The 59496-nt window shown below is 39.9% G+C and overlaps 4 protein-coding genes across 5 annotated transcripts in view; 3 read left to right on the plus strand and 1 right to left on the minus strand.

Annotated features, from left to right (window-relative positions):
• Positions 1-832: 832 nt before the first annotated feature.
• CDC20B (cell division cycle 20B) lies at positions 833-22135 on the plus strand (the record flags this gene model as incomplete). The annotated part of the gene is made up of 10 exons (XM_009710312.1): positions 833-1049; positions 3196-3317; positions 6967-7066; positions 9781-9891; positions 11343-11539; positions 12409-12503; positions 16004-16232; positions 17301-17426; positions 18147-18264; positions 21797-22135. Coding segments are annotated over 10 exons (1479 nt in total), but the record flags the coding sequence as incomplete, so codon positions are not given.
• Positions 22136-27430: 5295 nt separating this feature from the next.
• GZMA (granzyme A (granzyme 1, cytotoxic T-lymphocyte-associated serine esterase 3)) lies at positions 27431-31839 on the minus strand. The gene is made up of 5 exons (XM_009710309.1): positions 31779-31839; positions 30898-31045; positions 29205-29343; positions 28373-28645; positions 27431-27586 (listed from the first exon to the last, which is right to left on the minus strand). Exons 1-5 carry the CDS (start codon positions 31837-31839, stop codon positions 27431-27433), a joined length of 777 nt encoding a protein of 258 aa, XP_009708611.1.
• Positions 31840-36542: 4703 nt separating this feature from the next.
• Positions 36543-43727, plus strand: LOC104169403 (granzyme A-like). The gene is made up of 5 exons (XM_009710313.1): positions 36543-36603; positions 36691-36832; positions 39481-39628; positions 42558-42821; positions 43566-43727. Exons 1-5 carry the CDS (start codon positions 36543-36545, stop codon positions 43725-43727), a joined length of 777 nt encoding a protein of 258 aa, XP_009708615.1.
• A 13414-nt stretch (positions 43728-57141) lies between these two features.
• The window catches only part of ESM1 (endothelial cell-specific molecule 1), a 6670-nt gene continuing 4315 nt past the window's right edge, over positions 57142-59496 (plus strand). For both annotated transcript variants that reach the window (XM_009710310.1, XM_009710311.1), the window contains exon 1: positions 57142-57442. In XM_009710310.1, the coding sequence (XP_009708612.1) occupies positions 57142-57442 (301 nt within the window). The remainder of the gene's footprint in view (positions 57443-59496) is intronic.

Raw genomic sequence — 59496 nt, forward strand, 5'->3', positions numbered from 1 at the left:
AATATTTACTGGAGTACCTAATAATGATCCAGAAGCCTATTATACTTGCTGTGATTCCTTACTATTGTCACGTTCACCTAAAACATTGCTTTAAAACTGTCTGAAAAACAAAATCGTATATTAAATATTATCTAGGCTCTTATGTTTCAAATTTTCATACATTCTTTTATGTTTTTCTGACACAAATTGCTCTATGAATGAATTTGGAAGTAACAAATGTAAACCTGTCATTTAATCTTTATTTAGTATGCTTTAATATATTAAAAAGTGTAAGAAAACATCAAAATTTATAACATTAAAAGTAGTAACATGAGCAAGAGTCAGTGGTGGTGAGAAGATTCAGAAATCAGAAGAGCTCTAAGTCCTTCTTTGGGTGAAGATCAGAAAACCAGCCTGGTTCCAGACAGCCAATGTGTGGGTTTGCCCAAATGCCCATCTCTTGGGAAAGACCAGACTGCTGAGCCTACCCTAAATGTCTGAAGATGCCTTCGGTCTCTCAAAGACCAGTGCTGTAGCCTACTGCATGAGTGACACAATTTTTATTTTTTTTTTTTTAACTCTGCCACAGGCTTTCTGTGCGACAGCTGAATCCGTGGTACTTATCTGACCAGAAGCATTTGTTTCTTTCTGTTTTTTAACCCCTCACTCTTTCTCCACCCAGGTGACTGGCTGCTGGAGCCATCCCCAGCCCAACATCCATTTCCATGGCCTGTTGATCTGAAGTGGGCTGAGCCAATGCGGCGTGGCAGAGGAAAACCTGAAAAGCCATGAAAGGCCGGAATGATATTAAGTATGACTCATTTTGGTGTTTTGTCTCCTTTCACTTGTGCAGGTCCCAGAGTCAGAAAGGACCACGTACTCCAGGTTTAAGAGCTCCATTAAGAGGAAGCTGGCGGCCAGAGCGCCAGTGGCCAGCAGCCCTATTGTCACAAGATGGCAGCAGCTGCACGCGAGAGGCGGTGTAGCAGAGCCGCGCAGGGAGCACTGCATGGCCGATCTTTGTGCCTCCGGAGGGACCCCGCTCATCAGCACGCGAGGTCAGACAGGATGCAAAGGAACATTTTCGTACAGAGGATGGCCTCATGCAGGGAATTCTGAAATAACCCGGAACAGGGAATTAGTGTAAGGTGTGGTTTGGTGTTCCCACATGTCCCATTGTCAGGGCCTCTGGGTATGGCAGTGTGCAGCAGCAGCAGTCTGTGCAGACGTTCACAGGCAGAGCAAGCTCAGGGCCAGCGTCCTCTCTGCAGGAGTGTGCTGCTGTTGTGAGATGAAAGCTGCGCTTGAGGTTCCTATTACCAGTGCGCAGACGGCCTAAGACAGTGGGTCATACAGGCAGCTGACATCAAGGTGGGCTGAAAGGAAAGAGAGAGTCTCATCCCTAGTCAAGCAATGCCTGTTGCAGACCAATCTTTTTTCCTCTATGACGGAGGCTGTGTTGGAGTGGGTTTAAATTGCACTGTGTTAAAGAAATCTCTTTACCCTAGGTCTCCAGCAGCAGAGTCTCAGACTTCTGATCTTAGAAAAATAATTAATTTATTTGGATGATACAGCAAAATGACAACTTGAGCTGGGTGCCTCTGGAGAGGGACTCCAAAACAAAGAAAACCTGGGTTTTTAAACCCTTACAATTTATGCGCTCCCTCTCCGTGCACCCTTCACGTGCCTTTCGGTCCAATGGTCAGTCTCTTCACGCGCAGTCCACACGCCTCTTGGTCCTATGGTAATTCGTGGTCTGGGGGCTCAACTGTTTCTCTGACAGGCCATTTGTTGTCCTTATCTCGATGGTTTGCTGCTTCTGCTGACAAAGTGTCCTCCTTATCTTCTTTCAGACCTCCCTGTAGCCAAGCAACCAGGTCAGGATGAGTTTATGATATGTGACCTGCAATTCCTTTTCCTGCTAACTAATACTAAGTGAAGTTATTCAGACAAAAGAATATATTTAGAAGAATAGAGTATAACTAAAATGTTGGGTCGGCTAAACTTATTCTGTAACAACTGGCCTGTAACAGCACACAGGGTTTGTTGCTGCACCTTCATATCTGGAATAGTTAACAATAACTACAGGAGAGCAGGAGAATTCATACAGGCCTCTTCCTTCCCTTCCTTCTGTTTCTCCTTTGCCTTACACACAGCTACCACAGACCCCACTATAACTGCAGAACTTGGACCAGTCTGCATGCATGGATGCAGTGTTGTGTACTGTCACTGAAGGAGAAGCTTGCCCTGTGTTATTGTCTCTCCTCAAATGCATAAGGCTTCAGGCATTGACAAAGGGGCAGCGCACAAGGGACACTCACACTTAACTCAGCTTAGGGAGAGACTTATCTGAGGGCCATTCAGAGCACAGATCAAACTTACAGTAGTCTAACTTGGTCTGGAGAAGAGCTAACTCTAGGGGAGGCTGTTTCTTTACGTCAACAACAGAGGGAGCTGATGAAAGGTTAAACGAACCTTTGAACTCACTGACTTACTTCCAGCAGGGCTAAGGGAAGGTGGGGAAAGGTTTACATGCTGCATGTACAAGAAGAGCTTCCTGGTAGATATAGGGAACTAAACACGGCTCATTTCTTGGTTAATAATTGAAATCTTCAGAGAGCAAATAAAAGATGCTGTTTGTTGTTCAGGATGTGTTCCTATGATGCCATGCCTGTTGGTCAGAAAGTGCAGTTCTATCTTCTTCTAAGCAAAATACCACAACTGTTCAATAATACATGCCTAGCTCTAGGATACTCAGGTTCTAAAACAATGTAAAGTCTTCCCTACTTCATTTTCTAGAACAGAAGGTCCTGCGTGCTGTCTGTGCTAGCAGTGGTGAAAGCCTGTATGGTTCTGAGAAATCAAATATTGATTTCCTCTGGGGTAGGATCCTCTGTAACCAGTCAATAAATCTAAGTCTGGATATGAGCTCCAGTATTAGTGGCACTGTTTATAAAGGAAATTATCAATCCGACCTTTTTTAGAGGTCTCTTTTAGGATAAGATGAATAATGCTGTAGAAATGTCTCTTTTCACTGAGAAAAGGAAAGCAGGATGATGGCTTCAAATGTCAGTATTTGCATTGTCCTACTTAGTGTGTCAGATCTGCTTTTAGAGTACTGCTACTACGAAATCAGTGCTATTCTGAAAAGTACTTGACAAATGTCCCTGTTTATGGTTTTTAAAGGAATTGTTTCCATTAAAATTGTTTTTCCAGTGACACCTCAGGTGCCTAAGAAACTCTCCAGCACAAAAACTATTGTGACTCTACTTAGCAGTCGTGCTGCAGCGAGTTTGGAAGGAAGGAATAACAGGAGAGCTGAAATGAAACAGAAACAGGTGAGTAATGAAATATTCAAATGCATAGTTAGGGCATTTGCTTTACTGACGTGTTTTTTTACCTTATCTTTGGCCTGGAATCTGTTATGCAGATACTACCTTATTGACATTGAGAACAGTAACATGAGGAGGTCCATTTAGGAAATGTCTGCTAGAGAAATGTCAGGAGCAATTGCTTCATCATTTATTTGACTCAGCTTCTCTCCCCTTCCTTCAGGCTACTGTCCAGCAAACTAAAATCAAAACCAAGATAATGAAGCCCTCAAGATGTATTTGTTACCTCTGAGGGAAAATGTATGTTGTAAAAAATATGCATGAAAAGCCTGAATGACTCAGTTTTCTGCTTCCTTTACTAGCCACTATGTGTGAAGAAGGTAATTTCTTCAGCTATGCAGGATGTAGCTGTTCATTTTGTCACGTAGACAGATGAGGTGTTATGAAAAATTTGCCAAAAAGTAGCTTTCTGAGAATAAAATTTTTTGTCATGACAATAGAAGGTTTGGCCAAGGATGAAAGAACAAATGGAATCTGCCTAACATGTGAAATGAAGACTTCAGATCACTTCCCATTTAGGTGTTACTTTCTATTGCTGTACATTTTATCCCTTCATTTTTCCTAGTGGACACTGACACACGAATTTTATTTTATTTTATTTTTTAGACACTATCTCCTGCTTTTTGGTCATCTTAAATAAACCGATGCTCCAGCCACCCACCTGTTTCTGTTCACTAACTTCTTGAAAAAATTGACTTCTCATGTGAAGTGTGGTGATATTTATCTGTATTAGTTAAAGTTACTACCATAACATTACACTCAAAACCACCTTACTGTTTTAGTGCTATCTAAATGTGACTGTTCATGTATTAAGTTGTAAACTTTTAGTCAGTGACCACGCTTTTTCTTGTGCCCTGCTTTCCTTGATTGCACCAGTTGCACGGTCAGTCTGAAGATGCTGATAGCTGTTTTCACATGTTTACTTTTGACTGTAACTGTTGAGTAAGTATACTTTGGAAATGCATACTCGATGTCCTTGCTCATAGTGTTTTATAATCCTTAATTAATATTGAGAAATTTCTGTGAGGATATCAAACTCAACTTCTAAGAAAAGGAGGTAGTGTCAGGACAGGTGGGCTAACAGGCTTGTTGACTGACATGTTGTAATAATTGTAGTCTTGAGAGGCATTGGATGTTGGAAAAAGACCATGCTTTTACATCATTCTGGGAAACCTAGTCCTCCAGGTAATGTAAACTTTAGTTTCTAAATAAGCAAAATAGTCTGGAAAATCCTCTTTCAACAACACTGCTTTCTTCATTCCCACACCCCTCCATGGTCTGACTGGAAAGTATGTGAATTTTAGAATTGTTAAAATACACAACTCAGTTGAATCCTTGAAGCCGCCTCTTCTCCAGGCTGAACAACCCCAACTCTCTCAGCCTGTTGTCATAGGACAGGTGCTCCAGCCCTCTGATCAGTTTTGTGGCCCTCCTCTGGACTCACTCCAACAGGTCCATGTCTTTCTTGTGCTGAGGACCCCAGAGCTGAAGGCAGTACTGCAGGGGGAGGTCTCACCAGAGTAGAGTAAATGGGGAGAATCACCTCCCTCGACCTGCTGGTCATGGTGCTTTTCATGCAGCTCAGGATACGGTTGTCCTTCTGGTCTGCAAGCGCACATTGCTGACTCATGTCCACCTTTTCACCCATCAGTGTCCCCAAGTCCTTCTCTAGAGTGCTGCTCTCAATCCCTTCATCCCCCAGCCTGTATTGATACCGGGGGTTGCCCCAGTCCATGTGCAGGACCTTGCACTTGGCCTTGTTGAACCTCATGAGGTTAACCTCATGAGGTTCACATGGGCCCACTTCTCGAGCTTGTCCAGATCCATCTGAATGGCATCCTGTCCCTCAGGCATGTAACACTCACTCAGCGTGATATCATCTGCACATTTGCTGAGAGGCATTTGATCCCATTGTCTATGTCATTGATGAAGATACTAAACAGTACTGGTCCCAATATGGACCATGTGTCAGTCTTCTATGTGTCAGTCTTTCATCCCTACAATGAAGTGACTTACCTGGAATTACACTGTAATTTACAAGCAGGAGTAGAGTTAAAACTAAGATATTCAGAGTTCTACATCAAGGACCACAACTGTCTCCTGAAAGTGTGATGTGGGGGTCTTTGAGATAGTACTGTGGGATGACCAAAACCTAAGTTCTTCCTAAAACCATTTGGAAGTCAGTCTTGGCTAAAACTGTATGAAAATCTATTAATCTTCTTAGATATAGTAATTAATGACTGTTTAATTTGTGCTGCCTGGTAGCATAAAGGGATGGAATGCATTGAAAAGAAAATCTTCTCACATTCCAGTGAACGTGTGTGGTCTCTTTATGAGCCAAAAGATTACTTCCATATATACACAGTTGGTTTTCCACAGAAATGTCTGCACTTATTTTAGAGGGACACAGATCCAAGTAATCTGATTAGCTTTTTGCCAAGTTGTCTATATAAATCATACTGAAAGTGCTTTTCAAAGCTGAAGGCCTGCTGTAGAACAGCTGGGATATATAAAGGAGGAACACTTCTTTTTCCAGATGTGTTTTTGTAAGACATTTCTTATGATTGCAACAGGGTTTAGAGGAAGAGTGATACTGAGTGTCCGTGGAAGGGTAGGTTTTACAGACATTGGAGGAAGAACATACTAATCTTGAGTGGCTGGTAAAAACAACAGCTGCATTTCTGTCTGACTGTAAATAAAGAATTACAGACCAAACAGACAACTGGCATCAGAGCATTCAACTCAGTGAACATTGTGAAGAAATGCATATTAATAGGGATTGGTGAAGAGATTCATATCCTGTATGAGCTGATCTGAGCCTTTGCGTGAATCCTGGCTAAAGGCCTAAGCTAATTTTTTTTTAAAAAAGAAAAAGTTCTGAGAACAATTCAGATCTCTCTTATCTTTGTCTACTGCATCATCTGTTTCTGTGACATTCAAGGAAATGATAACGTAATTTTAAAAGTCTTATTCGTCTGAGACACCTTATATATATTTTCAATTTCGTGTGATAATTCTAGTTTAAGGAGTGGGATCATGGAGTCCAGGCTCTGGGACCCTGGTTTGAGAGAGGACTCTGACATCCAGTAGGTCTCATGCTGGAATGAATGGCCCTGCAGTGTATGCACCACAAAACTGATCTTCCCTCATACAGCAAGCCTGAAGCATCAGACTTACTGTCTGCAGGCAGAGAACATGGCAGTATATGCTGGTAAAATTAGCCCAAATGGTGATTCAGAAGAGGACAAGAGGGCGCTAAGGTTTGGCACTAAGGTGACCTGTGGTAGTACCTACAGATGTACAGGCCTGGGACATCTTCCAGTCGTTCAAACAGCTTTGTTAAAGTTTGTGTGATCATTAGCAGTGAATTGGTGTTTTGTGGAAGGAAAGATGGTGGCTCAAGTTAGAGCACATGATTTGGACGCTGGTATTCTGTGTTTGTTACGGATCTCCTATTCAACAGACAAGGTGTTTTGAAGCTTTTATGTAATGAGTGTTGAGCCCTTTGATAGGAGTTATGTTATCCATGATGCTTAAATAAGTTTTTTGACAGATTTCTTAATTCAGTCATGTTTTCACTTCAATGTATTGGCAGAAATGTTCTTCTCAGCTTCCAGTGGTCCAGGAGGCTGGATATAGCATTGCAGAAAGTGATGACATGAAGGTCTGTGAAAATACCAATTGCATCTGGAAAGGTATGTTCTAATATAGCAAATGTTCTCATGCACACTGAACAGTAAGACACAGCAGGCTGCATCTACATTGGAGAAGCAAGTGCATCTACCTGTTCCAGCAAGTATTACAGGATAATATAAAGTGGCTGAGATCTATGCTGCTTGGGGCTATTTCTAGAGTTCCCACTGCCTGTGAAGAGATAGTATTCTACCTTTTCCAGTGTGGTTAACCCATAGGATTTTACTTGGCTCTCCTTTGGGCCATGTCTGATGCATTGGTGGCCCTAAAACATTAATTTCCTTTCAGCTTTTCAGTTTCAGAACCCTACAAATAAGGTAGGGTTGTGCTGCAGAATGGGCAAAGGATGTTTATCATACAGACTGTTGGGTACAGGAGAGTGCAAGGCATGCAAAGATGGTGGAGTCTTGTTGCTCTTACCAAGCTGGAGCAAACTGTCCCTAGCACTGCCTCTGGTTTCATCTGTGGGGCAGTTGATTAATTTGCTCCAAAAGATATCCTAGGAATGAATGAGCGTAAAGGAGTGTGAATGATCAGGCAACTGGAAGACAGGTGGGATGTGAAGAGTTAACCCGTGAAATAATACAAATATTCCCAGGGTTATTTGAGTATGAGGCAGTTCAATAAATATCAGACAAATGTTTCATTGTGTTCTGTCTTGGACAGATGATGTGTTTTGGTGATCTGGCTATTTCTGTGTATGATGGATACTTGCCAGTCAAGGCCTGATTCATGCTCATGTAAAATCAGTAAGAAACAGCTTCTTTATGAATCTGGAGTGCAGCTCCTGTAGAAGAAGTTGGGGGCTATGTGATAGATATGTATATTCCTTTGTTGCTCTTCTCTATGTAACTAAGACTCATTTCAGAGCAGTCAATAGCAACAGTATAGGGATTAGTCACAGCGTGGTGTTTTTCTTGATGGCAAATGAATACAGGTGTCAGGAATACTGGGTTTTATTCCACCCACCTATGTGTTGATCAAGTGGTCTGGTGTGACAGTACTGACTACTTACCACTTCCTGAGTCTCATTTTGAGAAGTAACACAGGCATGTGAAAGTTGAAATCCTATCAGAAGTCAGTGATACCCGCTCATAGTCAGGCAAAATAACACAAAATGGTGTAATGAAGCTTAATTTTCACTAATTAAAAAGCGTGTTATGCACATCCATTTATCTGTGAAGTAGGTGAATAGAGCTGAAAGTGTGATCAGTATGAATTTAGGGTAAATGAATTACTCATGAGAGAAGAGAAACCAGAAATGACTTACAGAGATGATTTCATCCTTTATATCTCACTGCTCAATACCAACTATTAATGTTAAGTAAGAACATTTTCAGAGTGTTTCAGAACTGTTGCCATTCATCCAACTGTTACAATTACATGCCTTAATTTTCCTGAATTATCTTACTTGGCTGGGTCAGAAATGTTTAGTAAAGTTTTCAAAAAATAACCAAAAATCTAAATATTAGAAGTACAGATATTTCTATACAGAGAAATCTCATTTTGGTAATATTTGACCTTTTTAGGGTTAGAATGCAGTGTTACATATCGCATTGGGCAGGTCTGAGAAGGTCATTCCTGCAAGCCTGCTTGATTGTTTAACTCCACAAAATTTTAGATAAGAGAAGAAAATCACTGTGGCCTGTTTCTTGCTCTTCTTTAGTCTTTCTTTGGAGAGAGAAAGAGTACCACAGGTAAGAGGGGAAACATTTGTTGTCTGGCAGAAAGTAATTTTGGATTAGGGGAGAAGACTCAGGACAGACTAGGGAAGGACTGTGTGAAATAAGTTTTCCACAATTTGTTGCTGGACTTCCATGTAGGATGTTTATGTGTGCATTTCAGTTACAGAGCACAAAAACTTTGTCAGTGCTGAATTTTTTTGAACAGAGAAGGTTAGTTGTAGAGGTAAGTAATGTCTTCTGCCCCTGACACTTTTGATACTCATTCTAAATACTCCTCTCTGGAGAATAATTCAAAAAGGTAGTCAAAACACAGAGAGAAGTGCAGAAATGTGAATCTCCAGCTTTCTGCTCTGCACATTACAGCAAGATAATTTCTTACACATAAAAATCTAGCATTAAATGATTCATAGTGCTAATGATCTGGCTTTTTTCTATGGTGTTTAGGAGTCCTTGCAGCATAATGTAGACAGTGACCACAAAGGATGACTCCTGTGCTTGCTCATACTTGTATTTGCTTTTGTTTCTCACTTATCTGTTGTCAGAAACTTAGTGTGCTGTGATCAAAATGTGTGTGCTTTGAAAACCTTTTCCTGTGGTTAGGTATTGATGGGGAGACCTTTTGGTGGGAAATTAACACCAGAAAGCAAAGGTTAATTGCTGTATGAGGGGGTTTTGAAGTGGGAGAGCACATATGAAACATTCCGCTACTAACAACTTTTGACAGAAAACTAAGGCAAAAAAAGCAAAACACCTCACATTCTGTATTGAGCTGTGGTACAATTTAAACAAAATATAGTGGACCCTATTCTCTGTTCTAGCTGGCTAAATCCATGGAGGTTTGAGAGAGGTGGTAAAAGGTGGCTTTCACGTAGCTTAGCGTGTCTAGTGTTTTGAGCCTACCCAGGATAAATTAGACCCTTCTGGCCTCCTCTGGAGAGACAAATATAGTGAGAATGTGAAAGGCTTAGGCCTGAGAAAAACTGGTGATGTTTTGCATTACTGATTTGTATGTGATGAATCTTCAAATACAGGATGCGGAGAGGAGATGCAGAATGAGTTTAGAGCTGTTACCATCATGAAGCCTTCCATACCTTTGGAGCCAGAAGTGAGGCTTCATATTACTGGCTTGCGCAATGATTACTGTAAGTTAATTTCTCCTGTGTGGTGTTTTTTGCAGAGATTAGGAGTTCTTATGTATGTTTCAAGAAAGATGGTGTAGGTGTGTCCCCTTCACATAAAATGGAAACTCTGCAGGACATATGCATGATGTCATTTTTCTTATAAGGATACATCTTTGAGAAGTGCCTGTTCCAGGATGGGGACATGACTGATCAAACCCTAGAATCAATGCTACCTAACTCTCATGCAGTTTCCTTCAGCTGTAGATCTCAATACAACTTTCAAATCGAACGAATATACTTACCTCTGCTTAATTAAGTTAAATGTTTCAGCTCTTAGCCTTGGATATCTAGCAGCCAGTCAACATAGCAGCAACCTTATTGAGCAGACTTTTAAATCTCTTGTTTTGGGAGATGTCAGTGATGTTGTTTATGGTTTGGATGACAGATACCTTCTGAACTAAATTCTCACTTATGTCTTTGGTGGTGCACAGGCAAAAATTAAACATGCAGAAATTACACATGAACACACATGGATCTCTGGTTTACAGCAGCAAATACATGTTTTAGCACTTCATAAGATCTAACGAACAGCTCTGTGTGTGCAGGTGGTTGTAATTGTCCATGTGGAGATTTTTTCAACATATTCTTGCAAGTGTTCATGTATATCTATAAACAGGACAAAGGTTTATTTATATGATTTGCACTGATTGATTGTGCATAAGGTATGTCCCAAGACTAACAGCATTAATAGAAGTCTTTGGAAGTGATTTCAGTCTTTCATGATTACAGGACTGTAGTCAAACAGCTGACTGATGGATTCAGCTGTTCTTCAGAGTGATTGTAGTTACCAAAATATGATGTCAGACTTTGGCCTGTGGTAACAATCTTCTGTGCTTCAGGAGTCAGGCAAAATGACTTTTAAGCTGCTCTAAAGGGACAGCTGAAGATTTTCCTTGATGTGGGAGAATGTCCTAGGTTGGTATTAAATGTTGTATACCAACTTCTTCTGACCTACCTGACATAGCAGGCTGTTCCGAGGCTGATCACTGTAGTGACTGTAGCGTATAGACTGTCTCCTATGTCTTTCTCAATAACAAGAATTACCTTGGAACAAGGGTGCTTTTGGAACTGTAGCTGTTGGTGGAGGAGCCTCATTTCTGGTAGCAGAAATTAGAGTGAGTGATGTGGCGATCCAAAATGCAGGGTGATAGATTAAAAAATTCCAGTGGGGAAGCTGTAAGTCAGAACCTGCTATGCAGACATACCCATTTGTAGAGATTAGACTTATGAAGACTGTGGCTTGTTAGAGATACTCTCGTTCATCTAGGAGGTAATGGTTTCAGAGAAGCAGTCTCTTCAAGTTTTTCCATAGCTAAAAAAAAAAAAGCCTCTGTCCCCCAAATGATACTCCCCTTCACCCCATCCTATTAACTACAACTGTTGTGCAGTAACTTTTAGTAGCTTTCTTCTAGATCTAAACATACTGGACTGGAGCCTTGAAAATCTCATTGCTGTTGCTGTAGGACCTGCTGCACACATCTGGAATGGAGGAACTCTTCAAGCCATTGAAAGCATTGATTTGAATTCCAGTTCCAAATACATTTCATCTCTGTCTTGGATAAAAGGAGGAACTTGCCTTGCAATTGGCACCAGTGATGGAGAAGTGCAAGTACTATATAATTTACTTTTTTTAGTCTTTCTCCATTTTTACCTAAAGTGACCACAAGATAACTTGATACTGATTTTTTTTTTTAAGGAAACAAATGAAAAAGATTGGCTAAACTACAGAACTCTGCTGGAGACAATATCTAGCACTTCCCTGTATCATGTTGCACTTTACTGAACGACTTAGTAACATCCGTGTTACCTATATGTAATGGAGCCTCTGAAGCTACTAAAAAGCTGATGACTGAATTAATGTTTCAGTTGTCCAGACACAATCAGATTTTTTTTCCGCCAGTGTGAGGAACTCTTTCATTGAATTATTTTACTCAGCACAGGCTATTTTTTCTTGTATCTCTCTTGCTAAGATCACTCTGGTGATCTATGCCTTGAGAACTCAATCCAAAACTCTCCTTATGGATTCACACATGAGAATTTTACCTCAGTCTGATTATACACGTACCTCTCAGCTTGCTGTTATAGGGCAGTCTTACTATCCAAAGATTTTTGTGGGACTTTGGCTGAGATGCTAGATAATATGGGGACCTACCTGCTGCAGTCCTGAGTCAGCAATCTGAAGGTACTGAAGGCCAATGCTTTCAAGTATGGACTTCCAAATACTGACATGTAAATAAATAGCATTAAACTCAGAGATTTGCATTACCTTCAATCCTGTCTGACTTCAGCATCACTGATACAGGTGTCAAAATTTGGAAATACTCCTTCTTATCTTACTTGTGAAATAAATGAACTTGAGGCTCTCCATATGTCAAATGAGAACCGGGCAGCGGCTTACTTGCAAACAAATGAACAGAGCAAAAATATTTTTTCTTTTTGTTGTTAAATTTGTATTTCTTATTTGTTTTGACTTGGCAGCTGTGGGACATTGAAACCAAAAAGAGGTTGAGAAATATGTTTGGTCACCTGTCTGTAGTTGGAGCTCTGAGCTGGAATCATTATATACTGAGCAGGTGAGTGGTATAGTATATTCCCAGAAAGAGTCCTGCTGCTTTTACTTAGACAAATGTCCCATTCATTTTAGCTATTTTCCTTGGCCTTGCTCAAAGGGGATTTATCCTGTCCCTCTACTTATCGGCCAGCTCAGAAATCTTATGTAGATTTACTATATGGCAGGAAAGCAGCCAAAGGGGATTTAGCCTGCCTCTTTAGTCTGTTTCTTACTCTCCTTCCAGAAAACTGTCACCACTTGCAGACTTTTACTGGGATGTAGAGGCTGTGGCTCTGGTTTTGTGCAAAGCCTGAGCCTGAAATGATGTCTCCACTGAGTCTGGACTCCAAAAATCATAGCCTGCCCGGTGCTGGGGAAAAGGCATGTAGTTTAGATTGCCCCTCCATTGATATTGAGACGACATCTGTCTTTTCAGGTGCACAGCGAAACACAGCTGTTAAAGATTTGCACACCTCTCTAGCTGTGTATCTACAAGGGAAGATAAGCCTGCTTATTGCTATCCACAACCCAAAGAGGACTGAAGTGGTTGAGCTTTGCTTTGCCAAGGGTGAATTTTATACTAGCTGGTGAATATTTTATATTTAGGGATCATTTAAATATGGGGACTCAGATGAGAAAGATCAAGTGTACTTTTTGTATTTTTTTTCCCTCCCACTTTCTGTTTCAGATCTTTGACTCTCACTTCAAGGGGCTGAAGGCAGACTTGTTTATGATGGATGCTTCTACAATTTTAAAATCATATGATAGTCTTCTGTTTTACTTAAACACAGAAATAATGGCAAGGGTAAACTGACTTGATTGTTAAACTCAAAATGAAACTAGTATGTCTGGATAGGAACACTAGAGGTAGTTTTATTTTGATTTCACAAGATGCTCTCACTTTTGATTGTATAAGGTCTGCTAGTGGAGTGAGGTACAAGGATACCAGCTCAACAACTAGTTAATAAAATGCTGTTGCTGGAGCAGGTATGCTGAGTGGGTTAAGTTACAAGGATGCAGCTGGAACATCCTGCCAATGCCAAGTGGCATAACCTTATTACAATAAGCATTAGTTTCAGTTTGCATTTCAGCTTGGCCGAAGGAGTGAAAACAACAGAAACTTAAATTACAGATCTCTTTGAATAGAAACTGATGATAAAATTCAGCATGAATCTGTGAACTACAGTTATGGTTGACAGATTAGGTTGAGATAACATTTATTTCTTTTGCTAGGTTTGAAACTAACTGGTTAATTCTAACATTAGGGCAGAGTGAAAATATCTGTATAAGTAGAAAAAAAGACATGGAGTTAATATTCATTGTTACTAAAATAAGAGCGGCATTCTTACAGTGGACAATTGATACTTTGGGATTACATACTAATTCCTGTGGTTAAAAATAGTCCAACACCACATCATCATGAACCTGTAAATAGACTTCAGTGCCATAAATTAACCTGTCACAAAATTTTGTTGGCTTCTCTTTGTCTTTAGGAAAACAGATGCCATCTTCTGTGTCAAAAGCAAATAATTCTGATTTCTTTTTATGCCAAGCGGTAAAGTGTCCTTTCAGCCAGGATTCTCAGGAGCCCAGTTCCTTCCCATTCATAGCACTAGAAATACTGAAAACCTTAATATGGCTAACACTGGCAATTCAGTTCTATTTCTCTTGGTGTGGTGGCTTGACGTTGGCTGTATGCCAGGTGCCCACCAAATTGGTCTATCACTTCCATGCTCAGCAGGATTGGGCAGGAGACGGGAGAAAATAAGGTAGAAAAAACCCTCATGGATCAAGATAAAGGCATTTTAGTAAAGCAAAAGTAAAGGCTGTGCACGGGAGCAAAGGAAGACAAAATATTTATTCTCTACTTCCCGTCAGCAGGCAATGTCCAGCCACTTCCTGGGAAGTAGGGCTTTGGTACGCATTGCGGTTGTTCTGAAGACAAACATGATAATAACAAATGCCCCCCTCCTCCCGCATCCCTTAGCTTTTATTGCTGAGCATCACGTCATAAGGTATGGAATGTCCCTTTGTTCAGTTTGGGTCAGTTTGTCCTGGCTATGTCCCCTCCCAAGATCTTGCCCACCACCAGCCTCCTTGGTGATGGGGGTATGTTGGAGACGCAGCCTTGATGCTGTATGAGCACTTCTCAGCAGCAGCCAAAACACTGGGGTGTTACCAACACCTTGCTAGCTACCAATACAAAGCACAGCACCATGAGGGCTGCAATGGGGAAAATTAACTCTGTCTCAGCCAGACCCAATACACTTGGTTAGATTTTCTGCTTATTATTTAGTAGGAAAAAATCTATGTAAATTTTCAGGATGCAAATTATGATGCCTTTGCATATGATATACATACTGCCATGTATTTTCAAAGGTATTTTCCATAAAGATGTGCTTAACATTCAGTGGAGCACTGCTTGGTTGGAATCTTTCATGCTTTTGTGAACTTCAAGAGCTTGGCAATTGCTTAATACAAGCACAACAGAATGACATTTCTTGCAATCAGTCAATTTTGTGTGTGTGTTTTTAGAGCATCCAAATCATTCAACTTGCATCTGAAAAACCTTTAAAAGCCAGTATGGGAAAGTCACCAGTTATTACTGCCTTAAATTAACCTATTGCACTAATGTCAGATAACTGTTTCTCACATACCCAGAAAGATGGTATTGAACTTGCTGATTTTTTCAGTTTCATCATGTCATAATAGTTGGAAGTGTGAATTTCCAGCAGGAGGCTTTTCTGTTTCATCGTAGGTTTAATGTAGGTAATATCCTTAGAAGGGCAGGAAAGGAAAATGCACTGCAACGTATTTTCAGTTCAACTCTACTATTGATGTGTAAAACCTGTATTTGGGATTAAGCTGTAACAGTAGCTGTGCTTCCAGGCCGGTTATTTCTTCCTTACTTTGGTAGACTGATGATACTTGGCTGTAGGACCATGCATCCATTTCCTAACAGGCAAGTAGTGCAACAGTGTCAAGCTGTGCAGATTTTCTTTAAGCTTGGCAGTGGGAAGGAGCAAGGAGATGAGAGAAGGGACAGCACCAAAGAACACACTGTTACTCGCTAGTAAGCCCTTCCCAGAGCAGTGCAGTTTTACACTGCCTCTTTGTTGGCCGTCAAGTCATATCTGGCATTCGCAAAAATCATCTTGCAAAATGATTTTTCATGAAGAACAGGAAATAGTTTACGTTAAATGGCTTGACAGTTGAACAAGGTGCAGATTAGTGGCGTACAATGACATATATCTTCAGGAAAATTAAAACCATGAGAGAGAACAGGTATTCTCCCTGGTTTGAATTGAGCAGCTGCTTGGCTTCTCTCCATTGTCAGCCACCTCTACAATCAGGGTGTGCTTTTGATAGTTGGTTTGCGTTTCCTTTTACTGAAATACTGTTGTTCTGCAGACACGTTTCACTCTGATGTGGTTTGCTTTTGAAACCATTGAGGAAATATCAGTGTGATATGTAGCTTGTCTTCTTTAACATTAAACCTATGCTGTCTTTTCTCATCTACAGTGGTTCACGACTAGGATCTATTCATCACCATGATGTTCGGGTTGCTCAGCACCATGTTGGGACTCTTTGCCAAAACAAACAAAGTATTTGTAGCCTGAAATGGTCACTAACCAACCAGTTGCTGGCAAGTGGGTCTAGTGATGGTATATTGAATATCTGGCCTGGTGACCCTGGTGTGAAATTGCAGTCACAGCCACTGAAAACCATACCTCATTCCTCAGCAGTTAAGGTATATGGGGAAGGAATGTCTGCTTTTCTATATTTGCTTTCATGAAATCACATTGTTGGTGTGGACAGTTAGAGAATTTTTCAAATTATCTCACCGATATCTATTAGCCTCTTCTCCCTGTTTGTGATGCAGTTAATTTTAAGACCAATTCTTGTTATTCCAAGTCACAGATAATTTTGCTATGGCTTTGATTAGGAAATTTTTACTGGATTAGTAGGCCTTTGGAAATAGAATGCCAAATATAAATAAAATTTACAGCCTTATCCCCTATCTGTCTGCCTTGCACAGAAAAGTTTGGTTGTACAATGCTTACAAGTTAACAAACAACATCTTTCAATTTTTGGAGTTTTGGAAAATTCTCTCTGCTGCAATTAATTTAAATATGAGGTTTCTTTTGCCTCCTTCCCATATTTCCATGTCACTGCTGGTAGCAAATAATCAGAAGTAGGAAACTGCAAATGAGACAATTTAAGATTCTTCATCTTTATGAAGTCCTAGTCTGTATAGGAGAGAGGACAAGTATTAGCAATAAGAGGCAGGGGAGTCCAGCATTTATAAGCTGTTTATCCTCCCAAAAGAGTCTGAGACTGTCCTGAAGCACTGGGGTTAAAGGGTCAGAGGAGTTTATTGAAACAGATGGAACTGAGTTCTTAGTAGCTTTTCTTCAGGTAGAGTCTGGGCCTTAGACATATCCTGGAAGTATCTCAGAAAACCAGGTCTCCTGTAAGCCCCATAAGTCATGTTGCTTAGGCTTCTGTGATGACTTGGTTTAGGCAGTAAGAATCTATCCTGCTGGGTTCTTCTGGTACTGAGGTGTGAGTCTGTGGCCTCTGAAAGGTAAGCAGAGAAGCTGGAGTTTTATGAGAATATGTGGGACAGTGTAGGCTACTGTGAAGCAATGGCAAGGGAAGCGGCATTTTGAGTTTTGGGATCCTACATTGCTCTGTGCATACATTCTGGGTGCTTGTTGCAGTTTGTTTTTCCAACTAGGCCTTTAAGCAAAAACTACTCTGTTTTTCCAACTGTCTTCCTAGTCTGTTCTGGCATGTGTTTTCTGTTTTTTTGCAGGCTATGAACTGGTGTCCTTGGCAGTCCGAAGTCCTTGCTACAGGGGGTGGAATGAAAGATAGGATTTTGCGTGTCTGGGACATAAATCGTGAGAAAATTATCCAAAGTGCAGCTACAGATTCTCAGGTGAAATGATGAAATGTCTGCATACTTGGGCTATGCTCTTCTTGTATAGCTGTGCTCATTTGGCAAACTCCCACTGACTTTGAGGGTGGTTCTGCGGTCAGAGGAACAGCAGGATTTTCTCTGGATGTGCAACTGTGCTACATTCAGCACTGCAGAGTGTGACTGGACTCAGCAGCAGTTTGTTGTTTCTCATTCACCACTTCTGTCTCCACACAGAACTGATTGAAGAGGAGGTGGTCTCGCAGCCAGACATTTATCATCATCTTTTCCTTATTGGCAATAATAGTTTTGGCCGAAATCTTGATGTGGAGAGAATGTTGAGGGGGAGGGAAAATTCCCAGAGTGCTGGGGTGAGAAGAGGTCTAAGAGTCAGAGGGCAAACATCAGTCTCTGGAGTTTGAATATTAGGAGACAGAGGAACAGATTCTCAGCTTGAGTCATAACTGTTGATTTTGCTGGAGCTATTACAACTTAACTGAGGATGTGTTTGAAGGGCTTTGGTTTTATATTGAAGGGTTGTTATCACATTTAGATAGGACAATAAGGCAACTGTACTTTGAGGTGTTGTAAGGAATGAAATGATCCTTCTAAATAAGTAAATATTCTGCTGGGACTATTTCTCAGTAGCTTGTTTAAACATTGTAGATAACATTTCAAATATACTGAATAGTGTATGTTGACCCTTTCTGAAAACTGACGTAGAATTTTAAATTGCAATAGATTTGTTCCTTGCTCTGGTTACCCAAAACCAGTGAACTGATGACTGGACAAGGCCTTCCTGGAAATCAGATGAAAATATGGAAGTGTCCTATGCTTATCAATTCATCAGAACTCTATGGCAAGTATTTCAGTTAGTAGTTTTAACTATTTCAGTTAACTAGCTGTCTAATCAGTGTGTTTTTGCAAGTGCATACCATATGCACTTACACATCCTCCCTCTGCCTACACACATGCATTCATGTGCACAATCCTGATTCACAGGGTTGTAAAGGTTGACTTATTAAGATAATAGTGTAAATTGCTTCTGTAAAATTCGTTGGTTTTAATGATGGGATTCTCTCCCGTCATCTCTAAGGCTATCTGAGGTGCAGGATGTGGATTTCCACTTCTCCCTAGGGCTTACTAGGCCTGGATTGAGTGTGCTAATGTCAGGTTGCTTCCAATGTATTCTAGGCTGATGGCCTTCTAGATAACACAAACTAGATGTGGGTCTTTGATTTTGCAACTCATCATGCAAGGATACTGAACCAGCTTCTAAATGATATTTCTTCATGAGCTGTCTGGGTTTTAGTGAGTGATTTTCTTCATGTGTAGCAAAGCAGTGCAGCATGTTTCCCTTGTACCATGCTGACAGCTAGAGGAAAGTGGACTTTTCTTGCAGTTCTATATTGGTCCATGGTGCTGTAGGGTTACACTACACATAAAAGTTGTTCCTTGCTATTAAGCCTTCTTGTTTCTGGTGCTTGCTGTCACTCCTATCCATTAAGTTTTACTTGTTTCAGTGTTAACTGAAGTGATCCAATAGAAGAATCTGAAATTAAAGGAAAATAATAAATTATTTGTGCACTGGCTGCATTTTCCCAAGTGTGGCTGTTTTTGCACATTCACCGACAAAATATGGCCAAAGAAGCTTTGGATTTTTAACCTGTCAGCTGATATTTACAAGTACTTTTTGTACTCTATTGCTACATTTGAAGGCATTTATTAAATCAATGATTTATTAAATCCCAGCTATACTGGGATGCTGTCCTTGGAACCAGGACTTAGGTGGAACAAGGGACTTGGCTTCAACACTGGCCTGTAAGAGGAAAGCACAGGAGAGTCAAAACAAAGATAGATGGAAGAGACATATGTGGATCTGGTTACACGTTACCCTTCTGTAATGCTGCTTGTCTGTTGCTTTTCCTTCCTTATTCCTTCTCATTTATGTGCAGCTCTTAAGGTACTGTCCTGTGATGTTCTGAGAAATGATCTGGAAAGGGACATGATCATCAGTCTTAATTACTGTAGCTTGAGGTTTCTCAAATCTTTGTAAGTCTTGGATATTCTATTTGAGATGAAACCTAGATTTAATCTTACCTGTGAGAATAGCGTATGGTGTAAAACATTTACTATGTAAGTCAGATGCATTGGTAATTTGATGAAGCTGGAGGGTTACTTATCATCCCGTTTCCTGTTCAGTTTACATATCTGCAAAAAACTAATTTTCATGAACAAAAAGACCAGGTAATTGTCACACAGGTATATTCCTGCTTATGAAGACTCTTAATAACTTACTGTAAGCAATTAAATGTTGGAAGAAATTGTAAATGTATTCAAATATGTTCAGAAAAAATATTGTGATGGATGATTGTGAGGTGGTTCTAAGTCAGCCTCAGACACATTTAACCACATTAGTTTTACACTCAAAGGAATAAACAGATAAATTGTAACTGAATCTCATTGTTTAATCCCCCTGCAAAATGCTGAAGACTTTAGCTAACAATGAAGTACTGTCAGCTACTTTAGGGTACTTTGGTAATTGAGGTTGTCTGTTACTGATCATACTCAGAACAGAATAATAACTGATAGTAACCTTTTTATAGCACTGAGTCCATTTTTGAGATACTTCTGATAGAACTATTAGAGTAATTTACTAGAAAAAAGGATTCATTTTGGATGTAAATGCCCTCCCCTTAGAAAAGTTGTAGATCAAATAAAACATACAAACAAATAAAAAGTACTTGCTTTGAAAAATATCTGAATGTCGTCTTGAAACAATGAAATAAAATGAGAAAACTCTGCTCAGAAAACATGAAAATGAGTAATTTGACTTTTCTGGTTTCTCCCTATCCCCCTTCACTTCTTTTTGGCTGAAACTATTAATCAAATTTCTGTCAGTGTTGTGAATAGTTTTAGATGCCTCCAAAGACTACATCTCCAGCTCTTCCTTCAAAGTCGTTACAGACACTGAATGGAGACACTGTAAAGAATTTGCTGAGTTGTAAACTCATCATCTTAAATATTGACAAAGATCGTGTACACTTGAGAAGGAGCAAAGCCTGAAAATTAATCTCTGCTCAAGTAATTTAGTGGTGGTGTCAAAATTGTAGTCACAAAGTTTAGGAGAGCCATGTGTTACTCAGCACCAGGACAGCAGATATTTGCTTTGAGAGCAAAGAGCCATTGCAGCAGCTTCACAAGTTAGGGCAGACTGTCCATCTACAATGGTCCTACAGATCTTCATCAGGTACCGTTGGGATAAGTACCATAGTTTCAGAGGGTGTTACAGTTCCTCACATGTTTATCCTCATAAAATTATTTTGAGCTAGAGAAGTGTTATCCCCTTGTGTTCATGGAGAACTCAGGAACAGATGACAGAAGGACAGAGGTCATTTACATTCATTCAAGTTGGTCACCCAAGACTTCATACCTTCACACTTCCTTTTAGGATGTGGTTCATCTGGTCTATTTTAGATGAGATATACTATGTCTCAGAAATTTGTTTTTTCCCCTTGGGTGACTAGCTCAGCTATGTGATTGTCAGTAACTCACCCAACCAGAAAAGCTAATGGCTGGTAACTTGCAGTAAAAAAACTTCTAATTTCTCTTGCCCCTGCGTACCTAAAAACCTCATGGGTTTGCTTAGTATTGACATTGTGCTAGATGATACAGGAGGTCTATGGCAAAGCAGTAAGGTAAATACGGGTCTCAACAGTCTCAGTTTAGTACCAGGCCCTTTCTGCCCTCAGTCCAAATTCTGTTGCTTCTACTGAGGGCGATTCTTGTATAACCAGGTTAATGAGTTTTGTACGTTCTTTGTGCTGCTAGACTGGCGTAGCTTCTGGCCTTCAGTGTCTAGCTCCCAAAGTTTACTACAACTGCAGACAAACTCAATATACAATTCCAATAAATTATTTAGTGGGATTACTGTTAAAAGATCTCCTTAACAGTAGTAACTGAGTAGCTGGAGACACTATTTCATTATTGTTGGATCAGCTGCAAACTGTCTGCAAGGTGTGTTCTGCCAGATGGGAAAGCTTAGCAGTGAGACACATTACCAAACACAGATGAGACTGATGTTGTAAATGCATGGAGAATCAAGAGTTCAGGTTCAATGTTCTCCTTTGACAGAAATGTCTTCTTAATGTGGTGCAGTCCTGGCACCTAATATATAGATCCCTAATAAAAAAATACTGCCTTCAGCTCTTTCTTAATGTGAAAATATTCTATAGATAATGCTAGTTTCCCACATCCTATGCAGCATGTTTTGCTGCTACAATAAAAGTGGAACAAGCCATTGTGTGGGTGGGGGTGATGAAAGTGACTGGCATAATCAGTGTAGAATTGTGATGTATCTTTCCTTTTTTTGTATGTATTTTATTTTACAGGTCACAAAGGGAGAGTCCTGCATATAGCCCTGAGCCCAGATCAGAGCAGGCTCTTTTCTGTTGCAGCTGATGGGCTAGCTTGTCTATGGAAATGCCATGAGTCTGGGGAGAGCAAGCACAGCAGCAAGGCTTTTTCTAATGGTTATTTGAGCTCATTCTTGTGACTTCTTTTCCTTGAAAGCAAGTGATTAAATGTATGTAGACCATTCAATAATTCAAAATATGTGTGTTCTTTCCAATGGAAACATGGCAAAAGATAGTACAATTTTTTGAAGAGAAAGCAATTTTCCCCATCAATCCATCATGTGAAATGTTAGTAGCTTGTCTTACTTACCCTAGAGGAAAAACACTTTAACTCTGAATAATAACATCATATTTATTTTCATTAAACTAGCAAGCATGGATGGAATCCACCCTGTGTCAAATGCCAACATAAAGTCTTAGGTCCAGCTGTTAGCTGTGATTCTTCTAAGTAATTTTATATCATCTTAGTGTCCCCATTGGGAACCACATGCCAGTTCATGTAAATTGCCTTGAATCATTCAAAGGCTAGGACGAGCAGAGGCCAGTCCAGAGTTCTATATATCACATATATTGTTCTGTATATCACATAGGTCATGGTACAGAATCTATCTAAATATTTCTAGCGATCTAGGTTAGGTATGTAACTGTAACTAAATATAAATGATTTGTTGTGGATTCTTCATTGTTTTCGTAGTAGTAATGATAACTAGCTTAATTAGAAAACTGTCTTTATTGGATTTTGAATTATGTCCTTTCCTTAAACACACCTACTATGTTTGACAATGACTGAAAATATAAATAATTGCATAATAATTCTATTATTATGCATAATTGTGTAATCAACTGGTTGATAAGCCAGACGGACATAATCAAAGAAGCATGCTGTTTGGATCAAACTCAACAGTTAGTTCATTCATTCCTTAAGGGTACCAGTTTAATTCTGGGTGTCAGCAAACCTGGCAGCTGTCACCCTCTTATGAATTTTATTTAATGCTCACAAGGACCAAACCTGTCGGGCTTTAGCAGATGTTTACCTGTGTAAGACTTACACACTGTCAACAGCTAGGGAAGGATTTTTGGACTGGTCTTCAGATGCTATTCAGATGCAATTCAGTAGTGCTATTCAAAATGTGTTCTATCCATAGATGTCTTCGGAGCTTTGCTTTCATTATTAGGAATGATGAGAGGCAAGGGGTAAGGATTCACTCTGGCATTGGTATATTAAAACTCCTGTGAGCTCAGAAACTCATAATATTTGGATTTTTAATATTTGGATTTTTTTTTTTTTTTTTTTTTTCTGCTGGAAATTTATTTAGAATATTTCCTGTAGCTGGGGAAGAATGGGAGATTAGGGGAGTAGAGCAGTGTCAGCCCATGGAAAATTATGCTGTGGTCAAATGTGTGAAGAGAGATAAGCAATGTTAACAGGGGCACAAGTATACCTGGAAATGAATGTGAAACTGTAATGTCTTTAGTTCTCATCATTTTTAAAACCTCATCTTCTGCTGTTCATAAATCATGTGGTTGCTAACTTTAGGTCTGGAAGGTGAGACCACTAATCTTTTTACCTAGTGAGATGTTAATTTACAATAAATCTGCTACTAAACTGCTGGTTTCTGATGTCATCTCGTGTGGTCTTCAAACGAAGAACGTTGGTTATCAATTGAGAAATGACTACCAAGAAGCTGATGTCTAAATATGGGAAATTTAGTTCTAAATATTAGAAGATTTAGTCTTCTAATATGAGCATGTTTGTTGCAGCAGATTTTATCAAACAATTAGAATCTGTTTAAACATTCAAAATACCATTTTAAATAATCTAAAAGTTTTAAAAAACATTAAATTTTTTTTTCTCTTTTGAATGGGAAAAAAGGACTGGAATTAGCGTCTCTACTCATATATTTTTTTGATTCTTCCAGAAATTCTCTATCTTTGCTTTGACAGTACCTAAATGATATTGGTTTGACAAATATAGGAAGAGGTGTATAACACAGGATGGGGGGCTGTGGTAGGGAAGGAGCTGGTCAATGTTGAGGCCAAGCATTTTTGTTGGATACTCAACTGTCAAAATAAGAAAATACATTTCTTTCAGACTGAGAAGTGCTCATTTCTTAGTTAATTAGGCTTGTTCATTATTGAGTGGTCAAGCTGTATTGCCCCCGAAGTATTTTAATGTAGTATTTAAAAGTGGTAGAAGTCACTGATGTCAGTAGAACTGACCAACAGCCCATAAATATGAGAGAATCTTGTATGTGTGACCTGTAGGTCTATTCTGTGATCAAGTCTGAGAAAGCATTAAAATGTGTTTAAATTCCAGACTCTGACTAATCAAGACTGAAATTAAACATATAAATAAACTGGAGTGCCTTTTCTGAATGTGCTTCTTTTCTAGATAGGCTCCTTTACTGCTAGATTCTTTCGCAAGGCAAATATCTATCTTTCTGTAATAGGAATCTGAGGACTTGAGTAGGCAGCATGATTCTGCTTCATTAATCTTTTGCAGGTAATGTTACTGAATACTTGTAGGTATAGAACATGCAGTTGCTGAAAGTAGCTTGCCTCATTCTGCCAGTGCATAGGACAAAACATACGAAGTCTTGGGCAAAATGTGAATTCCTGACTTGCTCCCTGTAGAATATGACGTATTTTTAGCTCATTGCATGTTATAGGCCTAGTATTTTGTTCAGGCTCAGACTGAGATAGAAATCAGAACCCATTTCTAAGAGGTCAGCTTGTTTGCATCTGAGGTCTGTATGCACTAAAGGCTTAGTCTTGAGAGGTGCACACAGGATTAAGTAATTAAGTTGCTTTAGCTCAGGCCTTCATCCCCACAGTCGTGTCCAAGGTGGAGCACTGTACAACATATGGAATCCAAACCTTCGGGACAAAAATAATTTTTGCAAGAGAAGAACTTCATTGCCCACAGAAAGCATGTGTCTTCCCAGCTATACCAATATGACAAAGTGATTGTCTGTAATGCAGTGAAATGAATTAAAGAAACTCAGACTGGGGAGTCCTTTTGTTTCCACACATAAATGCACTAGTCTGTAGCAGACAGTCCCCTGTTCTTCAGCCACTATATGGTCTGACTTGATGTTACCTACATAAATATTGCATTAGTTTGTGTAATGCAGTTTATACCTGTTCGTTTTGCCAAGTTACCTCATATAGCCACTGTGAGAAGAAATTATTACATTCATGATGTCACAATGATATCAAATGATCAAAACAATTTTCTTACCTAGTACAAACTTCCATCCTATGGTGGTAGAGCTGTATTGGGAATGAGTGCATGCCTCTTGATCAGAGAAAGTCCTCGCCTAGATGAAAACTCAGTTCTGTCTTCTTGCTCTTGCTTTCCCACAGGTTTCCACTACTGGCAGTGGTGACAGAGGCTTCAATGTTTTGTTTACCATCTAACTCCAGTTCCACTGGTTCATTTTGCACAATTCACTAAATAACACTCATGTAAAAAACCAAGTTTTTAAGCTACTTTGGGGTAGATCCTAAATTTCAATCTAGAGGAGAAAGGCTGCACATTTTTTCTTGCATTTCTCCTTGATCAGAACCTCTCCTTCCTGGTCTCTAAGGTTCTGCAACACTTGGGTCGGAACTACTTTCTGAAAAATGGAGAAATTCTGAATGATAGGCTTTGAGCAGGACTTTCCACTGGCAAGGGTGCTGCCTGTGACTTCCATGGAAGAGGAAGAGGCAGACCAAAGAAGAAGCAGTAAGATAAAAAAAATGCTATAGCAGGATGAAAGACTGAAAAAATGAGCAAAGAGGAAAGAAATGAAGTAAGACTAATGTATGGGAAGAGTGAAATAGCCCTAGGTGATCAATTGTCTTGAAGATCAGCTACAGATTTTTCACTAGATTGTTAAGGATATTTTGCCTGAAATTTTTTAGAATCAGATCTTCTCTAAACAAGGGTTTGGTAGTTTGCAAGAATAGAAAAAGTCTGGACTTGTCTTACTTATTTCCTGTGTGTTTAAAGACAGAACCAAAGTCACCCCTTGGGGTGCCAGCACCAGTCAGTGAGGCAAATTCTCCTCTCAGTTTCACTAATGCAATCTTACTTGGCTGGGAATTCTTCTCTCTGCTCCTGCTTTGCTTCTGTGTTTGTGTGTGCCTCTGTGTCTGTGTGCGCCTCTGTGTCTGTGTGCTTGTTTGTGTGTTCAGCCGGAGAATTGGAACAAACATTTCAGGAATAAGAACAAGGAATATGAAAAGTTCTGACTGTGTAATGTTTGTAATGGACAGGAAATATAAAAGAAAATGTTCAGCATCAAACCTATCAGTCAAGATCCCTGTAGTTTAGGCCCTCTCTCTCCTCACCCTTCATTATTCCTCTATGACAAAACTACTGTTTCTTCTCAACAAGATCAGATGAAGGCAGTTGTGTAAAAAAGTTTTAGTCTGTATTTTCTCATATTGTGTTTGTAAGTGGTGTTTAATTGCTCATGATGAACCGAGCAATCATTTTTAAATTAATACAAGATTTCTCCACTCTTTGGATGTCTTCTGCTTTCTTTTAGCTAATGCCCACTTCCAAGTAAAAAAACCCCAAAGCAACACAAAATAAAACCAAACCCTTTTTGAGGTATTCATGGCATTGAAAATGCCCAAGACTGTTAATACACAGATGGGCAGAAGCATTTTTCACAATAGGTCTGTTTGCTGTTTGACAAGTCATTGTTGAAGCACTTAAAAGTTTCACTGCATATCTGAAACAGCGCTTTATCATACTGATACTGCAGCTGAGCCACTTTCTGCCATTTCTCTGGAGGATGGATTTTCAGCTGATTTTTTAACGTAATGTTGCTGATCTTGGTGCATTCTGCAAACATATTGCACATCCAAAACGTTACGTACACAGATTGTCTGCACTGCAATAGACAGAGCTTTCCACATAAATTGACAGCTGCAAGCAGTAGATTTTTATTGCCATTTCTTTATTAAACGCAGAGTACATAAAGGAATGAAATCTAGAGGTTTCAAATAAAAGACAGTTAGGAAATGCGTGCTTACTTTGTCCTACAATCAAATGCAGTTGCTGAAACTTAATTTTCTGAAGCTTTGCAATCCCCTATACCTGTAACATCAGGAGCTCTGCTGTGGAGAAACTACCTAGTTTTTTTCAGATGTCTGGAGTTGTACCTTGCATCTCACTAACTTTCAGGGTTATTTGCAGAAGTCCAGATACAGAAGAGTGCAGTATATACTCAGCATGCAGTGAGGACACAAACAGCTGGATTAAATTCTTGGTCAAAAATATTCATCCTTCTAGAGCTCAGTCAATGTGCAATGCAAGAATGTCGGAAACCTGAGTCACAAATGCCCGTTTGTGGAATGACTCCATGGCTGATAGTATAAGCTACAAATGCTGTTGTAGCAGAGCACTATGTTTTGGTCCTGTTAAGATCACATCTGTCCTGAAAACAGACATAGGTATTTTCATCTATAAGGACATCAGGCTGCTAAAATTCAACATGAGAATATATCTTTTTATCAGTATAATGAAGCAATTTTTCAAAGTGTGTTTCAAAACTAGATATTAGTACACAAGTACAGAGTAGGAAATCACTTGGTCAAAAAAACCCCCACCTATTAGGCTCCCTGTATGGTTTTCCTTATCCACTGAAGGTATTGCTTTGTGAGTCGAGTGTAGACACCAGGGCCATCAGCACGACCACACTTTGACTTCCCAAAAGCAGTGATACCTCTCATCACGTTATTGCATCTTAAAGGTCCACCAGAATCCCCCTGGAAAAAGGGAAAAAAAATTGGCATTCAAATTTACAAAACTTAATAAATGCTTCTTTTAAATAAAATTTGCAGCAGCTGCATGGAGGAAATAAAAATGTAGACAGTGCTATTGTGGATTTCTTTTTTTTCCTCCTTGGAAGTTAAGATTTTCATTAGCAAAAAAGAAAAAAAGACTTCAATCTGATCTTTCAAGTGTAAGTAATGGGGAATGAATCTGGCTCAGTGCTAAGGAAGTCTTTCTGAACATGAAAAAAAAATGCTGGAAACTTGAAAAAGTTTCCTCTTGAAAAGCAGGAAGTCTTTAGAAAATGGTACCTTTCTTGTAACTTCATTAATTCAATATTTAAATCTTTTAAAATATGGTAGTTCTAACACAGTTGTGCATTTGACTTGAGGCCCAGTCAAAATGCTTTTTATAAGCAAAACTTGTTTCAAAGCTCTCTGACATCAGAGAAGTTGTTCCACTGAGGTTAGCTGCTTGAAAATGGGCTCATAAGCTATTTTGTGGAGATTTTTCTATTAAAATCACTTTACTGAAGAAGAGAATAGCTATCTGCCATGCCTGGATAAAACCACAGTATCCAAGGTCTGTGAAGGTGAATTTATCAATATCAGAAGTTTTGATTTTAAGGCTTAGAAGAACACGCCTTTTTAATACAATCATTTTTAATAAAATTCTTCATTGAACTGAGGAGAGGCAGAAATTGTAACTCTGTAAAAGTTAGTAATTTATATTTGATTTTTAATATAATCCATGTGGATATAGACAGTAAGTATACTTACATTACATGAGTCCTTTCCTCCATTCTTAGCCCCTGCACATATCATGTTGTCTGTTATAACAGGATTGTTTTTATAATGCTTCTTGTCATTGCAGATTTGCCTACTGATGACGGTGATATTGACCTCCCTCAGGGTATCAGAGAACTGTTTCAAATCACTGTTAGTTCGTCCCCATCCTGCTACTGTGCAAGTTGTTCCTGGTTTGGGATCATCACCTGAGGTAGGCAGGGGAATGAGCTGCACAGCTTTATTAAGTTTTGCTCTTCCCTGAAGCTGTAGAAGATATGGAAAATAGTTATTACAGGACAGAGTCTAACAGAGGCCCCTGCATTTGCATGTTAACCATTGGATCTTTTCCATTACAGTAATGGGGGATTACTGCAACTTCATTTTGAGATTCCTCAGTTCTTTGTGACAGGATTTATCTAATCAATGTAAGAATGAGGAAAATGAGTATTCTTTGTGTCATGAAAACCCATTTAGCTTCTGCTGAAATATCCTGCTGGAATTTGAACCAAATTATTTCTATGTGTGAAATATGCTTCTTTCTGTGGACGATCTTTATTCTTTCACTGAGAGCCAGAAATTGAAATATCTTGGTCAAGCTCCAGAATTTTTCTACTTCTAGTGTTGGCATGCATTACAGGAATTGTTGATTGCCTTAGTTCCCAGTGCATCCCCAATTCTCTAGCCTGCTGGATTAGCAGACTAGATTATGTCACCCCAGAAAAAAAGTTACCAGGAACTCCCTTGGCTCATCTCCCTCACAAGAAGGAAGAAACTGGTACATCATAGGAGATGCATATTCTATAAATGATGTGTAAGTCTATACCTGCAGCAGCATAATGTCATTTTCCTTAGAGCGGGCAAAGTAGCGTGGGTAGGGAATTTGGTTTTTAATCTGAAAAAACTGTTTTTCTCTTTCATTTGCTTTCCACGAATGAGCTCCAAGAATAACTTTGCCTCCTTCCCTGAGAAGAGAGACAACACAGTTAGTGGGATTCACTTGCTGTAACTCCATAATTCTTTGCTGTTAAATGTGCTCCTATGATGTCCAGCTGCTACAGAGTCTCTTTTCTCATGCCTGGAAGCAACAATGATGTAGAAAAATATAAAAGATTACCCTGTTTTCACAAGTAGTTAAAAAAAAATTGACTCAGTGAATCAAAATTCATGCTATCTTATTTTTGGCTTCCCAGGAGCTTAGACAGGGTTCAGGTACCTGACTCTAAGTCTACCCCTATTGTTTCCCTTTGGGAACTAAATGGGAGGTGGATGCATCAGCTTTGCTGTTGGTAGTGGTCTCACCAACTATGCCCTCTGCTATTTGTGCTGAAAATTTAGAAGAAGAGCTCACAGCACTGTTAGTTCAGAGATCATCATGACTAGACTGAATTGTACTGCTTTGCTCTAGGACAATTTCAACACCATTTTCTGAGCCCATGTGAGACATAGCTCATTCCCTTTCTCTAACTTGTTCTGCAGCTTAATGTACTTACTAGATACTGAAGTGGTGACAGAGTTGGGCCTGCTGGGGCTCTCTGGTATAGAAACCAGGAGTCTAGCACTCCTTGGTCAAGCAGTCCAAGTGTACTTTTATATCAGACCACAGGTATAGATGTTTGTGGGAGAACAATGTACGTTACAGCTGAATGGGAGAGTATTCTTTGAGCAGATGTGTAGGCTGGCCCTCATTTGCATCTTACTGCAGCAAATGCAACCTGAGGAAGTTGTGGATCCTTTTCTTCAGTTATTAAGAACTATCTGACTGTTGACTGAGCATCATTAGGTTAATTATTCATTGTGTTTTCTCTTAAATGTGATCTCATTTGGAAACATTCTTTACCTTATGTTAATACAACAGCTTTTAGGCGCTATGCTGTCTTTGTAGTAGGTCCCATATATCTCCCTGTTTGGACAGGGACAGAAGAGATTAATACATTTCTCGGAGGTCTGTGGAGCCCAGTGATTCACTGGTCCCAGGCAGGCCGTTGACAGAGCCTGTGCGAGGTCTGGCTCAGCAGCAGTTTCAGTCCTCCTCACAAAGGCAAGGGGTGGAATGTGTCATTTAAACCTCACGTCTTGCATCTTGAGTTAGGAAAAAGAAATCTTGGCTGAAAAGGCAACATATGTGTAGAACAGAGAGATCTCAGTGTCTCCTGTCATCTGCCTGGAGGATTTTTGCTCCTGTATAACTCATGCTGTCTCATTCTGTGTTGAACTGAATATCTTTTACAGAATAAAATGACAGGAGTTTATTTCTGTTTTCTGAACACCTATTTAGACTGGCCTAGTACACTGGTTGACTGGGAAAACAGGGATAATCCTTTCCCCCAAATTCACTACTTCAGGGTTGCTATTCTGTGCTTGCATGCAGCTAGAAGCCTGTAACGTATCTCTTCAGAAAGAGTAAAGATCTGTATGCCTTGTTATATTATTTTTTACTCACCGAAGCACATTTGTCAATATAAATAAAACACGGTAATCAGAACATAGTCATGGTCTGAATCAGAGTAAGAACTTACACAGAACAGTGGGCAGCTGTTAACACCCAGTTTTCCTTGATCAAAGCTCCTCCACAAAGCGGTTTTCCATTTGCTTGGCTGATTAGGGCCATAAATGGTCTGGAGTGTGGTGCTACTTCATTTCCTCCAACAATATCCACACACAATCCTAAAAATAAAAATAAGCCACAACACACACAGCTGGGCTAACAAATACTGTAAGACACTCAAAGTCTGTTAGAAAAAACAGTTAATGTAATTACAAAGTATACAGACACACAAATATATACATAGGTCACAATGCTGATCTTCAAGGCAAACTTTTAAAATTGCTCAGCAGTACTACTTCTGTATGTTTCAATGGGACAAAAATTAGATCGGTGGGGTGCGCTTTGGCAAGAAAAACACCAAAGTATTGTTGCACTTGCACAGATTTCTTTTCTTGAAGTTCACTGCTATGGTTAATTTCTTAGCTTTCCTTGTGAGTAACAGCCTCAGATCTGCCACATGATAAATGTTGTACAATACATGACTTACACAGACAACTGGAAACTGGGCTATATAGTGTAAGTCACATTACATGAACCTGCTTTTCAGAAAAACAGAAAATCAAGAGATTAATGTATGCGTATGCCTCTGGAAAGAAAGGTGAGATAATTATTATGTTAACTCCTCAGAACTCCTCCAAATAGGCTGTCCTCTGTGCAGCTTTAATTAATACTACCCATTCAGAAATGATTTTGTTTGTATGAAAGATCAAACACATGCAGACAGTGGAAAAGAGCTAATAATAAGAACTCAAATAATATTTGTGACTACTTCCTTTACATTAATACATGGTGGCTTAACTGGAACTCTGCACATCAGCATTTACATTCAAAAGGATTGAATTGGGCACTTACCTCCACGAATTACAAGGAGAATGACAGCAGCAGAGGTGGACAAAGTGAGGAAAGCTCCCATGACTTCTGTCTGGTGTTCCCCCTTATTCACTGTTTAATATATATCTCTAAATGAAAAGGATGTGGGTTTTGTTTTTCCTCTTAAGGATATTTGGTATTTGTAAGTGTGACAAAGGCAAAAAACCTCCCCAACAATGTAGCTTACAGCAGAGTTGTCAGTGACAAATTGCATCATCTGTTGTGGTGTGAAGACGGGATCTGCCCCACTTCACATGCTCTCCTGCATTTGCAGAGAGCTATGTATGAGTACTGGGGTGAAACCTTGCAAGCCACTACTTGTCCGGTTAGTTACGCGGTGGGACTCAGTTCACTTAAATTTAGGCTTGATTCAGTTGCCCACATGAAGATATGTAGTTTCATTCTAGATAACCCAAGTGACCTCCAGGTCAGAGATGAATCCCAGCCCATTCCCCATTAGAGAGTTACCTGTGCTGTTCAGGAGCCCCTCAGGGCCAAGGAATCTGATGTTTGCTCCTTTCAGCATCTGATCCTACCTCATTAGATTTGTGCAGGATGAGCACCCATATAGCACTGAGTGTGGTCTAGTGGCCTAGAGCTAAGGGTATAATGCCATTTGAAGTTTCTTAAGGTGTCTTAGGTCTGCCACCTGGTGCAGAAGCCCATGAGTCTTCTGTAGATGCTATGTCAGATTTGCCAGTGCTGTGCCTATGTGTGGGAAACCCAGGGTATCTCAAATGCTACTAAATGACTAGTTTTAGGCAATTGAATTAAGTCCTGAAAACTGAATAAATCTTATTAGAGTCTTGTAAAGGCACAGTTCCTCACTTCCAAATATATACCCGAATAAAAGAAATGACTTCCATCTATATTAAATAATTTGGAATATCAAATATTCTATTAACTAACTAGGTACAATCAGTGAAGTGTCTCTTCTACACAGCCTGGAAGGTTTCTTGAAGACTTGAGCCTCACTACAGTCAACCTGCAGAAAGCTTCTGTGTTCTGGCTGTGTCACATCTTTGAGCTCAGTTGGTCCAGCCTGAAGTGAGTTTTACCTGCAGAAGACCTTGGATGGACAGCTGGCTCAAATCTACCATTGCCCTCCTTTCTGTGACAAAGGGTAATTGTTGGCGATATCCCTGAAGAAGGCAGATGTGGAGCTATTTTTAGAGATCATAGAGCTCTTTGTCACTGATGTGGCTCATCAGAGACAATGTCACCTATGTGACATGGTGACAGCTCCATGTACTGCAAAACCATACCAAACTTTTAATTTTCTCTCATTTTTCTCCTTGCTACCTGCACATCCCCCATAACTATCAGCAGTTTGTAGCACTGCTGGTTTTTTTTCCCAGTGTTCTCCTGAACACAACATCACCAGGTATCATAGGTACTATTCTTTCATTTATCACTTATAAATAGTTGCCAAAGTCTGACTTTATGTCATTTTAATTAGCAGTCTTACCATTTGAAGCTATTTCCTCTGTGGACTATGCACAGACATGATCAAGATGAGCACTTGTGAGCAAAAATCCTGTACACTAAGACCTGCTTAAACTCATAGTACTACAATGATTCATCCTTGGATATTCCTATATGAAGTGCCATGTCTAGTGAAAAGAGGTTTGGTATGTATCATCCTATGTTTAACTGACCTATTTTCAAGAAAAAACTATTTGGGAGACACAGAATAAAACATTAGTAAATGTTCCTAAATGTTTTCCAGGCAAGTAAGATAAATCTATGCCTGCCATCTAAAAACAAATCTTCTGTATCCTGTTTATATTTTTTCAATATCTAAATGCACTCCTATTTACTTCTAAATTGTACTTACTTATAAAGATATTTTTCTGTAACTCCATAGGTATTAGCATATCCATGCCTTTTTAAAAAAATCCCTCTGATCCTGAGAGAGCTCATTTACATTGATAATTAGAATTAGGAATATGCAGTCTAAACTACCGTTTGATAACAACTGACCGCTTTCTGTGTAAGCTCCTTCTGAGCAACAGCTCTGACTATCACATAGTCCTAAGATTGATTGCACAGGTATTAAAGAGCAGATTGATATGCGCATAATCATCCTCCAGTTTTGTACTCAAATGCTTTTGTCAGTGTCCTTTTCAACTTGTAACTTATGTAGATGAGGCTGAAAAATTGACATCAAATTTTAGGGTGTGCAATGAGTTGGCTGGGCTCCTTTGGTTATGGCAATAAGTTAATTTATAGTCAAGTTTAGATTTTATTGGCCTTTTGCGTGCAAAGGGAAACCTCAAAGCAAAACTTCCTTCTCTATTTGAGTTCATTGTCAAATTCTCTTACTAGCTCCTCTGCTACATGAGCAATTGGTCTTCAAGAGGATGAACATATGTAAGCAAAATGCTCCATCCTTCCCCCCTGCAGTGTCCAGGAGGCACAGCCACTCTCTCAGCAGAAACCACTGCCTGAGTAAAAGAACAACGAGTCTACCCAGCTCCTATTTCTAGGTTTTGCCTTTGAGGAAATTTCCCATGGGCATTAAGCAGATGACTTTTAGCTCTGTTCAGTACTGTGTTGAGCCCTTCTGTCCCTGATGTCATACTTGGTTGCTTTGATCATTTTGCTTCTACAGTGACTATGCTCTTTTTTCCTTCATGCTGCTTTCTGTGGTGCTAAAGGTGAGCATCAGATGTGATTTTAGGAGACCAATTCAGGACACCAATTTAAAGTGCAGCTCTAAACCTTCCAGAGCTGCTGGGTGCCCGAGTTCAGGCAGCACCTCAGCTCAGGGGCAGGGCTGGTGCCTGGAGCTGGGGCAGGGAGGGCAGGAGAGGGGTGCAGAGCGGGCAGCTGCCGGGAGCACAGCAAGGCAGAGCTGGGCTGTCTCCTCCCTGGGCTGTCCCATCCCCAACCCCACTCCAGTGTGTTTGTCTGGACCCATCCCTCAGTGGTTGGGGGACACGCTCCCAGGGACTCGCTGAGGAAGGGACAGGACATATGCTGGGGATACCTATTTTACTTTCTTCTCTGGTACCAGTGTCTCATGATATTTACCTGTTGTCTTTTCTGCCTCAGCTGTTTGTTCAGCTTCCCTATTTTTATCTATTTACTTTGTGATATCACAGAAAAATGTAGTAGCACAGAAATACAAGTAGATGTAGTTAACTCAGGGAGTCCTCAAAACCTTGTAGCAGATCAGCGTTATTTCTATGACGTTGAATGTACTTGGCAAGTACTGAAAGAATCCAGTATTAGATATTATGCTCTGGAAACCCAAGGCTTCTCCTGTCTGGTCAGAATGTGGATCTGTCACCCATTTTGTCTCTTATGCTGCTTTCTAAGCCAGCAACTTAGTTGGAGGGCAAAGCCATAAAGGACTCAAACATAATTATGCCTTTAGGACTCTCTGCAGAGATAACCTCCAGTGGGTGAATAATCCCAGGATTAGTTGGAGGATGGAGAGTCATTTTGGGGTAACTAGAGCTGGCTCTTTTATAAGCTGATGAATTCTAAAAGTCATGTGTTTTCTTTTGAAAGAGCTTTGGAAGAGTCTTCTGAAATATGAAATGTGTTACAGTCTGTTGCATCATGCACATGTTTTCAAACTGGGTTGTAACTAGTAAGATTCCTTGCCATAGAAATAAGCATTTGAATGCTATAATCTCATTCAACAATCTAGACAGCTGCCGTTCTATAACTCATGAGTAAAAATGAGAGGTAGTTATATTGGGCAAGTTACATTTCTGATTCTTTCTAAAGGTACTTAAGATGATAGCAGGTTTTTTAAGTTCTTCATGCAAGGACATGGTGGTTTTTTGTAGTGGTTTAGCAGCAAGGCATGCAAAACATGGGTGTAGACACAGAGGTTTGCAATACAGAAATGTCTATCCCACCACTGTGTCTTTTTATCTTTTTCTTGTGGCCACTGATCAGATATTTTGTTTGCATTTGACACTTGCACGTTCTAGAGTTTTCTGCATCTGAATCCTGCACCCGCAAAAACTGTTGCTAAGAAAATACAAATTGCTCTGCTTTCCATGTGTGTAGCTTGTCTTTTGTGTCAGGCATTCCTACGCTTATCAGACAACAGATGCCTGCCAATTCTCAGTGCCTCTCATAATGTATGAGTCTTTTTCAGGCTTTCAACTGAAAATGTTACCTGGGCAGTATAATTCTGCAGAGGATTTGCTGGCTGCTGCTGTATCTTGGTCCAATTTGGGAATGACTTTTGTACTCTACTTGCCCTGAGTTTTCCCTCACGCTGTTGTTCTGTGAAGCTTTTTCAGGTGGCCCTTGTATTTCTTCTCCCATTTGTTCACTAGATTGAAGATGGCCAGTTTCATTCTTCTGACATATTTCAATTTTTTTTTTTCACTATAAAGTCAAAAGAGTGTTGAATTCTCTGAGACATTTAGGGTTTATTATACATTCATCCCATGTAATGCTCAGGAATTTTCTTACGTGCTTGTTTTCTAATGTAATAGCTGTGGTGTGAAGGGCTGCTGAAGTTCCTGTAAGACTTGGACCAATTAATATTGACATATATTGAGGATTCAAGAAACATTCAGGTTTGAAGAAACCTGAAGAAAGAACCTAAAGAAACCAAAGTGCAGTTAAATAATACAATATTAATGATGTAAATGGAAACTTCAAGAGAGGGAGCTATTTATAAAACCTTTCAAGCACCATTTCCTGTAGGGGACATTTAAATAGAAAAGGCTGTATCATAATTTACAAGGCTTTTGTCAGTAAATAGCAGCAGCTATGGCAAGCCACCTGTTAGCTCTCCTGCTCTCTCTAATCGCTGTTATCTTACTCCCGAGACGTAAGTACTCACCTATGAATAAAAATGTCAAAATTCCCAATTCTACTGTATAACACGTAACATAATTGCACTTCTGTTGCATTTCAGATGGCTGCACAAAGATTATTGGAGGACACGTTGTGTATCCTCATTCCTGGCCTTACATGGCTGCTATCCAGAGGAAGAATGTAACTGATTGTGGAGGAGCTCTTGTGGAAAAGCAGTGGGTTTTGACAGCTGCGCATTGTCAGTAAGTATCTTACACTGAGGCAATTTTAAGTCTTCATTGAGTTGGGGCATGGTGTGCAAGTTTCTAAGTAAAGAAAGGTGGATCTTGATTTTTTAAGAATTGTTAAAAGCTGCAGTTCTCTCACTGGACTGATCAAAGAACTTGCCATTCTGTTTTAAGCTGTTTTGTAAACTACTGATCTGCATTGTGTACAGTTACCTTCATTAGTCAGATCCTGCCAATGTTATAGGATACAGACTGTGCTGATAAAAGACCCAATTCATTATTAATGCATCTGGAACAGCAATGTCTTAGAGAAGGGGATATACTCCAAAATGCTTTAAACAAATCTTACTTGTGTGCCTGGGACTAAGCCTCAAAACACCCTGAGACATGAAGTTGAATTAGATGGAAACACTATTCCTCCCACTTTACGTGACCCGGGCTTACAAAAACGAAATGTCAGTCATGACTATGACAAGGAGCCTTGTCCTTTTGACAAATCAAATGTGAGCACAAACACCCCTTCCCCAGGTGGGATACCTCAAGGCTGGCACAGCTGTTGAACAGCTGGCTTAGGGTAAGGAGGACATCTACTGTTCATGTTAGGAAGTAAAATGCCCTGGTTTTGCTAAAATGTTCTCTAAATTGTATTTTATTTCTGCAATTTTTTCCTGTATTTTGAGTAACTAAAAGCAAAACAGTTACAATAAAGCTGTGCAAACCTGACCTCCTCAAACACAGTGTGGGTAGCTTGGCCAGACTTCTTCCATCCGTTAGTCTGAAATACAAGACACAGCTCCTTCTTTCTAAGTGAATTCGACTTTCACATTTCTTCAGCTGAATCAGGTTTGGTTGCATTTTTTGTAAGAGTAGAAATATTCACACCTAGCATGTGCTGTTTTAGACATTTACAAAAGAAAAGCCAAGCCTTCCTCTTTGGAATGAAGGGATTTTTTGATGGGAGCTAGGTTCTCTTACTCTTCAGTCAATCGGTCAGATATATCCAGTCAGTTACGGTTATAAAAATTCAGATTTGGGAGCTATTCAATGGAAAGGGCACTGGTTGTCTCTGGTCCTGTAGAGAGTGTGCTCTCCTCACTGGTTTGGGCTGACTTTAAGTCTTTGCCACTGGGCCAAACTGAAACAGCATCTGTCTGGTCTCCTCCTGAGCTGTATGATGATGCCCATGCAAAACCCACTGACCCCTATCCTATGTCTAGACTATTCTTAGCAGGTGCAATTGCACTACATGTAAGCCTTCCTAATTAATGAATATTACATGATAATCACTGCTGAAATAATTTTTGTCTTGGACAAAATACCATGAATCCAGCAACACGAATTTCTGTGTGGCCTGTGAACAACCTGTCAGAGATCTGGATGAGATGGCAGTATATGGGGGTTTTGTGTGTTTTTTTTTGTTTTGTTCTGTTTTGTTTTGTTTTGTTTTGTTTTTTCCCCCAGCTTCTCCGTATGCACAGTGGCCAACTGCCTGGGCTTTCTGCAAGTCCAGCAGTTGGACCTCTGTTGGGGATGATACATGAAAGAGTCCCAGGGATGGAGTTTTGTGAGTCATATATAATTCTCACTGTGCAAGTGTGCTTTGTAGATAAAAAGAGAAATTTTTAGGATCCCGTACTACCTTTGCAGCTATTTTCACAAGCAAACATTCACATACAAATAAATGAATTGTATCTTTCAGTGAGACATGCAGCTGGAATGAAGAAAATAACTTTTTTTTTGGTGTAGATTGATAAAGTCTTTGTTCTGGCTTAAATAAGTTGTCCTGTGTGTAGTGAGATTGTGTTCTGAAGATGAAGCACAGGAAACCAGCAGTATGTCTTCTGGCAATGTCATCTTACTGGGCTGCATTAAGTTTAGCAGAGCAAAATGAAGAAAGACAAACCAATATGTACATTTCTGATGGTACACAGAGAGCTTGGGGGAGAGGGAGATTTATGAGTTGCTTAGCTCTTGCTATTTATTAGCAGGAACTGGACATGTAACTCTCTTTGCATTTTGGCAGTCTTCCTTTTTAATATTCACTATAGGAGTGTCTGGAGTTAGGCAGCACACATTCTTCTTCCTTAATGGGCTGAATCCTCTATTTAGTGAAGTTAAGGACAAAACTCTTACTAATATGAAAGGTGTCCACTTTAACAGAGCACTTACTTGTGTGCATAATGCTCAGAATGAATACTGAGTACTGGTGTATGTTCTAATATCCCACTGATATCAGCAAGACAACCTACATGCTATTAGTCAGGCATATTTCAGTTCTTTGCAGAATCAGGCCATAAGTCCAAAGGAGACCATTAAAAGATTGATGAAAGGCATCAGTACTAGCAGTCCTTGTGCAAGGAATTCTCTTAAAAAGCCAGTAGGCTTTTTCATTAAATTAATTCCAAACTCTGGAAATCCCTGAAGATAAGCTATCGCACCATTATTTCACCAAACTAGATTTACAGTAAAGAAATGTCACTTTGTAGAGGAAAATACAAGCGCCTGTCAAAACATTGAAATGAACAATATCCTTCCCTTAGTTTTAATCATGTTGTTGTAAAATGAAATTGTGAATATTATGCTACGTGTCTTTTAGTTATCTTGAGAGGTGTTGCTCAGTTGCAGTAGTGACCTTCTCACCTTGTACTTTCTTTAAATTACAGATTAAACAAACCAGAAGTTAGAGTTGTTCTTGGAGCCCATGAAGCATCCATAGCTGAAAAAGAACAGCAGATATTTAAGGTTATGCACTACTTTCCTCATCCTCAGTTTAGCTGGTCTTCCAAGGAAAATGATATAATGCTCCTCAAGGTATTGTGTTACTGCTGTATTATTATAAAAGGAATTTTGCTGATGATCGTTTTGGTTATTCTTTGATATAGAAGAGTACATTGTTTAGATAGCTTAACAATATCACAGAACACCCTGCTTTTGGTTGTACTAATCTAGATAAGGTTACAGGATCACTGGCACTGTGAGCAGGGATGACATTTCAAGCCTATTCTGTGCTCTAAAACTCCCTTTAACCCACTCACTGCATGAACCCCTCCAAAACCCCAAAACACATTCTTTAGTAGTTTTTCAAAGGCAGTGCTGAAGTGATGTGTGCAATGGAGTCTGGGTATCCCTTTATCCCAAAGGGATACCTTGTGCTGGACTAAGTAAAAATGGGGATGAAATTTACAGTTAATTATTTGAGGTAACCACATAAAGTAAAAGTATGGATAATACAGGACACAGATGAGTTCAACTCTAGGAGCACAGAGTGGTCGTGTAGTGAAGAATGCTCAGTATACTGCAGGATGGAGCATGGAAAGATGTCCTCACCATCATCATCATCCTGGATACCAAAGTGGGGCAGGGCTGTAAGAATTTTCTGCATACCAGCTGCTGCTCAGCCTGGCTTATTTCTCACGTGTCCCTGCACTGAGAACTCTGTTAATCCAGCACTGAGATTGACATGGAGGTAGACCTGGGTGTTTTGAATAGGGAGAGGGCAGTCTCTATGTGGGAAACCTGTAGATGGTCAAATTGTTCTGGAGGACTGCCTTCCTGGTACCAGCAGTTTCAGTGCTGATCCAGAGTCCCTGAGAAAGATAAGATGTGTGCATCATCTTGCCTATACCTTTAGAAACATCCTGACCTCAGTACAACGGCTAAGAAATCTTGGATGGATCTTTATTCAGGCTATACTGTAATGTTACACCTGTGATAATGAAGAAATAGTTTTATGTAAAAGATCAATATGCATATTTAAAATAATTGACTAGGTAAAGTGTATTATGAATATAACCACACTTCTGAAATAATTGGTGGAATTATATGGAAAAGGAAGTGATTACTTGAATCTGATTTCTAATATTTAGATGGTATCACCAGTTTGATATGACAATGACACAGGGAGAAAACTAACAGTGTCCCTTTCTGGAACTAGCTGGAGCATTTAGAGACAGCTGTGCCTCCAGCAACTTATCACTGCCCAAGTGTGAGAAGCTCCTTCCCCCAGATGTTAGTGAGCATTCTCCATCTGCTTCATTGCAAAGGTAGACATGTTCATTTCACTGGCTTCTCCTGTGGCCACCAGCAACTCCTCAGGAGCACCAGGTTGTTTGTGAACACAATACCAAAATGCATCACTAGGAAGTAGTATTTCTAGAGTTGAAACTTACAACTCTGTTCTAGAATGACATGGATACCGTAAAATCCTTTGTCTGAGTTTGACACAGGAGCAGGGATAGATAGCGTGAGTACCAGGGCTTACCTCCCATCTCTGCAGTTCTGCTGTAATGGAGTACTAAGTGACTTGTGATAAACTTTCCATCTTTGGAAACTACCACCAGTGCTGGTGATAATAAACCATAAAGATTTTTTTGATAAACTTGTGATTTGTTGGAGTGCCTTTTCTAAAAGGTATAAAGCCAGAATCATTTAACTGACAACCATTCAGCAACATGTAGAGCCACCTGTGAAATGAGTCATGGTGCGGTGATCATGTGTAAAACCGAAAATGTCCGTTCAGTAGCTGTCTGCCCTTACCAAGCACATTGAGGATATGTGTTAGTGTTTGGCTATGTTTTCATTTACAGGCTTAAATTGGTCTCTGCTGAAGGATGAATCTGTCAGGTAAAGGCTAACAAAACACAGACAGTTTGGATCATTTAAGCCATTTTGAATCTCTCAGAGCAAAAACTTGGCAGTCTGAAGAGTTCAAGACCTCATTTTTCCCCGATTCTGTCACTGCTGTCATGTCTAATTGGTTATATATATATTTTTTTTTCTCATCTTTGTTACTGAGTACATTGCACCTTGCTTTGAGACTTTTCTGTGTGTCAGTGTGGTGGTACAGCCCCCTCCTTCCCGCCCTCCCCGGGCCACTCTGAGATTTCAGGATAAGCCTTGCATGCTCCCATTGTGCTGTTATCTTGGGCTGAGGCATCAGGTTCTCCTTGTCCACACCTGGGCCATCACTCTGAGATCTCAGGATAAGTCTCCATTTTGCTCTTATCTTGCCTAGCCTGGGGCTGAGGTGTCAGGCCCTCCCTGGCCACACCTGGGTCATCTTCGGCCTGAATGGTATACGGGAATGACAGCAGCAGTTCTGGCCAGAATGGAAAATACTGACAAAAGTCAATCATCTCGAGACCCTATAAATAGCGATCCAAAGTGAGATCCTTTGAGCTATCCGGGACCGCAGCAGGCTATGTGACCCAGTATCTCCCTCTGAATTGGGGCGCCTATCAGGGTAGATTCTACAGGAACTGGCAGATTATCCGTTGGTAATTTTGCGAGGACTGATTTCGCACAGTTCACTGACTGTCCATTGATGAATGCTGGCATATAAAGCTTGACAGTCAGTCTAGCACCAGAGTCTGATTTCAACACAGAAGTTCAGTGGCAAGTTAGGTTCTTGAATAGGACATAGATCCAACAGCTAACTCCTGTGCAGGTTTTTGATTTCCTACTGTAATCAACAGGAAGCTGGGCTTGAACTCGCTACTGCTGCCATATATAGGGAATTGCTATACAGACACCAGGGAAATTCTTTTGGATTTGCAAAGGGACAATTAAGATCAGGATCAGTTCCTAAATATTTAAAAGTAATTTATAAGGAAAGTATTGGTAAAGTGAGACTAAATGCCAATTGAAACTAGATTGTACCTTCCTTCCTTTCTGCAAAAGAAAGCGGTTTTTTTCTTCTTCTTCTTCTTCTTTTTTTTTTTTTTTTTTTTTTTTTCCCCAGCTGAATGGTATTGCAAAGCTGAATAAATATGTGCAACTTTTGCCTCTGCCTCACTCTTGTGAAGATATCAAGCCTGGCACAACATGCAAAGTAGCCGGCTGGGGGATCACATCTTCAGGAAAGCCATCAAAATATCTTCAGGAAACAACTCTTGAAATTGTCAGCAGAAAAAGCTGTGGGATCAAATATGGAAATCACCCAAAAATAACCAGCAACATGTTGTGTGCTGCAGGGGCAAAAAAATATTTGAGAGATGCTTGCCGGGTAAGAAGCAAAGTTACAAAGAGGAAGGGATGTGCTTTTAGCAATGGCTCCCTTTTCACTGAAAACAAAGCAGTGCTAGACACGTAATGAGGCTGATCAGATTCGCAGTGATTTTAACCACATTTGTAAGAGATGTTATTGCTGTGAAAAAGAAGCGTTAAAACTTTGAGTAGTTTAAGTCAATGTACACAAGAACAAGAGTATGGGAATTTGAGTCTGGGATTATCTCAGTTAAATTCAGGTGCATTTCCTTACCTGAGGTGCTCTCCTTAGGCACCGCATCTAGTTATCGTCAAAAATGAAGAACTTTCAGGATCTGAATCATCTGATCCTTTCCAGATTCAACATCTGAATAGTACAGAATTAACTGTACACTCAAAAGTGCTGTTTGAATCTTGCTTTTGGTGTCTTCTGTGTGGAGTCCAGAAGGGCCAATTGCTAAAGAACTGAGAGTCAATTTATACCAACAATATAGTAATATTAAAAAAAACCCTTTTGAAATAGAATTATGATAGCACTGTGCTGGTCTACAACATTTACATCAAAGGCTCCTTCAGGCTTGAAAAGCAACCTCTCCTTATACCTTACCCAAGTCCCATGAAGTCACATAAGCCAACATCCATTTCATAGGTTGGAACAGGTTAGAAGCATTTCCAGGCATGCCTATGCACTGCAGGTGGCACCGCATGCTCCTCTGAAAGCAACAAACACACACTAATAGCTAACTTCTATTTTGTGTTCTAGGGAGATTCAGGTGGCCCGTTAATCTGTGATGGTCGATACAGTGGGATTGTTTCTTTTGGAAAAGGATGTGGAGAAAGAGACACGCCTGGAGTTTATACACGACTGACTGAAAAATATATTGACTGGATAAAAAAAATAATTTCCCTTCATAGACGTCCATAAGACAGGCAAGACAGTTTTAATAAATACTGTGCTGTGCATTAGAACTAGATGCTTCTGCTTTAGTGTGCCATGTTTAAAAAGTACCTCCCAGCTTTACAGCTTTACTAACACCACCACAGCTTTACGAGAACAGCTCAAAATATTCTCCTTCCTACAGCTAACATGTTTGCTCATCTTTAGAAGGAAACTGCCTCTTAGATAACACAATTTGTATTGCGACTTCACCCTGCTTCTTAGTGTGACGAGAAAGTACTGCTCACCTTATTCATTGTGCCTGAGATGAGGCAACGTTTTTGAATGTGTACTTACAGAAAAATTCAGTTTCAGACTGCTAGTGAATGAGACGTCTGCTGAATGAAAAAAAAAAAGAACAAAAGCTTTAAATGTTCAAATATTTTGCTGTGACATTATTTAAAGCCAAATACTTCAATTCTCCATTACTAAATACTTATTTAACTAAATTAATTGTCAAAGAGTTAAGGTATTAAACAGATAAAATTTTTTCCAATTATTCTTCCATTTTGAAAGAGAAAAAAAAAATTCTCTTTTTTTTTCTAGATTACTTTCCCTAATTTTTATTTTACTTTTTTTTGGGTGATCAAATCAATAAAATCATGTCTTTTCATAGCTTGGTTCATGATCTCACCCTTTCAGTGAATGGTCTGTTGAAAAAAGTATAAACACTGATTGTAATGGGAGTAATTATACTTCTGTAACACAGTGCCTATCTAACATCTGTCAAAACAAACAGAAATTTTGCTATGGATTTCAACAGACTTCTACTAACAGAAGGACCTGCTGCGTTTCTGAAGAAGCCTGTGGTTAGCTTGGTGTATTCCCACTATCTTTCAAATATTCTCTAGGTCTTTTTTTGCCAACAGTTTGGAAGGGGCCATCTGCAGGGTTTCTTTGCTTCTTTGGTTATTGGATTAATATGTACCGAATACTGTAAACTTTGTGACGCTGCAGACGCATAAATAAATAACTCCAACATGTCAACATACTGGCCTTGTTTATTGACCAACAGCCATACCACTACGCTGAGCAGAGCAAGACCTGTCTCATAAAGGTTATGCAGATAAAGCAGCAAACGGACACCACAAAGCTGGGTTGGTAAGTGGCCATGGTGTAATAAAACCACCAATGAGGCGAATGGGGGCTTGATCCAATTCTCACTAAAGGTCATGGGAAGGAAGATCTTAAAAGATGCCCGTGACAATTGGCTCAGGACTGGAATACGGACAGAAAATGGGAAAAATTGGGGGGAAAAAAAAGGGGAGGCGATAGAAAAGTGGAAATAATAATATACCACTTTTAGCACTTTTCAGCTGGGGGTGTCAGAGCATGTTGCAAACACAAATTAGTCCTTTTTGCCTTTGTAAGGTAAATAACAGCAAGGATATCCTTCTTCCCATCCCATTTTCACACCCTGCAGCCCAATAACAACTGATCAGTGTTTAACCTCTCAAAGGCAAAGATTTCATTCACTCTGTTCATGTGAATGGTGACTGAATCTTAGTCATTGATGGGAAATAATGAGTGATGAAGTCTGGAAACCATAACCCAGCAGGTTAATTCCAGTTCAGATATTGGACTTCGTGTGTGTGATCTCCTGTAATGACTTTACTTCATTTACAGCATCTTTTTCTCTTTTATGGGTGATGTAGCAGTTGGAAGGGTGTTACTGCCAGGCTCCCAGGGCACCACCAGGCCTGGCTGCCCTGGCCCAGCCCCTGGGGCTCCCCATCCATCTGCCCATCGCCCAGCACCCATGTCAGCCCCAGGGTCATCAGCCCCAGCCCCAACAACATTGCAGCAGGGCCGGTCTCCAGCTTCCCTCAGCCTGGCCCTGCCCTGCCATGGGTCCTGCTGAGCTGGGCCTACTCACAGGCCAACAACATTCCAGCCTGGCCTTGGCCTGTCTCCAGGGAGGTGCAGAAGCAGTGAGCCAAGCAGTAACCTTGACTCAATTTCTGTCCACTCTGAGGCTAGCAGAGTCCTTATTTCCTCCAAATGCAACAGGAGGGAAGTCTTTGCTAGCGTTGAAATCTCTGTGTCTTGAAAGAGTGCCTGCCCATCCGCCCCTCTGGGTGAGGGGCAGTCTGGGCCAGGGAGCACGTCAGGAGTTTTGCAGTGGGGCTGCAAAATGTCCTGCAATTATGCATTTTATTAGCACCTGTGAAAGCACGTGGTGGAAGTGTCACCAAAATCGGGAATAAACCTCTTAACACCAATGCAGTATTAAGAAGCAGGCATTCTCTTTATTGCAGCACTGGATGCACGGGGGATTGCTTCGCCTAACGTGCATACCCAACTGTTGCAGTGGAAAAATTATATAGATACAATTGATTAAATATTCATTGTAATTCCTGGAATCAGGACGTATATTCATTACTTTTCCCTGAAATCATTTACATATGGTGTCTCCCCTTCGGGCATGCACAGTTAATCAGGGGAAGGGTCTTCTGGGGTCTTTTAGGATGCCCGGTGGTCGTCCTCTGGTGTCCACTGGATGACCTCCTTGTCTTGAATTTGTGCAGTTCAGTCTTGTAGATGTGGTAAGAGGAGTTTGAAGATTGTTGGGTACTTTTCAACATATCAGTGATTTTTTTATAGGTCTTGTGGATACACTCTTTGTCCTCTAAACAATTTGTCCAATTAATTTCTCTTTAATAAGTACCTACCTATAATGTCAGCGATCAGTTAATTTCTCTTACAATGTCAGTGATCAATAAGTTTCTCTGTTCTTCAAACAATTTGTTATTTGTTCAATTAGTTTCTCCTTAACAAGTAACTTTCTACAATGTCGGTAACAGAAGGATGACAACTGGGGTTTAGTCTGGAGAAGAGGAGGCTGAGGGGAGACCTTATCACCCTCTACAACTACCTGAAAGGAGGTTGTAGCGAGGCGGGGGTTGGTCTCTTCTCCCCGGTAATTAGCGATAGGACGAGAGGAAAAGGTCTCAAGTTGCACCAGGGGAGGTTCAGGCTGGACATTAGAAAGAACTTCTTCACTGTTAGAGTCGTTAAACATTGGAATGGGCTCCCCAGGGAGGTGGTGGAGACATCATCCCTGGAGGTGTTAAAAAAATGTTTAGATGTGGCACTTTGATACATGGTTTAGTGAGTTTAGCGGGCATGGTGGCGCTGGGTACACGGTTGGACTTGATGATCTTTGAGGTCTCTTCCAAGCATAATGATTCTATGATTCTATGATACATGCAAAGGCACAGATTAGATCCAATGTATAAACAATGGAGTTTCTCAGGGTTCATTCTTGTGTACATTTGTTTGTAAAAAGCAAGAAACTTTGCCCTATTAACACACTCTCACAAAACCTTTATTTTGATAAAATATCAAACCTCTCTGCAGCCACATAGAAAATTGAGATAAGCAATAATTAAAACAGTGACAACATCAGTAAATGAAAAAAAATGTTATTTTAATCACTCTTAATCACTGCTGTCATAAAAAAATCCTAGTCAAGAGTATTTAATTAACCATTACCATTTAAATGAATTAATGGTGCATGGTTGTTGGTTTAGGTTATCTTGAAACCATGCAGAGGATGTTACCTATCAGTATGTAGTGTCTGGGTTTCTTCAAACATCCCTATCTGAAGCTGTTACAACCAAAGCCGCATGACACATCTTTTCAGGTATCAGATAAAAGCAGATGCATGAAAAGAAGGGGGAGCTCTGGACTAGTGTCTTTGCAAAGCCCCTGACATTTTTAAATGGCAATGGACCACACTGACAGTGATGTGACTTTCGGTGACTAAAATGTGGGGCATGCACATCCCATGCCAAAAACCACAGTCCTGTCCTAGCACCTGTCTTAGCAGAGTTCAAGTAACAAATGGTCACATTGAGCACACAATTATTCTCTGAACTGAGACTTTGGGCATGCTGATGGAGCACTGTGGAGAAACTTGCACTGCTTCCTTTCACTGGGGATCATGAGAGGCCCCATCTTCCAAGGTGGTCGGGCCAGATCTCGTCAATGAAATCCTACTATGTACAACCCACATCATAATGAAAATAATAATGTGGAGGCAGCAACTATACTTGCAGCACTAAAGATCTCACACACAGAGAGATAGAAGATAAACTTGCTGATACTGCTGCATAGTTAACTTTCTTCCTGCAATATTTCAAAGGGATGGGTTCTAACTGCAAGTTTTCTTGGAGATGCCTCTACACTAAGACATGAGTTCGTGAGAACACGAGCATGCTGAAAAGTGCGATACAGGGGGGTATGGTGCTCATGATCCAAGGTACAGCAACTTCAGAAGTTATTACCTCTGTAGCCAGAGGGGAGCAATGTATGTGCTCCTCCTGGAGTGGAAACAGGTGGTTTGAATTAACTTGCTGCCCTGTGAATTAGTTTGTGGAGTTGTGAAATGAGACTCTGCTGCAGCAGCAATCAGCCAGGCAGCATGACAGTGAGATTTGACAGGGACTGCACATGACAGCCTTGAATTTTTGAACAAAGTCAGTTTGTGTATTTTGTTTTATGAACAATGGTGTTGATCTTATCGAGTGGTCTCGGCCTCATTATGCAGAAATATTGAGAGCAGCTGCATGAGGTAAGAACACAGCTGGTGATAAGATAACATAAGAAGTAGACTCAGTTCTAATGGGATATTTAAGGTGTTCCTCGTCCAGGCCTCTTTTCCTTCACTTGTTTGTCCTGCACTCAGTTACCGAAGTCAGGGTCCTAGTAGATGGTTACCAGTTTTGTTATTCACATTTGGGACAGTGGTTTTCAGAAGGTTTTGTTATTCCACCAGCTGTGTTGGGTTGGGTTTTTCCCCTCTTATGGTGCTTGTTTCCAGCTTAGCCATCCTCAGCAATATTCATCTGCCTAGCCAAACACTGCTGGTGATTCTGTGTGGGTTGCAATGGGTACAGCCAGTGATTTGTTAAGTCCTGTTTCAGGCACTTATCTTAGGCAATAGACAAAAAAATCCTTTCCCTGTATGTTGGTTGTAGAAAACAGACTTATTTGTTTACTACCAATGCTTTATAAAATGAAAAAAACATTTTTCATTTTATAAAACAGGAAAAACCACTAAAGCCAGAACTGAAGATAGAATTGCCTAATTCCAGCCCAGCTAGCCTCATGGAATCCACACGAGGGAATATCTTGTGTATCACAGCTTTGGGGGCTGTTTCCTACTGTCAACAACCATCGGTAGCTGGCCTTCCTCTTGGTCCCCTTTGCAGATTCTTGACAGGCAGGGTGAGATACTCACCAAGCACCCGGCCAGCATTCGTAGTCCATAACATTATAGGCCAACCCCTGGCAGAGTGAAAATGATCCCTAATACAGCATGGGGTGCAATTAGAACATAGGATTGAGGGCTGAGCAGTAACTATCTGATTTTAATTAAGCCATCTAAGAAAGTATATCTGATTGTGAACTATTTCAGAAATTCTGCTTGCTTAAATAGTTTATTCTATCAGCGACAGGAAACATCAAAAATAACCCAGAGTCACTCTATGACAATCCCAAAGATAAAGCAAAAGAAAAGAAGAATATGCCAGTATGGAGAAATCACATATTCAGCCTGTCAGATTCATAATTTGGGAAGCTTTGAATAATTTACTCAATTTTTTTTCAGGCATTTGTCTTAAAGGATTAAGCTTCAGGGCATTTGATTAAATGACTGAAAATTAATGTCCAGTCTTTGATCAAATAATTAAGGCTGATCTATGAATAAAATAAAAAAGCAATACAACTCACCATGTTTTATTTCATTCTCTCAAATATACTGAATGGATATATATGTGTATAAGTGATGAAATTTCTGAGTAAGAACACAAGGTTCTGTTCTGCATTTGTAACACCACCTAGTTATAAGACCTCTTTTCTTTTAGTAATATATCAAGAAAGTTGAAAATGATGAGATACAAGCTAAAATAGATTCGGAAGTGATTAGGCAGTTTTTAGCTTTATGGCTTATAATTCTAAGCTTTCTGTCAGTTTTGTTGCTTAATGAAACACAAACTTATCGCAGCCAATATGCAGCTGTTAACCCTCATTGCTTTCTAATTAAAACTTGTTTGCAAACATTCCTTTCCCTACTTTGAGTAAAAAAACACACACAAAAAGCTTTCAACAGGCTTTGGTTCTTTACAGCAGAGAAGATCCTAACATGTTGAAAGTATTGTGTGAAATCCAGGCCCCACTGAAATGAGTGGCAAAGCATTTATGTCATTGGGGTCAGCATTCACCTACAATATGTGTACCCCTGGGAAAAAAAAAAAAAAACAACAACATTCAAATATTTGAAAATACAGCTATATGATTGATGAGGCAAAGGACAAAGCATGTGGGAAGCAAGTCCATGCATGGAAATCTGATTGATGTCTTGGGGAAACAAATGGACCTGTGCTAGTTCCCTCCAAATGCATTGTTCTGGGAGAACTTGACTGGTTTATCTTTTTGTGAATGCCAAGATATTAACTCAATTTGTGTCCAAAGCTGTTCACTGAAGTAGATACCAATTGCATATAGCATGGAAATGCCTGAACACCAGCTGTCAAGTCTCCTTGAAGGAGGCTCTGCACCAGTTAGCCCAAAGTCTCAAACAGACTTCGGTCTGAATAGACAAGATGGACAGAGTGCGAGGACTGTGAACAACAGAAAGCAATAAAGATGGGCTGAAGGGATACAGTCTTGTTCCAGTCTTATTTTTAGGGTGCATTTTGTGCATGGCATAAGCAGACTTGCGAAGAATAAAGCTGCATATAAATCAGAGACAGAGAGGACATTTAAATAAAGAGATGAAAATATCAGCAGTGAAGAAAAACAGCATAATAAGGACTAAGGGTGAGCTGGAGATATTGTGTGGCAGAGAGAAGCCAGGATAAAACAGCCACTTGTCCTAAGGAAAGAAAGTGTATGTAACACTGAGGAAAATTCTTTAATAGTTCCCATCGGTGTGCTTATTCCTTTCAGCTTTTGGCTGGCTCTTCCCTGAAGTTTTATTACCTAGGAGATGCTGAAGTCCTCTTATGGCCTTTCTGGGATAATCTAATTATTCTGGAAAGTGTTTATGCTTCAAAGATGGGTGCTTGTGAAAAGGAAGAAAGATTTCTTCTTAAAGAAAAATGATGTTTGATATAAATTTGATCATTTTGCTTTTTAAAATGAATTAGTTCAAATTGTTTTTTCTCTGCCAGTGGAAATGGTGATATTGCAAAGGATACATGGAAATATTAGCTCATGAAGACACCTAACATGAACTCAAACAACTCAACGTTTCACACATATGACCACAGATTTTCTTGTTAGCAACCCATGGACTATAACAAGAGCTAAGCTTTTAATAGCTTTGTCATTCATTGCAGGAAATAGCTACTTAGTCAAGTCTAAACTATATATAAAGCATAGCTAAAACTTTTGCAGAAATGTTGTAAGACAATCACCCTGCTTCATTGCAACAAGGTTTTCAAAAACACATTTTAGCACAGAAAAGTAGAAATCACATTAATACTTGAGATATGGTTCTATTCCCATAAGTGTCCATAGAGATGCCACTTTTTTTTTTTTCTCTGAAAGAGCAGAGATCAAAATCAGCTTGAGTTGCAAGTAAAAAGATACTCCCCACCAATCCTAAAATATCTTTCTAAAATTTATACCTAGGATTTGAAAACCAAATGGTGCATTTTGAGATTCTGCACAGGTACCAAGAACAAACATTTCTCAAATGGGAATTTGGCTTAGTTGTCAGGGACTGATGGAGTCAGAGTACAATTACCATTTAATAGGGAAAGGATAAAAGTCACAATATTTGTTATTTTATTGACTATTATGTTATTGTTTATGTCCTGACAAAACTGATGAAAATGTGTGTTCCAGTCTAATATGTTTTATTCTAGTTCTGCAGAGAAAGCATGGGCTGCATGGCAATAGAGAAATGAGTGTGTATTCTTACATCTGTTAATTTTGTCAAATAGTGAGAGTCAAAATATCTTTCACATTATCCTGGCATTGAAACTGCATACTATATGCACCTGAGCACCTAAGTAGAACATGTGAAGAGCCATCATTCACATCTTGTTTTCTTTTATTGATAAAGAAACCAAACATTTGAAGATCATCCCAAAATTTTTGTTTGTTTGTTTGTTTGTTTTTCAAACAGTTGAAAATCAGTAATTGTGAAAAATAATGGAGAGAGGCTTTTTTTTCCTAGATGGACATATGGCTTAATCAGAGTGATTTAAATTCCTAGGACCAAGAGGGCTCACAAAAGAAACAGCTGCTGACCAAACTATTGATCAGGTGGGGGGATGTGAAGGCAAAGCATTGGTTTGGGCTGTGGGTGATCAGTCAAGTTTAGCATTGTATTCAGAGAAGTAAATTTTCTGAAGTAAAGAGAAGGTATGTGACTTTCTCATACTTTTAAGAAACTCTCTAACATAGATCTTAGCGATCTGGTCAGTGAAACACCTTTCTTCCTCTGGAAATGTACATGACGTAAAAGCAGTTAAAAAAAGACTTCAGCATAACAGAATCACAAGGTATTTTTTTATCATTTTTCCCCACTTACATCAACTACCTATATATTGTGTGTGACAAACCCAAACTTGCCTGCTTTGGAGAAAATTGACCCCTGTTGCCATGTACTAGAGCTTTTCCACCACTCTGTGTTTTTTTTTTTTTGTCTCTCGAACAGGTTCTCCAAGCACAGCAGAATTATTTGACTCGATTAATGAATTAATTGAGGGGAAGCCAGTGATTTATGCTACGCAGATCGTTGCAGTGGCTGTAAAATCACTGGCAATAGCCACACTGTGGAAGGATGACACAGTGCAGAGATCCTTCAATCAGAGCCAGGCCATGACTGTAACCTGCCGAGGAAATGGACTATGCCACATGGACTCAGTAGGACAGACCTGAAAGGTGCCCAGCTCCATTTGTATGGCCATAGGTCTGAGGCAGGAAGCTCAGAGCAGAAGTTACGTGCAGTCGGTTTGGCTTCTAGGTCCCAGACTGGACGTGCCACATATTTGTATGTGGAGTTACAGGCAAGTATATTTTTAACATGCTCTGAACAATCTATGGCTCTAGAGCTCTAGGTTCTCTGCAGGTAACTGGAACATATCCATCATTTCTACAGTAGCTCCTTAAGTATAGTCTGTGCATAGGTAGCCAGCGTACCCAGTTCTCTGCATAGCACCTGGTCTGCCTAGAGAAAGGATGTAAACACCTCTTGCCTTCAGCAAGTAGGAAATGTCCCAAAGCATCTATTTTTACCAGAGTGAATTTGAGTTGCCATGTTACAGTCGAAACAAAGAGTAATTAGCAATTCATTGAAAAGATACAAGAAAAGAAATCATACAAAGGGGAGTCCTTGCCGCTATCTCACTTTCCTGATTCTTATCTGTTACTTCCTATTTCTGGCTTTTCATTTTGGACTTTGCAGCTCAGCTTCCTTTCGGTGTTTCCCTTTGAATCTTTGCTTCTCGTATAGCATTGTGCTTACGGCTTTTTGTAAAGGAAGCCTGGGAAAAGGTTGGATCGTTCAGGAATGTACGGTAACATATTTTTAGTTTAGGGACTGCCTTTTGGAAATGAGCAACAAGGGTCACGCATTAAACTTTTTCCTATGTTTAAAGAGATATTAATTCTTCCTGCTTATCCTGACTTTACATGTTCAAAAGACTGGATAACAACAGTGGCCAGAAAGCTTAAGTTCAGAAGAATTGAAGTGAATGTTAATCTCTCTGTCTAAAGAGCAAAATGAGCAAAACCTTAGAGTATTGGCCTAATGAATAGATTGCTCCCCTATATCAGCACAGATTAATCAAGTATCGTGAGTTATGTCATTTCATGAGATCTTTAACAGGTGGAGTCAAACTTTTCAGAGGGCATAAATACAACCTCAAGACCCCCACACAAGCTGCTTTTGCTTAAGAAATGGATTATTTGCAAAAGAACTAGAAAAATTATGCTCTGAAGTATTCAGCTGGAAACATAGTTCACAGCTCACTGATACTAAACCAGTGATTGCTCAGTTCCCTGTAAAGCTTGAAACTAAGAGTTGAAACCTTTTCTGCTTCTATAAGGAATGCCAAACATTATATATGGTGATGTAATTATGATGTAAACTGGCATCAAGACAATTTATACTGTAAATCTGGAAAAAAAACCCAGCACTGATCTGATCGGATCCAGAAAATCTTCCACATTTAAAGTATATTTATACCACAAGTGAAATAATGGTGCCAAATTTTCTGCTGTTGATAGCTGGGAAGCTCCATTAATTCCCATTGTACCAGTTTTCAAGGGAGAGCTTAGTTCAGGGTTTTACAGGATCAAGCTGTTCATTGGAAAGAAAAGCTTAATGGATTCAACAGGTAACTCAACAAAGAAACATTAAAACCAGAGGGAGTGACATTGGATTCATTTCACTACTGAATCAGTGGACAGTGTAGAAGATCGTAGTATCATTATTTCCTCCATGATACTGATGTATAAGCCAGACCTCTATCTGTTCATATTGTTTACTTCCACTACATGTATTTTTTGATCCATTGTAATAATTTACTTTGGCTTCTAGCTCCAAGCACTGAATACAGTTTCCATCTTATTCCAAATAATATTGGTTAGTTGCTAGGGGAGTGTGCTGCTTTCTTTTACGATTTCGTTTCATTGCCACATCTGTGTGTAATTTTTTTTATTTGTCATCTCCCTAGGACATTTTCCCTGTGAGAAACCCAAGCATGAAATGCAGCCCTTTCAGATCTTGTTTGCTGTTTTATACAAGGAGCATTTCCTAAATATATTTACAGAACAGGATTTTACCAGCTGGTGTTTACTACCAGGCATAAACACCTAAGTGCACATATGGATGAGTCTGCAAACTCCTCTGTAATCTCCCCTCAGTGAGCAAGCAGGTATGAATTTAAGAGCAGGTGTGATAACTTAAGGGAGACTTAAGGAAGGGACTTAAGGGAGAGCCCTCCTACTCATTACCACTGCAGACCTGTGAAGGCTCATGCACTAAGTATGCAACCTGCTTCTCTGGGCTATTTCAACCTTGCGAGCAGATTTGGCCAGAGGACTGTAGCAGCTATTGCCCTTAGCTGTACTCCCTGGCCCTCTGATCAAACTTAGCATCTCTCTTCCACTGAGGGATTGCCCAGTGGGATTTACATAGGCACCTCAGCCCCACAGGTTACACCCTGACCTATTAATATAAACCAATGTCAATTTTATTTGATGCTAATGTCAGCAGAAATGGGTAGGGGTTTACATTACTCTGCTGACATGTGAACTATGGGGGGGATTTTGGGTTGTTGGGTTCTTTCTTTTTTTTTAAAACAGGCTTTTACCATGTTGTAATTGTGATGGGGTCAGGAGTAGCACATCCGTTTCTAATTTATCTGCTCGTTATAACCTTGCACTTTTGTTCCTCCTAATTTTTCAGCTGCAATCTTCACTTCCATGTTTGAATTATTCCTTTCACTTCCCAGAGGATACCTGCACTGGATTTTTGAAGATGAAGTTGTCTGCTGCTGCTAATTGCTGTCATCTCATGGCTACCAATATCACTTTGTCAGTTTATACAAGACTTTGACCTAATGCTTTAACTTTCACACTTTAAATTCACTGATTGGTCCAAGGTTACATGTGAAAACAGGCATGATCTAGTGTATGTAAACATCTGCCAGCTGGCAACTGTGATTAGAACTGTATTTTGAGTAATTATGTACTGTTTAAGATGGGTGTCTGCAAATATTTGCTTGAGCGTAGTCTCCCTTTGACATGTGTTAAGGTTCTCTTCTCTTTTCTCTTTTTCTCTCTGCAATGCTATGCTATGCTATGCTATGTTACACTATGCTTTGCTATGCTATCTTGGTTCTTATACTCACATATATCATAAGTATAGGAAGAACCTACCCAAATGTAACATACAATATGCTGGTTTTCTCATCTTCTTCACAAGAAAGAAGAGTTAAGCATTTTGTTTTGGATCTATCAATTCAAACTTATACTCATGAAGAAAAGGCTTTCCTGCTCTCCTGCATTTCCAGCATAGTCCTTCGTTTTATTTGGCAGCCTACTGGCAGTGTCCTCAGCCCACTCAAGACACAGGATTCCCAAATAGCAAGCCGGTCACATAGAAGTTTAGATTGATTTGTTCCCACTAACTTCAGTGGCAGCAACCTTTGGTATTCAGAGATTTATTTATGGCTAGCTTTATTCCTTTTTTCCTTTCCTGTAGATCTTTCTGTAGACCAGAAATTTCCATCTCTCTGGTGGCTCCTCTGTTTCATTGAACTCTTAGGTTGTTTGCTGTTTCTTGTCAAGGCTCTGGCAGTGTGAATAAAGTCTAAGAGCGAGGATGGGGGAAATTGAAACTTATTTTCTGTTTATTTACACTAATTTCATTGAAGAGCAACATCAGGGCATCCCATAGAGTTTGATCAGGATAGAAGTGGTGTAAAGGGGAGGAGAACCAGACCCCCAGGATCCACGTTAAGGCTGTGCAGATGGTACTGGTGATGGATGGGGATTTCCCTCTTTGGTTGTGAGGTCAGTGCAGCTCATTGATCATTCTCATGAATTTCCTGCGGAAGATCCCACCAAATGTTCATTTCTAAACCTGTGTTTAGTTCTAGCAGTAATCTTTGAGTGAAATATTTAATTCATCACCACCTAAGTACAGATTAAGAAGTGCCATTTTGATGAACACAGGAAAAACACTACGAAACATCTGAGCTCAGCTGTTAAATGGCATGATTTCACTTTGATCTTTAAAGTAACTGTCCACGTCCCCTCAAAAGAGATCGCAAAGATTTATTCTTCTAAAGATTATTCTTTCAGCAGTGAGATGATTCAGTGTGATTTTCTTCTGGCTGCGTGAGATGTGTTAGCGAGGCAGAGCTGTCCTGTCAGCAGTGTGCCCAGTGTCAGAGCAATCCCTGTCCTGCAGGAAGGTATGCAACCTTCTCTGGGTTGGGCGTTTTTTCTTTTTTCTTTTTTTTTTTTTTTGGTTGTGTGTGGTTTTTTTTTTTTCTTTTGGCAGACGTCCTTGAGCATTTGAGACGGATGTGAGAGAGTTTTTAGTCCTCATGCAAAACAACCAACTAAACATAACAGATTACATCAGCTCAGGCTTTTCAATTCCTGGATGGCAGCAGAGTGCTAATCCAACCTTCATCCTGGATTTCATAAACTGAAACAAGGGAGGCTGGCAGGAGCAGCGCTGCCGGATTGAGGAAGCTGACGACGGTGCAGCATGTGGGCAACACACTGTATAAAGCTCATAAACTTGTAGGCTGATGTGTGCAGCTACCACTTTGGATTCTGTACCGCTGCTTCCCTCGGCACAAGGCACCAGCAGGCTGAGCATTAAAGCCTGCTCTTTGGGACGGAGCATTTACCCCTGCAAGACATGAAGGGCTTCCTGTTTCTCACACTCCTCCTGATGCCCGTGCACGCTGGAACTGCTTGGAGTGCGAAATACGCAGTAGATTGTCCCGAGCCCTGTGACAGTAACGCATGCAAAAGTACCTTGCGCTGTAAGCGAACGGTGCTGGATGACTGTGGCTGTTGCAGAGTGTGTGCAGCTGCTCTGGGGGAGACTTGCTATCGTACGGTCTCGGGTATGGATGGTGTCAAGTGTGGTCCTGGGCTGAAGTGCCAGTTTTACACTGAGGAGGATGACTTTGGTGATGAATTTGGTATCTGCAAAGGTAACAATATTCACTTTGCATGCACCCACTGTGGCAATTTGACAGCAACCTACATATAGAGCTTGCCTCCTGCTTGAAAGGTCTAAAGGGGATTTTTTCAGCTCAAACCTTAACCAAGAAGAAAGTGAAAAATACCTCCTGGTATTAAAAGGTGTTACATGCAGGTGGGACAGGGTTATTAATGTGAGAAGACTGTTTAGACTTGGGGCATGTGTGAAGATGGGGTGTGCTCGGAGGTAAGATTTTTGATTGGGACTTGGGAAACCCAGAGACTAGTCCTGATCCTTCCACTGATTTGGTGGGTGGCTTTTTATAAATTGCAAAGACTTTAATCCTGCAAGTCCAACCTTGTCACGGGGTCCCTGCCACTGCCGCGCTCTCCCCAGGGGTGAGGTTCCCTCGGGCACTGCCGGCTGTCTGCCGGGGGACCAGGTGCTCTCTGTGGGGTCTGGGAGATGGAGATAACAGCACTGCCTGAACACCTGGGGACGTTATCATGCTTAATTCAGTCCTGCCTTTGAGGTGCTCAGCTACGCTAGGGATGTGGTCAGGGTAGGCAGAAACCCTCTTGCCTGAAAGATAGGAATAACAGAACAGGAGCTGACTGTGAGATCGGCAGCCAGCCACAGCTCTCAGCTTATTCCAGGTATGCTGCATGCTGATTTCTGTAGTCATAGACTATAATGGCATTTTTCGTTTAAGGGCTATCCTCACACCATGCAAAAAGGAGAGTCTTTAACAGGAGAGGAGGTATTAAATTACCAAGAAGTAGGATGAAAGTATTTAAAATAAATATTTTTTTAAAAAGGCTTTGCATAGTATGAATGCAGTGAGTTTTGCTGTGTTCATGTACCACTTCAGTAAGTAGATACAGATATGCCTTTGAATAACTTCCTTAAAAGTGGAGATGCCTTGGTGGTTAAATATCAGGAGTATTAATAGCCTTAGTTAAAGTAATGACTTAGGACCAGATGCTGCAAAAATCATTCAGGCTGACTCACATACAGCACACACTTATTTACATTGGTATTTAAAACCAAATTCATGTGCATTTTTGAGGGTGAAACCCGAAATACCACTTTTATTTCTGAAGACTAGAATTTACGCATAAAGATCGTATCTTTGGTGCACCCACCAGAAAAGTATTTTACTGAGATAGTTGGCTGATCTTCAGTTTATTAAAAATTACTGCAGTGCAAGATACCACCTATAATTATTTTAACAGTTCTTTTGAGTGATTATATACTTTTCACTGTCCTCATAGGAATTTCTTTGCAATAGCACACTTCAAATGGGAAAAAAAGAAACATTGAGGAACATGAGATCTGAATCGCTGTAGCTGAATATTGGAAGCTCTGTAGAAAATGTAAAGTAGGATGTTTTTTTTTCCAGTGAGTCAGTGGAAAAACTCTCATTAATTTCAATAAAGCCATATCTTGACTTAGAGTTGTAAATTGGTATTTAAGGCTTATATTCCCATATATTTATTTACACCAAATATTATCGATGTCATTTCTAATTATTTTTCTTTTTTCATCTCAACTTTGAGATAGTACAGTCCTTCTCTGTACATATGTGAATTTTATCAGGCAAAGTATGGGGCCAAGTATTGTTATTTTATATATCCATTTATAGCTGTGATACCAGATCACTCACTCATTTTAATAACTTCCATGTTTGTGATAATTCACAGAGTCAGGATTGCTGACATCATTCTGGTTCTCTGCGACTAATTTACTTTGAAGCTGTGGAAAAATGACCTGAACTCTCTGTTCTTCAGTTTCTTATTTCTAAAATGGGTAAAACATGGACAGTATATGTTTCAGCGCAATTTTTTGAGGACTTTTAGTATTGTAACAGTACATCACATTATTATGAATAGCAATGTCAATATTGTCCAAAACAGACTAAGGAATACTGGGGCCCTGCACTTTTATTAGTAAATACCCTCTAAACCTAAACCTGAGGTATAACTGTCACAGTAAAGAACCTGCTCTTGCTTCTCTTAGATCACTGGGACGTATTTGTCATTTATTCTGGAGCAGGCTCCTGCT

Source organism: Cariama cristata, unplaced genomic scaffold, assembly GCF_000690535.1.
Source record: "Cariama cristata isolate BGI_N322 unplaced genomic scaffold, ASM69053v1 scaffold12991, whole genome shotgun sequence".
Lineage (NCBI taxonomy): Eukaryota > Metazoa > Chordata > Aves > Cariamiformes > Cariamidae > Cariama > Cariama cristata.

What these genes read in the sequence shown, in the direction of transcription:
- LOC104169403 (XM_009710313.1), top strand. Translation starts at nt 36,543, where the DNA reads ATGGCAAGCCACCTGTTAGCTCTCCTGCTCTCTCTAATCGCTGTTATC. An exon ending in TGTTATCTTACTCCCGAGAC is followed by an intron (nt 36,604 to 36,690) that starts GTAAGTACTCAC and finishes GTTGCATTTCAG; the next exon opens with ATGGCTGCACAAAGATTATT. An exon ending in ATGATATAATGCTCCTCAAG is followed by an intron (nt 39,629 to 42,557) that starts GTATTGTGTTAC and finishes TTTTTTCCCCAG; the next exon opens with CTGAATGGTATTGCAAAGCT.
- GZMA (XM_009710309.1), bottom strand. Translation starts at nt 31,839, where the DNA reads ATGGGAGCTTTCCTCACTTTGTCCACCTCTGCTGCTGTCATTCTCCTT. An exon ending in TCTCCTTGTAATTCGTGGAG is followed by an intron (nt 31,046 to 31,778) that starts GTAAGTGCCCAA and finishes TTTTATTTTTAG; the next exon opens with GATTGTGTGTGGATATTGTT. An exon ending in ACAGCTGCCCACTGTTCTGT is followed by an intron (nt 29,344 to 30,897) that starts GTAAGTTCTTAC and finishes CTCTCTTCTCAG; the next exon opens with GGAAGGAGGCAAAGTTATTC.